At 34.4% G+C, this 72089-nt stretch overlaps 1 protein-coding gene across 1 annotated transcript; it reads right to left on the reverse strand.

The window, feature by feature from the left end:
- Positions 1-14724: 14724 nt before the first annotated feature.
- On the reverse strand, positions 14725-23511 carry LOC129233500 (fibroblast growth factor receptor-like). Its single transcript, XM_054867519.1, has 3 exons — positions 23415-23511; positions 19830-19935; positions 14725-14844 (listed from the first exon to the last, which is right to left on the reverse strand). The coding sequence occupies exons 1-3, from the start codon at positions 23444-23446 to the stop codon at positions 14725-14727; spliced, it is 258 nt and encodes an 85-aa protein (XP_054723494.1). The 5' UTR covers positions 23447-23511.
- Between the last annotated feature and the right edge of the window lie 48578 nt (positions 23512-72089).

The following is a 72089-nucleotide window of genomic DNA, read 5'->3' on the forward strand; positions in this document are numbered from 1 at the left end:
AAGGCAATCTTCGCCGGTTTCAGGAGATCTTTAAAGGGCAGCACTGCAAGTTCAGAGTCACCTAAAGTCATGACCCGATTAAGTTGTCAGAACCCGATTAAGGTATTAGGGGGGCCCTAGCCTATAAGCTTTTTCGCTGCCTCTGTGTAGTCAACCCTTACAGTTTTAGCCATTGGCGAAAACAGTTTTAGATTTGGTTAACAAAAATAGCTATTTGGAGGCCCATAAAAAGTGGGGGCCCTAGGCCACGGAGTTGACTTATTCAGCAAGCAGGTCCTGCCTACAGTGCGCAAGTTGAAGCTAGACTGCACCCTTTCTGCAGTGAAGTCATTGGCACCCAGCGCACCATTTAACAGACTAACAACTGCGAATTGGGGTACCTAATCATTGTGTGGATATCAACAGGGTTGCCAACTGTTCCACAAAAATAGTGAAACTCCGCAGCTCCGCAAAGAAGTTATTTTGCTCCGCATTTTCCAATCGGTCTTTATTCTAACCAGGCTTATCAAATACTTTAATAAAATTAAATTACTTATACTTTGCTAGTTTATTATAGCAGGCATGCAAATGTGGAAAATTAAAGATGCTTAAACTCAAAGCATGACATAATGTTTAATGCTGCTTTACTAATTTAGAAATAATTACTTTTATGCTAATGCTTAAAATACTCATCAAAGCTCAAAAAGTTGTTTAGATATGATATTTAATTTTTTATGTTGATTTTTATACAAAATACCGAGCTGCTCCGCAAAATTTCAAAATGCTCCTGAAAACCACCACAGATGCTCCTCAAAACGTTACTCCAACGTTGGCAACCTTCATCAATGATTACATCGATATCTTTTTGTGTACCAATGCCATCCTGCTTGTAGAAAATTTATCCGCCGGGTATCCGTTTTTGGTAATGGCCAAATTAATGGCAAAGGAGTCTGGCCAGAAGACTCTAGGCCTCTTTACCTCGGCTACAGTTGATGGTGAAGGAGGTGAAACCCTCCGATAGTTGTTACCCTCTTTGTAGATAGGGCGCCTTGCTGACCTTGTCCCTTGCTCTTCTGGAACTTGACAGCACATCTGATATTCCTACGTTGCCGGCTGGTCAGTTTCTTGGGGAGCCAGGTAACTCAAGACTCCACGGTTTATGCAGGAGGTTCCTGAAAAACAACTGTATTAGTTTCATCTACTGACCCCTCTTCAGGAGCAGAGACGGGTAGGGGTTACTTAGGGTTGGTAAACTCTCACTGCCTGGATTGACCCATTAGACAGGAAGAAGGCAACATACAACGTTGTGAGCCGGGCCACGAGGTGAATTGTTAGCGAGAACCTTTAACCTCGGTTGTCATATGGTCATGCCATATTCTCATCGGCACGGTTACCGCAACTTGGATTTGGATTGTCTCTCCTAATCAGTCGAGAGCCTTTCGGCCCCACTGACCAGCACCAGTTATGCCACGGAACTTTTGGTGCACTCTTTTCTCAGCTGGGCTTGCGTTTGGGACCGGCAATGGCAGATTGAACTAGGAAAAGGACAGATTCCCAAGCAGTACATATGCGGTCGAAGCTCGTTGTTCTACAATACGTTCAGAGCACACCATCCGGCGCAGCCAAAGTACGGTCTCTCAGAACGGTCTGAAACGCGTCTACATCGATCGACGTAATACAGCTCGTCGAAATCTGTTGTTGCACAACCTTTTTTGCACCACCTTTGAACGTAGAATACTACGTTATATTTAAGTGCTAGAAAGACGTTTCATTTTAGTATTTATAATACATACAATATACATAATTATTTCAAAATTTTTACTTTCGAAAACAATGTTTGAAACCAGTCGACCGGTTGGCGTAGTGGTAAGGCGTTGGCCTTCTGCACCGTGGTCCCGGGTTTTGATCCGAGGTAGCCAGTCCTTGGATTTTCAATATGCAGAAAATCGTCAGTGCCCATGTCGCATGATTATGCGACATGTAAAAGATCCCTTGGGTATTCGTTTTGCTTTGAATTCTGATAAAAAATTGTACCAATGCTAAAGATTGTTAATGCTAAATATGGCTTATGCTAAAGAATACTAATGATAAAGAATTTATCCACATTTCACAAATAATGCCAGAGAATAATTAAAAACATTAAAGCTAGTTTATTCATTGAGAGTATATAAAAGTACATTGCAAATGATCGTATAGTTTAAAATGTTAAAGATTAAGAAATGGCCATTTTGAAAATATAATATTAAAAGATAAACTGCTGATCAGCACATGTATGGTACACAAAAGTAAATCATTGTTTAAGACAATTACTATTCAAATAAACTCATATATTTTATAAAACGATGATCACGTGGACTCAAAAAATTACATATTACGATTTGTTGGTCAGTGAAATTGCAAAAAGTTGTAGAGTCAAAAAATTGGATTATACGACCTGTCCGATGTGATACGTGAAAATGATGGCATGTTTGCCATTTTTTTTAACACCAATTTGCACAAGTTCGGAGATGGCGAATGCACACGAAATATTATGGAAAAATCCGAAATCGCCCCGCACACGATTTCATTATATATAATTTAACCAGATGTCGTCATCTTCAAACTATTTAGACGGAATATTTCATCAGATTAAGTTGGATGGGGCTTGACGATCATCACACAAGCAAAAATCTGGTGTTCAAGAAGGCATCCGCATCAGCACAAATATCACCACACATCCAGCGAAACCCCCGAACACCAATAAGGTGACCGGGAGTCGCGACACGAACAACTTTTCTTCGAACTGCATTTTCATTCGATCAGATCCAAACTGCCGCCACATGGGAAAAAACAGCATGATGTGATTCAGTTAACTGCGTGGTTGCAGTTATTGACAGCGTGCAACCGTAGGAGCGAAAATGCAAGGCTTGTGACTGGAGGTGCGTTTCACATGGAGGTCGAAACGTGTTTGGAGGCAGGTGCGACAAACAGGGTTGTCACAAATTCCCTCTGCAAAATTAAATCCATAGTGCAAGTTCGCATCAAAGAGAGCCTAGATGCCTCCATCTGGTGGAAACTGGGCGTCAAATTTACCCGTGCCATTGACATCCGCGCCCTAATGGTTGGCACATGAAAGACTGGATGCCGTATTGGAGGAACGCACTAGATCTGCTAAAGGGTAAATAGTCTTACGCAGCCCCATTAGAAAGAAGATATTTGAAACCCTCCAAGTGGGCTTTCCTCACAAAAAATCAGTTTACGTCCGACTTTCGCACAGAGGTAGGGAAGTTTTCGCTCCCTGGGGGGGGGGGGCGGAACGAAGAGAAATTTCCCTTAAACAAAAATCCCGTTTAGGTTAGATCCAAATTTGGCAGTTCAAAACAGAACAGCAAGTCACTCAAGGCGGAGCATCGGACCACCAGGATTTCAGCCAACCAATTTACAGTGGAGTCGATGCAATTAATTCAAGATTTGGACCATAGCGCGAGAACATTGGGAAATTTATCTTTGCATTTTTCAGTAAAGGCAATGGGCCTCTGGAGATAGAGATTGTCTGACTGTCGTTACATAACAACCAGCCAGCAACTTTTGAACTAGACGCAAAAAATTGTCTTTACTCCGTCTTTGTAGTAGCATGTATTATTCTGCCCCCAAACGTGAGGCACAGCAAGATTTCGACTTTTTTCCTCTTGTGGCCGGAGAAAATCGATTGGAATCTTTTACAAGATTGTCCTCTTTTCGTGAGGACAACTGAAGGTCAGTATTTAATGTTTTTTTTTTTTTTTTTTTTGCTTTGTTTTTTAGAATAAATGTTTTTACGACGGCAAATGTTGCATATCAGACCCCTATAAAAGATGACAATAGAAGCTTTCATCTAGTTTAAAATCATGCTGATTTTTATTCAAAGTAACTAAATTAAAATAAACATATATCATCAATAAAACGGTTTTTTTTTATGACCATGTGACGATGGTCAAAAAAAAAACTTACCTCGGAACCATTCCGGTCATCTCTCAGTTGCAAAAATCACTGAAGAGAGGCGCACAAATTGAACAATACCGCTAACTATGGCGGCTTGGCCAGAGCGCAAATTTTAACTGGCTTGTAGCTTCTAAGATTATGAAAAAAAGGGAAAAAAAAAATTGAATTCTGAAATTTTTATTCAATTTGTGTTTTTTGCAATCATGAGTTTTGGCAGGACCCTACTCATTGGAGTTATTATTTCTAGAAACGGCTCCTGTCCCCTTCAAGCCTCCTGTGTAGGTTACGTGTGCATAGTTGTGTGTGTGTAGGCTAGGCTTGTGTGTGTGCATAGACCTGCGTGTATGCATTTAGGCATGAGTGTGTGTGTAAAGACGCACGAGCACGTGTGTGTGTAGGACCTGCACGCCAACAGATTCCGGGGGACAGTGGTCAGGATCAGAGGTCCCTGGTCCAAGCTGTAAAAGGAACCACAGCATCAAGGACAGTCAAATGAAAACAATTAGCAATCGTTATTGCTCAAAAAAAAAGCTCTTACGGGGTGGCGACAGATCAGGGAGATCAGGGAAAAGTCAGGGAACTTTATTGATCAGGGAATTTCGAAAAAATAATAAACATTCAGGGAAAATTGATCAAATGAAGAATTTTTTTTTTTTTTTTTTTGCTTTGCAAAATTAAATACCCTTTTTTCCCATGCATTTTCCGCCAAATATTTGTTTAAAAAAAATAAAATTAGTGAGGTGCGATTATACACTGACACATGTTTGTGCATTTTTTTTTCCTTAAGGTCAAAGTATTGAATCTTAAGTTATTAACCACAGGATGAGCTGCTGTGTCTGTAAAGTTGTTTATTTTACATAGTTTGCATTTTTCTGCCAGGCGTTCCATGCTACGAAAATAAACAACCCTACAGGTAAAGAGGAAACCGCCATTAAACACTTTGCTCCAATGCCTTTACTCATTGTCTTGAAGTAGCTAGCGTACTGTAATCACGATTTCAAGAAAAAATCTTTTATTTTAAAATTGATACTGCTAAGAGGTTAAAAGGTATTTTACTTAGCGTTTTCGATTTAATTACTAAAATTGAGTGTTAAATGAAAATCAACTTTGTTTTTGCCATCTTATTATTCGCTGTCGCTGTAGATTATATGAAGGGTTTTTTTTTTTACTTTAAAATTATTTTATTTTAAACAGGGTGGCGACAGATCAGGGAGATCAGGGAAAAGTCAGGGAACTTTATTAATCAGGGAAAAATCAGGGAATTTTGAAAAAATAACAAAAAATCAGGGAAAATTGATTTTATGAAGAAAAAAAATTTTTTTGCTTTACAAAATTAAGTACTCTAATTCTCTACGCGTTTTCCGCCAATTATCTGTTCAAAAAAAAAAAAAAAAAAAGTAAAATTAATGAGGTGCGATTATACACTGCCGCATATTTTTGTGTATCTTTTTTCCTCAACGTCAAAGTATTGAATCTTACTTATTCCCCACAGGATAAACTTCCTTAGATTGCTTCTGTGTTTGTTATGTTGTTTATTTTACCTAGTTTGAAATTGTCTTTTACGCTTTCAATGCTACGTAAAATAAACAACCATACAGGCAAAGAGGAAGCCTTCATTAATGCCTTAGCTCCATTGCCTTTATTCCGTTGTCTTGAAGTAATTAGCATACTGTAATCACAATTTCAAGAAGAAATCTTAGGTTTTTGAAATAATACTATAAAAGCTTAAAAGTTATTACTTCTTCGCGTTTTTAATTTAATTGCTAAAACTGAACTTTCAATAAAAAAAAAAACTTTGTTTTTTGCCGTTATACTATTTTTTGTCACCGCAGATTATAAAGATTTTCTTTTCTTCAGACGTAAGTGATTCTTTTATTTTATTTTCCAACTTGCATTCTTCTTTTATATATTTTGAAGTTAAGTAATTGCTTTTATATTTCTTTCATTTTTCTTGCATATCAAAGTTGTTTGTTACAAAAGCAATCTAAGATTTTTTTCCGTTACATACTGAAATCATTTGAAATAAAGTTAACTTGTGTACTTAAGTAAATATCTTTATTTTTTATTGTTAAAATGCTGTATTCATTCATTAAAATCTATGTTTTTGATTAGAGAAAAGCTCCCTGTGAATGAATGTCAAATGATTTCATCTTTTTTGCATAAATATGTCAATTAGTTACAGAGCCGTGTCCAAGGGGAGGGTTTTAGGGGTTAAACCCCTCCCGTTGAAAAAAAAATCAATGAATCATTAAACGAGTTTCCAAAACGTATTTTAAGTTTTAATTAATTTTAGAGTTAAACTCTGATACAGTATTCATCCTCTTTAATTCCTCTTTCCCCTCTTTCTTTTTCCCCAACTTTAACAATTAATATTTTCCTCAATTGTAGGATTCCCAAGCACCTTCGCATCTAAGTGCTTGAAAACATGGAATGGTTGGAGAGTCCGGGAATGCTGTAAGAATGCAGGGGAAAATTATTTAAAAGAATATTAGACAATGACGTAGTCCCCCCCCCCCCAAAAAAAATAACTTAAGGGGCAGGGAAAATGGTTACTTTGCTTACTGTTTTTTTATGGTACGCCTTTAGTGTTGGATGAGTTAGTCGTTTCACACAGTAGAAAAATGTTTCTTTGCGAAACAGCATTTTTTTAAAAAATAAAACTTCTATTTTCATTCAATTCCTGTTCAATGTTATTTGATGGAAAAACAAAAGGAAAAAAAGAAGGAAAATGAGGTGGCATAAAAGAAATATGTGTGCTTTTACAAAATGTTCAACTGTACAAATAAGATTTCATTAAAAAAAAAAAAAAAACGCAAAACGTATTAAAAAAAAAAGCTTAGTTATCGAACTAAAATGAACTATTTAATACGCGTAGTTAGTTTTCCTTTGACAACGTAAGTTACAAAGGGAAAAGGTTTCAACCCCTCCCTTTATGAAATCCTGGACACGGGCCTGATTAGTTATATAAGAATAACTACATTACTTCTATTCTTTCACTATTACTCAGGGTTGGCAAGTTTCTGCCGAGGTGGTTAAAACCACTGGTAGAAACCGGTTAAAACCGGCATGGCAAAAACCACTTTCTGCCACTTTGTGGCAGAAACTGGCAAAAACTCACAAAATGAAAAATTAATTCTTGATATACAACAGAAAATGTATGGAAAAAATAATTAATTGTTAAAAAAGTTAAACTTTCATCTATTGTATAAATGGTCCACCATGTAGCAACTGGGGTAGTGGTAAAATTTTGACTGGAAAAATAAGTTTTGAGAAATGGGGCCAGTTTGTTTTTCAAAGCTGTGACATTAGGTACAAAATCTAGGCAAGTAAAATTCTGGCACTTTCTTCTTCAAGCACATGACATGATAATTTCAATCACAAACAATTTAGAGGAAGCATATAAGTGAGCAAATTACAGTCAGTAATACCTGTTTAATTCTGTATGTCACTCCTATTTCCTAAGCACCCTTGTATGATTTTTTATCCTTTGTTAAATTAATACAAATACTACGAGCCACTGTAATTGGAAAATTCCCTTTCTGAACTAAATCAAGGGCACTACTAGCATGGGATTTTATTTTTTTAAATGATGAAATAATGTTTATTTTTTTAGTTTACTTAAACAAATATCATTTACTAATTATTTGAGTTATTAAAGACTTTTTTAAGTTTTTGCCAGTTTCTGCCGGTTTTTACCGGTTATAACCAGTTTCTGCCACTGTCACGGCAAAAACTAGTTTCTGCCGGCAGAAAGCCAACCCTGCTATTACTTCTTATTCTTGCAACAATTATTATACTGTTTGAAAATTTAGTTCAAAATAATTTCAATTACTTTTTAGTTCTATCATAAATACGCATATGTTTTTAAGAGTGATTTTAATGGTTTCTTAAAATTCTTATGCTAAGTGGTTTCTGGCAGTGAAGTTTTTTTTTTTTTAAATTTTCTACAGTCTTTCCATGTAGAAAAATTTAATATACTATTTTGTAGATTAAAAAAATGACCCCCAAAAAATGACTTTATATGTTTTTTTAACCATTTTATTAAAAAAGTAGCATCTTTTAAAAATATATCATTAGTTCAACAACTTTACACAACTTAAAACGTTTAAAATACTGCATTTTATACAAACATACAATGGATTTCAAGTAGAGCAAAGAACGAAAACCATTATCATTGGTAACGTAAATCAGGGAAATTTGGTGCACTTAATCAGGGAAATCAGGGAAAAGTCAGGGAACTTTTTTTCACAGTTCCTGTCGCCACCCTGTAAAACCAAGTTATATACTATGAAATTACGCTGCTTGAAAATTCATTTCAAAATTATTTCCAAATAAACATTTTTAGTTTTAACATGATTAGATATGTCTTTAAAAGTGGTTTAATTTCTTAGAATTCTTACGTTAACAGGTTACTGGAAGTAAAGTATTTGATTTAGATCTCCTACAATATTTCTCCGTAGATAATTTAATGTGCTTTTTTACTAAAAAAAAAGCTTATTTTCAATATATATTTTTTTAATTAACAGCTTAAAATGTTTTAAACGCTGCATTCTATTGAATATGCAATGGTTTTCAGGTAGGGTAAAGGAAGAAAATCATTATGCATGGTGACGTAAATCAGGGAAATTCAGTAAACTTAATCAGGGAAAAGTCAGGGAACTTTTTTTCGCCGTTCCTGTCGCCACCCTGTCAGGGTGGCGACAGATCAGGGAAATCAGGGAAAAGTCAGGGAACTTTATTGATCAGGGAAAAATCAGGGAAATGTCAGGGAATTTCGAAAAGATAATAAAAATTCAGGGAAAATTGATCAAATGAAGACAAAAAAAATTTTTTTTTTTGCTTTGCAAAATTAAATACCTTTATTTCCTATGCATTTTCCGCCAATTATTTGTTAAAAAAAAGTAAAATTATTGAGGTGCGATTATACATTGACACATGTTTGTGCATTTTTTCCCTTAAGGTCTAAGTATTGAATCTTAAGTTATTAACCACAGGATAAACTTCCTAAGCTTCTGTATCTGTAAAGTTGTTTATTTAATGTAGTTTGAATTTTTCTGCCAGGCGTTCCATGCTACGTAAAATAAACAACCCTAAAGGCAAAGAGGAAGCCGCCATTAAAGACTTCGCTCCATTGCCTTTACTCATTGTCTTGAAGTAGCTAGCGTACTGTAATCACAATTTTAAGAAAAAATCTTTTTTTTTTTTTATTGATACTGCTAAGAGCTTAAAATGTATTTTACTTGGCATTTTCGATTTAATTGATGAAATTGAATGTTAAATGAAAATAAACTTTGTTTTTTGCCATTTTATTATTTGCTGTCGCTTTAGACTATACAAAGGGGTTTTTTTTCAGACTTTAAAATTCTTTTATTTTAAAACCAAATTAATTATTGTTTTTTTTTTTACATTTCAATGTAGTTGGTTACAAAAGATTTTTTTTTTCGACTAATAATGAAATCATTTGAAATTGAGTTGTGTACATAAGTAAATATTTTTACTATTTTTTAATAGTTAAAATGCTGTATTCCTTCATTAAAACCTAAGTTCTTGATTAGAGAATAGCTCAGTATGACTGGTTGTTTAAAAAGGTTCCAATTTGTTTCACATAAATATGTTCATTATTTACGTAAGTAAAACTGCATTAGTTCTATACTTTCACAATTACTTGTTATTCTCGCAGCGACAATTATGCTGCTTGAAAATTCAGTTAAAAATTATATCCAAATAATTTTTTTTTAGTTTTATCATAATTAGATATGTCTTTAAGAGTGGTTTTAATAATTTCTTAGAATTCTTATGTTAACAGGTTACTGGAAGTAAAGAGTATTTGTTTTAGATTTCTTATAATATTTCTTCGTAGTACAATGTTTGCTAAAAAAAAGCTTTTTTTCAAAATATGTTTTTAATTCACAGCTTAAAACGTTTTAAACACTGCATTTTATTTAATATGCAATGGTTTTCAGGTAGGGTAAAGGAAGAAAACCATTATCCATGGGAACGTGTAAATCAGGGAAATTCAATGAACTTAATCAGGGAAAAGTCAGGGAACTTTTTTTCGTCGTTCCTGTCGCCACCCTGTAATTTTACTTTTTTTTTTTTGTGTGTGTGTTTTTAGTAAATATTAAAATGTCTATCAGGAAAGCAAAGATTATTTACTGTTTTATTTGACATGCATCTTGAATTTTATGCTACTACTAGTGGTACCCGCACGGCTTTGCCCGTAGTAGAAAATTAAAAGGTCTTTTGGTTCGCCTGTATATTTACAAAAAATGTATGATGAATATCTCGCCAATTGGCTTGCCCAAGTTACTGTTCCACGTCAGGATAACTTGCTAATTTACTCGTCCATCTTATGATAATTTTGCTCGAGGAAAATGTTCTTAAAACTGGAAGAGAAAAAGAACAAAATCGAATTTTCGAAAAATCGCTTTGAGGTGCACACTCTCATGCTACAAACTAACTGTGCCAAATTTCATGAAAATCGGCCAAACGTTCTATGCTCGTCACAGAGATCTAGACAGAGAGACTTTCAGCTTTATTAATAGTAAAGATAATTTAGAGAGCATGAAATTAGTCGTCAGTATTTATTGTTGTGCTTAACTTTTGCACTTAATTATTTTTTAGGTCTAAGTAATGAATGATTGTAATAAGACTTTATTTTTTTTTTTGCATTAAAAAAGTTAAAATCACCATGTTATTATTTCAGTTAAGAAAATCTTTAATTCCCCTTATTTTTATACTTCAAAATTAGCCAACCTACGTTTGTAGCAGAAATGATCCAAAAATGCAGCTGTTCCGTAGTGCTGCCATCTATGTTCTTAAAAAAGAGCTAGAGACACCCATTAAATACTTTTCCGTTCCAGGGTCGAAAACGGTTTCAGGAGCATTTTGAAGTTGCTGCCTACTTCTACACATTTGTTAAAGAATAAAAGCATATCAAGTTTTAAAAAAAATGTTGAAGTTTTTGACAGGAAATGAAAATTTAAAAGTAAAATATGAAGTTGGAAGGTCGCACCTCCCATAGAGGAGCCAAATTTGGTAGTGCTGCCATCTTCACTCTTGATATGGAACTAGAAAACGCTCCCTTAGTTTCTTCGGGGAGAAAACGCAAACTGAAAAAAAAAACTTTTTTAAACTGCTTTAATTTTCTGAAAAGCTGCGGTGAACACAATGAATGCTTCAGAGAAAAGAAGCATAGAAAATTAGAATATGAATTGAAATATACATACAGGGGGGCCTACCTAGTGGGGGGGAGAGGGATCATGGCGCAGACAGCGCCATTTTAATTTTTAGAGGAGGTGTGTTTTAAGGGGTATTTTTCTCGTGTGGGGGTTGTGGGTCTGCGCGATATTGGGGGGGGGGATGCGCCCTTGCCCTTTGAAAGGGGACACCCCTGATCAATAGAAACTTTTTAAGAAAACATGCCAGGATCGCACATTTTTAACGCCAAATTAATTATTTAAAATACAATAGAATATTTTTATGAGATGAGAATAAAAAAATAAAAAGGAATGTTTTACGGTACTAAAATATTTTGTGGAAAGTCTTAAAAAGTCAGATAAATGTTTTCGCAATGCCAAGTTAAATATTGAAAGCTGAATTAAAAAAAAAAAAAAAAATTCCAGAAGATATTTTTACTTTCAAATTGAAAATTCATCATTTTATTAAAGTTACGTTATTTAAAAAAAAAAAAAAGTTAACCGCTCGATGAACAGAAACTTCGTTCAATCGAATCTCGGTCAATCGAGGTTCTACTGAAAACTAGCATTTCTAGCGAAATAACTACGTTTAGATATGCTGTTTATCTATACTACTTTCAAACGAACTAGAAAATATAATTTTACAGCAATGTTTGGGTTCAATTAAAAAATCTTTTCTTTTTTTTTTTTTAATTTCTGAACTTGTCCTTTTTTATTACATGAGGAGGTCAGAAATTAATAAAGATACTGGCTTACTACCCGGCATTGCACGGTCTAATTCAAAAATAAAAGTTATGTCAAGTGACGCGTGTTCAACAATTAGGCTTGGAAAAAAAGAGTAAAATTTTGCGGCAGATTGCGGAAAAACCCCCAAAAAGGAAACATTTTAAATTCCCCGATTACAGGAAAAGCCTCAAAACAAAAACCAGAATTTTATTTATTCATATTTGAGGGAAAAAATGGCAACAGATCTTTCGCGTTTCAATTATTTCTTCACGCTACAAATTTCAATAAAAGCATTGTTACGGAAAGTCGAGATGAAGCACCGAATAATAATTTGAATGGAGGAAAGCCTTCGAAAAATAGGGATTTTATGTCGGAATCTAAGTGTCATAACTAATAGTTTTTAATGGATATCTCCGCTAATTATTATCGGAGGATTATGTGAAATAGCCAAACATAAAGACGGGAAAATGACGAATCCATCGATACCTGGTTCGATGGTCAGTTTACTGGCATTCGGGAGAAGTAACTCGGACATAAATACATACATAGATACATGCGTAAGTACATACATGTATACATACGTTTATTTTTTAATTATATAAGATGTGCAGTAGACTACGACTATCTACAAAGTAGGTCAGATGATTTCGCAGTGCGTTCTTTTCATTTGTAGAAGTTACCTGCTCTTTCTGTTACCGGAGATATTTTTGAAAAATATCTCCGAAATCTTCAAGTAAATTAAACACAAACTTCACATTTTTATGTCCGGGGAAAACTCGGAAACTACCGGACCAATTTCGTTAAAATCTTTCCAGTTTTTCTAAGTTTGTTGGGAAGGTTTATAGATTAGTTCGAAAAAAAATCGACAAATTAGTTTTTTATTCGAAATTAATTTTTTTGCCCAAAAATGGATCTCTTTACTCGAAATAATTAACGTATATCTCAATTTTAATTTCATTGGAAAGGGCCAAAGGACGCAAAAATACCATTTTAGAATATTTTAAACCAACTGTAAAACGGAAGATTAATCAAAGAGGGAAAAAAAAAAGCATCTTTCGAACTGCATTGTACAATCAATGGAGGTTTATTTATTATCAATATACTAAAAGACCATGTTTCTTTAAAACATATTTTTGAAGATTTGATAAGAAGTGCCAAAGTATTGATAATTTTTTCAAGCAAACAATTAGCAACATGAAGCATAATCCTATGATTAAATATTAAAAAAAAACATATTTAATGTTTTATACATATATTTGAAAGTGTTTTTTTGAGCAATCACGATTGCTAATTTTTTTTCATTTGACCGTCCTTGATGTTTGGTTCCTTTTTGAACCCCACCGTCCTCTGCAGGCGCGACTCCTCCCGGTAGCCGCTGCTCTGGTCGGTGGTGTCCATGTCCTACACACACGCACGCTCATACACACTCACACACACGCCAACGTACTTACACACAGGTCTACGCACACACACAAGCTTACACATACACAACTGTACACATGTAACCGCCCAAGAAGAGAGACAAGAGTCTTTTTTTAGAAGGGTAAGGTAGTAACTCGTGTCGCAACTCACGATTGCGAAAAACATAACTTGAATTAAAAATTTCAGAATTCAAATTAATTATAAAGTTAAGCAGGTTTTTTTTTTTTTAATTCTTTGACTACTTAAAGATGAAAATGTGAGAATGTTGAAATGATCGCTTGCGCCCTACAATTTCTTTTCAATTTCAACATTGCATTTCAAATCATTTCAATCTCAAGTCTCTATGACCTAAGAGATGAACCATGTTGGAGACTCAAGTCCAATTGTCCATACGTTATTTACCTACTGGTGTGTTAGTGGGTAAATAAATTTTCAGAAATTGTATAGAAAATATTAATCTTGATTGGTGTGAGTGGGATTCATCTGAAATGACAAAGAAAATCGATACCGTATTACCACGCATTATCCGGCATGCTGCGAAATTCGGGGGTCTTCAGATTTTCAATAACACTTGCCTGGTCCTTTCCGGCATGCCGGAAAAAGCGAGGTTAGAAAAATAAAATTAATACTATAAAAAATATATGTTCAGCTTAAAAATGAATATAACTTGTATACATATCTTACTATTTATTGGTATTAATAAACAGTTTACTTTTGAAAAAATATTTACTAACAATGTCATTTGTTATTTTAACAAGAAAAATAGTGTTTAATAACGAATAATTTTATAAAAATTAAATTAAAACTAAGTAAACAAACAGTTAAGCAGCATGTTACCACCCAGTGCTAAAAAAGCTACCATAGCTATTCAATAAATAAAAATTAAACTTACCTCTCTGAAAGGAACATAAAATAATTTATTAAAAATAATTATGAATAAATCGCAGTAACGATCATTGCTTCTGGATTGATTACTTTACTGGCATATAATTCATGTCATTAATAATGACCTGCCATAAATGACAAGCACATATATGAAACACACATTTTATTTATTTATTTTTTTGAAAGAAGGTTACTTTCGGGATTTATTTATTTATTTCTTTTCAGTGGCTTGCTTTCTGATTGGATCTGAATGGTGAAATTTACTCTTGTTTTGTTTCAAAATAAACCTCGAATGATCCGGCATGCCGGAAAATTCGAATTTTCCGGCACGCCGGTTAACTTCTCGCTTTTTTTTCCGCCATGCCGGAAAATGCAGGATAATACGGTATGTAGGTAAATCATGAAAAAATGTTGTGCTCCGCCAATGGCCTTCAGTTTAAGTAGGTTAAGTGTTCTTGATATTGCACGAATTGCTTCACCTCAGACACTAGTCTCTCCAAACCCTGTTTCGCCGTCTTCAACATCTGATTTCTCACTTTCTCCGAGATCCAGATCATCTATGTAATGTGTTCGTGTAATCTTCAACTGTTGAGCCAGCGATGCGAAGATAATCATTCTTCTTCTTCCTTTCATCATTCAAAGCTTGATATGCGTCATTCATCTCCTCATAAAACTGTAAAAAAAAATCATGAATAATAAACTCGCTCACTTAATATAAATGTCAATTCTTTTAATTAGGAGAGTTAATTAAACCAAGCTCCCCACTCTCGGTTTTTCAAATTTAATTCAGAGACTTCGTTAAGAGAGTTAACAAAACCAAGCTCCTCACTCTCGGTTTTTCAGATTTAATTAATAGAGTTCGTTAAGAGGGTTAATAAAACCAAGTTCCCCACTCTCGGTTTTGCAGATTTAATTAAGAGAGTTCGTTAAGAGAGTTAATAAAAACAAGTTCCCCACTCTCGATCTTGCAGATTTAATTAAGAGAGTTAGTTAAAACAGTTAATTAAACCAAGCTCCCCACTCTCGGTTTTTCATATTTAATTGAGAGAGTTAATAAAACCAAGCTCCCCACTCTAGGTCTTGCAGATTTAATTAAGAGAGTTAGTTAAGAGAGGTAATAAAACCAAGCTCCCCACGCTCGGTTTTTCAGATTTAATTAATAGAGTTCTTTTAAAACCAAGTTCCCTACTCTCGGTCTTGCAGATTTAATTAAGAGAGTTCGTTAAGAGAGTTAGTAAAACCAAGCCCCCCCACATTCGGTTTTTCAGATATGAAATCACAGATATTCATAATAAAATTTATCATGTACTTCTAATTACGTACACCCAAACCTGTTTTTGTGCGGTATATGAAAATTTAAATCAGATTGGACTTCATTGGCGATATTATTTATGAAACGAGTGCGAACGGATTTTCAAGAGTTTTGTTGGATTCAAGCAACCGTATACTTTCATAGGTACATGTAGAATGAAGTCTGACAAAAAAAAAAAAAAAAAAAAAGTATAAAATCATAATAGTGCTTGAAAGTTGCATTTTTACACATATAGCACCCTACAGGTAACGTACGTTTGTAGCGCAGCGTGCGTTTGTAGAGGGTAAATTCGTTCTGGTGCCCCCCTTCAAGAACTTTTAATTCTTAAGACTCACGTGGTTCCTACTCAATATTTACTATAGTTTTTGTAATCGTTACATGCATATGTAATTATGTAGTAGGGTGATTCAAAAAAAAAAAAAAAAATCGATTTCTTCATTTCGGAATCGCGTTACCTTTCAAAAGTTTTAGTTTTTATTGTCTCAATTGGGAAAAAATAATAAAAAAATTCTAAGTTGATATCTTCAGTTCGCTTATGAGGCTGAAAGTTTGAAAAAATATGCTAAAAACTGAATTTTTCAAAAAATAATAAAATCAGTTTTTTTATATTTTTATAAGGTAGCAGGCATAAATTGCCAGTACATACCGTAGTTTGAACCGAAAAAAGTATTTTATAGCTTTTACCATGGCCCCACTAAATACGCTTATGGGCCTTGACAATTTTTGAATTTTCTGTGTTAAACCGATGCAGCTCATGCATCCACCAATCTATGTCAACGTTTCAATGCAGCTCATGCATCCTCCTATCATGATCCATGTTTCAAAGTTTGTTTATATTTTTGATTAGACGTCGCCCATTTTGACCACAAGAAGCACCACTGGGTACCCCTGCATCTACCAATCAATGGCAAAGTAATGGTACAGGGGTGCCCTGTGGTGCCCTCTTTGTTGCCATGAGTTTCAGCGACTGCTACGGCCTATAAGAATTAAGTGGGGTCATGCTTTTACGTAAGATCTTTCGTTTGAGCATGCCCCTTAAATTGGGCTAAAATCTGCTCAATCTAAGGCGCGTATGCACGAACTAAAGATCTCATTTAAAAGCTATTAAATATTTTTTAGGTTCAAACTACAGGGCTGTACAGGGTGCTTCTGAATTCTTGGGCGAAACTTTAAGGGGTCATAAAGCATATGAGAACAAATGATACAATGTCAAGAGTAAGGGCCCAAACGTCTTCCGAAGGAGATAGGCACCATTAAAGTTTAAGGTCCAAAATTTCAAGTGATGATTAAAAAAAAAAAGAAAAAATTGGTCGATTCGTCTGCAGTTTTCGCTAAAATTACTCGTTTTTTCAGCATTTGCTTGAAAATAAATTTTAAAGATGTAGTTTAAAAAAGTGCCGATAGAGAGCGTTTTTAACTTTGGAGTAACAAACTATTTTTACCGCTATTTTTGAATCTCATTAAATGTTTTCTAACGCTTAGACTTAAACTTAAATTTTGAACTTAAAATCTGAATTGTTGGGAGTGATTAAGTAGCGAAAACTGAACTGTCTCCAAAGGTTGAAATACATACACTTTGTCAGACCAAAATGGTTTCATCAATGCTAATGTGTAGTGTGACGTCATGAATTTTACTCTAGCTTGATGGCAGGAAACACAAGCAGGAAGGAAGTGGTTTTTTGACGAAGCAATTTCAAAAATTCTATTCCGATTAAAGTTGGGCTTCTTTCTATACTTCAAACACGATTCGCTCCAATAATAGTCATTTAAATTGGCGAAGAAGTGACTGCACCGTTATTTGAACTGTGACACAAACCTTGAATACGAAAAGTAACCCATGATCAAGCCACGGAGTACAACCATGACAAAACAATGTTATTAGTCCTTTTAAAAGACGGTGACATAAGAGCAGCTTTTAACTGGAAAAAAAACCCTGAATGAGGTAAAGCTAAATTTTTTGACATTCCAGCGTGTAAATGTGAAGAATTTTCATTATGTAACTGTAAAAAATTCTGATTGTTCCCACCAAACTGAGTTAAACACTAATTTAACAAAACGCGAAAGTCTTTAAAACTAAACCTACGTTAGGTAGTTGTTTATAGTAAGCCCCGACTTTAAATGGGAGACCGTATGTACTGTCTAACCACGGATTGTATGGAAAGGCAAACATCCGGTTTACACGCGGAAATGGAAGCATCTATTAGTTTTCAGGGATGTCAGATTTTGCAGATGTATGCTAGCCTCTCAATTAAGCAGAGTCTCATTCAAATGAGCGGAATACGCGCATAAAATTTTTATTTTTCCCCTCATTCAGATGGAGTCGCCTTAACTGGATGTTTACCAATTCCATACAATCCGTTTTCAAATAGTAATTAGGTATTAAAATAATTCATCGTATAGTAATTAAAATCAGTGTTTATTTTATAATTGGGTATTTAGCTTGATTTTTGTACGGGAATTGTAAAATAAATTTGATTTATACGTTTGGGTATAGGAAATCGCATCTAAGAATGAAAAATAATGTTTTACCTTTTAGTACCTCTTCGTTTTTTGAAGTCGTTTTTTTATGTGATAAAAATTTATGGCATTTGTTGTTGTGGCAATTAAAATAGAGTTAATCTTTTTCTAATAAGCAGTTTTGATTTTTTTTTCTAATCCCTTTTTTTCTTTTCGCCCCTTTTCCCCATTTCTTTTCTTTTTCTTTTTTGGTAGGCGGAAGGTGCCCAGCGACATAACTAACAAGCCTTTGCTCTCTGCAGCCCTGGCAGTGGCTTCAATTGATGATCCGGTAATGAAAAGAAAACCATCGTTTCCAAAATTTTAAAAGTATTTTTTTCTTAAAGAGAATTTTCATAAAAACATAGGATCTGACCATTTTTTAAATAATTTGTTTCAGTGTAATATTAAAAAAGAAAACTTCAATCAGTGCACTTTCATTGCTTACGCCTCTGCCGATGACATCACAAATGATGAAATGCCATTCACAAAGCACAATATCTAATTTACATCTTTACTCACGCGTGCTGGCAACGATGGGGCTGATAACAAGCGTAGAGAGCAATATTTAATTCGCTTCTTGATTATTATAACGTGGAATCGCGGTAGAAGGATGCGCTAAAGATGACGAACCTTGTATAAAATGTTATCATTATTGGAAGTGCAGTTTGAGAAGATGTGGGACTTGTATTCCAAGCATGTACTGATTGACAGATGACGGGAAAAATGACAGCGACAGAAATCGCAAAAAAGGTGTTGTACAGAAACAAAAGGACATATAGCCTTCGTGAGGATTATTATTAGTGTTTGAAAAACAAAATCTTATATTGTTAATTACGGGCAGGGTAAACTGTTTAGTAATATTTGTAAAGTGCAGGAGAAAAAAGATTTACCGGTCTTTGCACAATTTCTTGCGCAGATGATATTTAAAACGAGCTGCGTCGCCCGACTTTGCACAGTCTACCTCGAAAATAAAAGTTGTCAAGTGACGCGTGTGCAACAATCAGGCTTGAAGAAAAAAAAATCACCTAAATTTTGTGGCAGATTGCGGAAAAATAACCAAAAAGGAAATATTTTAAATCCCTCGATGTCAGGAAAAGCCTCAAAACAAAAGCCAGAATTTTATTTATTCATATTTGTGAATAATAATTTTCTTCACGCTACAAATTTCAATAAAAACATTGTTACGGGAAGTTGTGATGAAGCAATGAATAATCATTTGAACGGAGAAAGCTTTCAAAAAATAGGGATTTTTATGTCGAAAACTAAGCATCAAAAGTAATATATATAGTTTTTAATGGATATCTCCGCTAATTATTATTGGAGTATTATGTTAAATGGCCAAACAAAATTACGAATCTTTCGATACCTGGTTCGATGGTTAGTTCATTGGCATTCGGGAGAAGTAACTCGGACATAGATACATACATACATAGGTGGAAAGGTGAACATCCGCTTCACAGGTGGAAACGGGGGGCCTCTATCAGTTTGCAAGGATGCAAGTTATTACACAAGCTTGCCAGCGTTCGCATAAGCTAAGTCACATTGAAACGAACGAAACACATGCATCTCATTTTCCCTTCCCCCTCCCCTCTATCAGATCGAGTGGTCTTTACTGGCGTGTTGACAATTCGATGGCAAACGTGGGCACAGATATGCACGTGCATTTATTATTTCTCTTGCTAGTGAGGATAATGAAATTATGTTGTTTAAGTTTGTTATTTCGTTTTCGTAAACAGAACATGGACCGATTTTATGTAACTTGATAACCTTACTATTTATTTATAAACTATTGTAACGTTGCCTTTTAAATGGTAATCCGCAATGAGAAAAGAAAAAAAAATATTTACCATTTTTACGTTTGCTTCTAATAAGCTTCCCATTTCTTCAGCAAGGAAATCAAAGTCAGGGCGCATATTTGGATCATCCGCCCAACAGTCTTTCATTAAGTAATATCTAGAAGTGGGAAAATATGACATTTGTCACTTTTAATGAAACAGCGAACATGAACACAATTTGCATTAAACAAATACTTGTCATTGAGCATGCGTAAAAAGTATATAATTTTAAAAAGAACTAAAAATTATTAAGTAAAAACGGTGTAAAAATCTCTTTAGGAAGATCTGAATGCGGCCAAAAGGAGAGGTGGGCTCATAAACCCCACTCTAAGTAGAAATAAAAAAATCAACCTTTTACGCAACACCGTATTTGAGTTAGATGAACTATATACAGGGTGATCTAAAAATGACTGATACTTTTGAAAAATCAATAAAAACTAAACGGGCAGCGATAGAAATACATCAGACTTCGATATATGGTCACCAGCATATAAGGTCACTTTTCTAAAGTCCCGGCTCGCTGAATAGGACTTCTGTGTTATGTATTATCGGATATATGGTCAGGTCATTATACATTTATCGCTTATAAGGTCACTTTTGTCTGACTTCTTTAAATGATTTCATTGCCTAATAGATTTACTTCCAAGAATTTTCCGCGATATACAATCCTTAAAAAGTGAAAAGTCATTTTTCCTATTAACGTAGTAAACTAACAGTAGAAAGTGAGTGTCACGACAGTGATACTAAACTATGAAGTAAGTAACGTGGGCACTCAGTATGTACATATCGCAATTTTTTACCAGTCATTAGAAGCCGAAGAAAATTTTCAGAAGATACTTAGAAATCATTGTGCTTAAACTAAAGAAAAAACGCGTCAATCCTGTATTAATGTAATTTTAAGGAAGGTAAGTTGCACATCAGTTCTTTGCTTGGGCATATTTGAATGCAGTTTTATTCTAAATGGAAGTTTTAAAAAGTATTTCAAAATTTCTTATTAATTCCAAAAAGTTCAATTGGTTCAAATCGATTCAACTATTATAATTTTATAACCTGATGTTTTTGGACGTTTTACATTTTGAAAAGAATTAATGTATACATCCTTGTAAATAGATCCTTATTTATCAATAAATATACATATGAATCGGTTATAAGGTCACCCCACTTATAAGGTCAGTTTTGTGAAGTCCCGTGGAGTGACTTCATATCGAGGTCCGACTATACCGTTTGTTGCCTTATGCTTAGAACAACAATAAATTTTCAGACAGACAAACTTTCAAAATGAGTTACAACGTTCCGCAACAGATGGTGCCGCAGGTATTTAAACAGGTATAAATGGTCTTTGTTTTCTTTCATACCTTTTAAAATATCTGCAGTGCCATCTGTTGAGGAACGTTACTTTTAAAAGTAGTTACAATGTCCTCAACAGATGACACTACAGGTATTTTAAAAGGTATAAAAGAAAATACAGACTGTAAGATTGCCAAAATGATCGGCATATTTAAAAAATCAGTGCCGCCCGTTTAGCTTTTATTGATTTTTCAAATATACCGATCATTTTGGCGATCTTACAGGCTATTTATACCTGTTAAAATACTTGCATCGCCATCTGTTGAGGAACGTTGTAACTAATTTTGGAAGTTTGTCTGAAAATTTACTGCTGTCCCAAGCATAATGCAACAAACGGTATTCAAGGGCGCCCATATGGGGGGGGGGACAAGGGGGTGCTCAAGCCCCCCCCTTGCGAGGAGAACTTCCTTGCTTTTATTGCTTTTTTCTTTGCAAAAATGTAAAAGAATTTCTTTTCTATGTATCAATGAATAAGTTATTAAAAATGTCAAGTTTTGATATCTCTAATCTGTACTGAAATCAGTTTCCATGAGGAAAATGTTCTGCTAAACCATTGGGAAAATTTCTGAGCGCCCCCCCCCCTAGAATTTTGTATATATGCGCACATGATTATTTCTATCGCTGCCCGTTTAGTTTACGTCGGTACGCACATACAGACGTCACGAGGAAACTCGTGATAAGAACTCGAGAACTAAATGTTTCGGATGTCCATATTTTCTTAAGTAGGGGAATGTGGGGCAAGTGAAATAGCGGAGCAAAGTGAAATGGTGAAATATTTACTCCCCTTTTAGCGCCACCTATCTAGCAATTTTTAACTATGTAGTAACTCATGTAGTTTATTCCAGTCAAGATAAAGTTACCTCTGAAAATCAAAGAATATGATAGCAATTTTCAAAGATGGATATTCATATCGTAATATCTTGCTGTAAGTCAAAAATTATTTTTGTTATTATTGAATGATAAAGTTCTTGTAATTAACATTCTAAGTATAAATTGAGACCTAATATTCGGTGCAGTAATTTAGTTAATATTAAGCTTATTTGAATTTTAAATACTGTATGATCAGAGAAGTACATGTGGAGCAAAGTGAAATAGTTAATTTCGTTTCATTATTCAACTGTTTATTAAATCCCTTACGTATTCTTTATTAATTACTTTATTAACACACTTTGACTCAGCAATTCAATTATATATTTATTTATTCATTCACTAGTTTTCTTATTCATTCACTCTTTCACTCACTCATTAACTTCTCCGCATACATTAATAAATTAATTTAATTATTCGTTTATTTTTTTTCCGTGTTTCATCATCGACGTTTTCGCGCCCGTCCCGAAAGTGTTTAAACCATTCAAAAGTTCTTGAGCGGAATAACGCTTAGTTGCCGTAAACTTGGTTTAACTTTTCGTGTGTTTCTGTAGCTGTCCTTCCCAATTTCAAACAAATGAAATTTTCAAAGAATTAATGTTAATTCTTTGCTCCATTTTCACTTCGACGACAGTAATTTGGGAGCTTCGTTTTAGTGCGCCTTCCCACGAGAACCACTCACTTTAGAATGGCGCCGATTGCATGTGCAAGAGAACGCTCTTCAATATGCAATAATCAGCGCCATCTTCCATCTTTTTGTTCTCCCACAGTTACGTCAGTCCTGGAAATTAAGAGCTGGACTTTTTAATAAAGTAGAACTATCAGGAATGGGCAGTGGCGCAGCGAGGGGTAAGGGTGTGGGGGGGGGGGGTTGAGGGTGAAAACACCCCCAGAAACATTGGTTTTAACATAAATGCTAATTCTAATGCAGTAGTTTAAGCATATGAAAGGGCTGGTTTGATCGAAAAATTCCTTACAGAACGTATTTTTGATCAAAAAATCTCCTTCAAAAGGCATTTTTGATCAAACAATCCTCTTGAGAAGGTATTTTTGATAAAAAAAAACCCCTCCCGAAGGTATTTTTGATTTAAAAAAACACCCTCTTGAAGGTATTTTTGATTTAAAAAAACACCTTCCAGAAGGTATTTCTGCTCAAAAAATCCCCTTCAGAAGGTACTTTTGATTTAAAAAAAAAAAAAAACCCTTGCGAAGGTATTTTTGACTAAAAAACACCCCCAGAAAGTATTTTTGATCAAAAAAACTTCCTACAGAACATTTTTTTGATGACCCCCCCCCCCCATCCGGAAGGTATTTCTGGTAGCGCTAGTGGGTATGCGGTACGCTCAACCAATATGAACTCAACTATTAAAACAGTAGACTTACATTATATCTGGAGCCAGTTCGGGCTTTTCCATCCTGTACCCTTTCTTAATCTTTTTGAAAAATTCTTCATTCACTTCCAGTCCTGGATATGGGTTGCCGCCCAGTGTAAACAGTTCCCAAAGAAATATTCCGAAGGACCACCTACACACAGATGAATGGATAAGTCAGTAATTATTTATAAACAGGCGTTCATGAAATTATCAATTGTGTCCATCACAAAACTTTTTTCTTTATCTTTCTTGTGATAACTTACGTGCAATCTCAACTACTGGTATTACGCGTCTTGTAAGGCAGGTAAAATTTCCGCTTGATTGATACAGGTAGTTATCAAAATATGGAAACACCTGTGAATAAAATTGATCTTTGAATGTGCTTCGTAAGTAATAAAGAATAAAAATAGATTTCTGTGCGTTTTTTTTATATATATAAATAGCAATGTACATATGCTGGTAGTATATCGTGACTTAATTGAAGTTCTGGAAGTTTTGGATTTTTTTCAATCGCGTGAAATGTCGGACATCTCAAATTTTAAAAGAGGCCAAATTGTTGGAACAGAAACATCTTAAATTTTTGGCCTTTCTAGAGATATTTAAAGTCATGACAGCATACACACAGCGCGGTAAGAAAACCTCGGCAAAGCAAAATAGTGGACGGAAAGAGAAGCTCAGAGAAAGAGACCGACTGGCATTGAAGCGGATTGTTATGTCTAAAGAGCGAGCACCAGCAGGCAGAAAAAGTGACCACAGAACTAAATCACCATCTGGATTCAACAGTGTGAGTCAGATTTCACCTTTATTAACAGAACATTTACGGCAGAGTAGCGATTCCCAACACACTCGTCACAGAGTGTTTCCATTATTTTGATAACTACCTGTATCAAGTTAGAGCGTTTTAATGGCTTGGCAGACTATGCAACTTAAGGGGGGAAACCATTTTAGACGGATCCAAAAATCCCTTTTATATATCATAAAATGTTAGTAGAACTATTCAAGAACATGTTGCCAAACTTTCAATTCAAATTTCCATTCAATTCCAATGGGTCTGATTATAGCACAGGCCAACTAGGCCTGGGCCTGGGGCCCCATCTTCCTAAGGGGCCTCAAATTTCCTAAAGAATTATGCATAATAATTAAAAATAATAATAATAACTTATTAATCGCGAAAACCTTCCTTGAAGGAGAATTTTTATTCATTCTGCTATTAGCGAATTTACCATGTCACAACTATGAGGGGCCCTGAAGGGATTCATAAATGCACATGGTTAATGATTTACGAAATTCTGGGATAGACAAAGAGGCCCCAAAAATGAATTCCGACGGGGGCCAAAACTGTAACCACCGTATCCCGTTATAGAGTCTTCAGGGGGCCTCCAAATTATTGTGGGCCTAGAGCCTCACTTTTAGTTAGTCGGGCCCTGCTTGGCAGAATTTGCAACTTAAGGGGGGAAACCATTTTAGACGGATTCAAAAATACATTTTTTATGTCATAAAATGTTAGTAGGACTACTCAAGAACATGTTGCCAAACTTTCAATTCAGAATTCCATTCAGTTCCAATGCTATGATCACTTAAAAAACTGAAGATTCGAAAATGTTCACAGCGGTTTTTTTCAATCGCGTTTTTCTCAAAACGACATTTTCCCAACTGGCGTGCATTCTTGCAAAAAACGTTATAGGCCAACTGTTCTGACATTTTGTGCGAATATTCTTTATTCAATGACACTCTATATGTACCGAATTCTGGGATGACATTATTGTTAAAAATATGTTTTTAATGCGAAAAAGCTGAACAAAATCGGTAGAAAAACGTGAATTTTTGGATCAAACACCTCAAAAGTATGAAATATTTCATTTTTTAAACCAGAATTAGGTTCATATTCTGAGTAAATATGTTGTTGACGATAAAAATAAATAAATAAATAAATAAATGTAATGATTAGAGTTAAAAATTGTGAATTCAGGAATGCGCACCAGCAACAAGTTCTGATGGCGACCATCCATGGACATCAGCTTAACTCCTCTATTTCTGGCAGAAATAATTTGAAAAAATTACAAAGTGTACTTCGAAATATGAATAAAACACCCTTCATGTTTGAACAAATTCTGATTATTCCTTCCTGTCATCTCTCTGTCATCTCTCTATTATTGAAAGAGAGAGAGAGAGAGAGAGAGAGAGAAAACCTCACACCGGAAGGAAGAATCAAAAGGAAACTTAAAAAAAAAAAAAAAACTATGATCGCGTCACTTCTATTGAGGCGCAAGAAAAAATGTGTTCCGCTCTTTTTAAAGAGCATCTAAACGGTTAAAAACTATTGGTAATTAGGGATAGCTAAGTAATCAACATTACATATTCGGGTATGTCTTTTTTTTTTTCTTTCTTTCTTTTTTTTTCTTAACTTTGACTTGTACATTTAAGACTCACAGCATTGTCTCCCAAGAAATTCATTTCTGTAATTAGTTTTGAAGGTTTAGCTACAGGGGAAACGTGTTTCAAGGTTTGAAAAACAGGCAAAGAATGGAAATTTGCAAAAAATTTTATGAAAACACAAATGTTTAAAATTTTTGTTCCAAAACCATTTAAATGCTTCTTTTTAACTGTCTCTTCACATATTCTTAAGACCAACTACATTCCTATACAGTTTTTATGCGCAAATAAACCGTACATTTTCGTGAAATTAACCAACAATCGATTTTTTACCATTTTTTGTAGGGTAGACCGACCAGTAAGTAAACACCACCCAGTGAATGAACAGCGCGTCATTAAAAAAAAAAAAAAAAAAAAAAAAAAATAAGCTTCCAATTTTTTTTTCTAAATAAATTCACTACAAAAGTGTTCTTTATTTATATCCTAAGCTATCTGACACCTGATTGGTTAAATTAGATAGGCATTTTTTTCCTGAAAAAATTGAAATTTTTACTGCCGTGAATCGTTCTTTTTCTCTTTCAAAATAATAAGGCTGGTTTTGTGCTATCAATTATTTTCATAAATATTATTTTTATTAATAAATTTTATTTTTCAGCTCTACGAAAGAAAAATTAAGTATACATATTAAGGCTATGGATTTAAATTGTTTCAGTCAATGCAGAATGCGTATATTTTCACGTAGAGGGGTGTCAGTCACTGGGTACGAAAAATTGCGAAAACCCAGTGAATGAACACTGGCAAAATTTCTTTTGATTTAAAAATAAATTTGAGGATTCTTTGAGATATTTTCATTTTTGTACTTTTTTGTAATGCAGATAGTTTTATGTGCTTATTTATTTATATATTTCATTATATATTTTATAATTTCTTTATTTTTGTCCTCGCAAACAATGCACTTTTTACTGAGTTTTATCTTTTATCTATCTATATCTCAATCTCTATTTCCCGACCTACCTACATATCTATCTATCTATCTAGCTACCTATATATCTATCTATCTGTTTGTCTCTGTCTGTCTGTCTAGATTTCTACCTATCTGCATGTACCTATCTACTTATCTATCAATCTAACTATATATCTACCTATCTACATCTATCTATATCTTTATCTTCCTTGATAGATAGGCAGGCAGATAGAGAGATAGAGATATAGAAAGAGAAAGAATAGATTGGTAGATATGTATGGTATGCTTGTATATAGATAGATAGATAAATAGATAGAGGAAGATATAGAGAGAGATATATTAAAAGTAAGAGGTAAATAGATATATATGTAGATAAATATAGAGATAGAATAGGTAGGTAGATAGATAGATCGATATATTTATTGATATATAAATAGATAGGTAGTGGTTAATAGATAGATAGGTATATAGAGAGACTGATATAGAGATAGATATAGATAGGTAGATAGACTGATAAAGAGATAGATAGATAGATAGGTAGACTGATAAAGAGATAGATAGATAGGTAGATAAATTGATAGATAGGTAGATATACAGATAGACAGTTAAATAGGTTGACAGGTAGATAAGCAGGTATGTAGATAGATAGATAGATATATTAGGACAATAGATTGGTAGATATTTCGATGTACAGATAAATAGTTAGATAGTTAGGTAGATTGACAGATAGATAAGTAGATAGATAGATATATAAGTAGATAAATGGATAGATAGATAAGTAGATAAGTATACAGGTAAGTAGTGAGATAGATAGATAGATAGATATATAGTGGCTCGATATAGATAAGTAGATAGAAAAATAGATAAGTGCATAGATAAATAGGTAAATAGACAAAGAGATAGATCGATAGATGTGTGGAAAGTAGTGTAGAAAAATATGTTTTTACATTAACTGATAGATATATAGATAGACAGATGGAGACATAGATATATATATCGAAAAATAGGTAAATAGATTAGTAGATAGAAAAACAGAAAGATCTATAGATAGATGGATAGAGATATAGAAAGATAGATATAGATAGATAAATAGTTATATAAATAGATAGATAAATAGATATAAATAGTTATATAGATAGATAGATCTCAAAGAAACTTAGTTTCTTTTTGAATCAAAATTTATCATGTTCATTCACTGGATCAATTTGTGTTTATTTACTGGTTGGAGGTGTTCATTCACTGGGTCATTGTGCCATTTTTTCCTTAAAAACCTAAAAAAGTCGGAAGCTGTACCATTTAGGTTCCCGGGATTTTTTTGAGATATTCACATAGATCAATTAAAATGTTTTAACTATCACGATCTGTATAGTATAGAATTTAAAATTACTAGGATTTTTTAAAAATGAAATTGTGCTTAACTGTTCATTCACTGGTCGGTCTACCCTACATTGCAATATTTTGCCTTTTACGTTTTTTTTTTTTTTTTTTTGTTAATATTACGAATATTTACGGTTTATTCGAGCAGTAAAACTGTAAAGAAATGCAGTTAATCATAAAGATATGTGAAAAGAGTGTTATAAAAAGAAGCATTTGAATAGTTTTAGAATAAGAATTTTCAACATTTGTATTTTCATAAACATTTCTGGAAATTGCCTTTTTTTCAAACCTTGAAACTCGTTTCCCGGGAGTTAAACCTTATATGTTTCAAAAATAATTGTAGGAATGAATTTCTTGAGTGCAAATACAGTGCATCCTAAAAGTCAAAGTTAAAAAAAAAAAAAAAAAAAAAGACATACCCTATTGCACATGTTTATTAGTTATTACTATTGGGATAGACCGATACATGCTAAGCAATAATGGATGAACTCATTCTTCAACAATAGGTAGTATTTTACTCTTTGCCCATTAAAACGCAAAATATTATTTCATCCCCCATTTAAACCACATCGTCACATAACGGGACACATTTCTAATATTCAGTCCTTTCCGACACACGATATTCGAAAACAGAGTGTAAACAGAAGAGAAAATGAATTTGAAAATGAATAGAAAAAAAAATCTTATCTCTTGACTAAGAAACTGTTGATCCGTTTTATAGCAGATGGTGTTTTTCCCGTCTGCAGTATAACTTCGATTTAACGATACACGATTTAACGATTTCCTCAATTTAAGGATACATTTCACTGGTCCAAATGTGACTGCATCGGATCTCCATGCTCCTCGATTTAACGATTTCCTTGATTTAGCGATAACTTTTTACTGTTCCTTGACAATTGTTAAATCCAGGTCATGCTGTACATATGATCATTGATTTAACGATATCCCTGATTTAACGATAACTTTTTCCAGTTCCTTGACAACCGTTAAATCGGGGTTATTACAGTATAGCTGCGATTTAACAATTTCTCCAATTTAATGATATATTTCACTGCTCTGGATTTAACAGCATTGAATATAAATGCTCCTCGATTTAACGATTTCCTTGATTTAACGATAACTTTTTACTGTTCCTTAACAATCGTTAAATCAAGGTCGTACTGTATATATGATCATCGATTTAACGATATCCCTGATTAAACGATAACTTTTTCCAGTCCCTTGACAATTGTTAGATCGGGGTTATTACAGTATAACTGCGATTAAACAATTTCTTCAATTTAATGATATATTTCACTGGTCTAGATTTAACGGCATTGAATATGTATGCTCCTCGATTCAACGACATCCCTGATGTAGCGGTAACTTTTTCCAGTCCCTTGACAATCGTTAAATCGGGGTTATACTGTATTTCACTTTTACTCCGATTCATCTTTACAATTATTCATTGAAATAACCATTTTGAAAATACTTATTTAAAAGTTAAAAACATACAGGACTTACACATCACTTTTGGTGGTATAAATGCTGTCTTCAATGGATTCGATCGCCATCCACTTTACTGGTAACAACCCCTGCGAAATGTGAAAAATAAAACAAACGGCCGACATCATTTTTCGTACTGAATTCAACATTGGACACTTTATAGGTTATTTCATTTGTTTAATAGATTTACTCACGCTTGTTTTCTTAACATATTTTGAATAATTGTAGCAATCCTTCGCCATTCCAAAGTCACAGATCTTGACCACATTGTCTTTGGCCAAAAGCACATTCCTTGCAGCAAGATCTCTATGGACAAGCTGAAATTAATATATTTGGATAGTAAGTGTTTCTAAACACATACTTCATTTTAAACATGCAATTACTTTTCATGTAATGTACTATACAGGGTGTTTCAGTTAAACGTTTTGGAACCTCTGAGAGGGGTAGGGGGCATCCTGACGACTAGAAATGATCTGGCAATGTGGAGTCGGAAATGCTTTTCGGAAGCGGTGATGAACACAGAAGCATCCTCATCTTATATAATTAAAAACTGAGCGTATGCGCCTATGTATGTAACTATGTATGCAACTATTTATGTATGTCCAAGTTACTTTTCCCGAACGCCAATGTACTGAACATCGAACCAGGTATCGATACATTTCTAATTTTCCCGTCTTTTTGTTTGGCTATTTAACATAATCCTCCGATAATAATTAGCGGAGATATCAATTAAAAACTATAAATATGACACTTAGATTTCGACATAAAATCCTTATTTTTTGAAGGCTTTCCTTCATTCAAATTATTATTCAGTGCTTCATCTCAACTTTCCGTAACAATGCTTTTATTGACATTTGCAGAGTGAAGAAAATCATTAAATAAAAGATCTGCTGCCATTTTTTCTCTCTAATATGAACAAATAAAATTCTCGGTTTTGTTTTGAGGTTTTTCCTGTAATCGAGAGATTTAAAATGTTTCCTTTTTGGTTATTTTTCCGGAATCTGCCGGAAAATGTTGCTGTTTCTTTTTTTTATTTTTTTGTTCACACTTGTCTGCTGAACACGCGTCACTTGACATAACTTTTATTTTCGAGGTGGAACGTGCGCAGCTAGTATATATATAATAGCCGATGATCAAGTAACAAGCGAGTTTCAAGAATGAAACTCCCGCCACGGTATGATCATTTGATAATATGTTTTGACATTGTTAGACGAGCAGGGAAAGGCTTTATTGTGACAAGGCTGAACTCGATCCGGTCACTTAACTGTTTTACTGGTAAGACTGCGTCATTTCAGGGGAATGAAGACACTAAAACAATCAATGCTATCTATTGGAGTTTAGGGTTCATCCACTGGAGTGAGGGTTACCATTTCAACTATCAACCTATCACCAAACAGGCAATGGCTTCGTTCAAATCTAGAAGAGTAGAAGCAATTTTCACCTGCCATACCTTGACGGGCGACTTTCTGGTTAATAATGAACATGCATTGATAGATTAGGTACTTTGGGTTGTAGGTTCCAAAAGTTCAGGGACTACATTCGCCAATGCATACCAAAACACGTAAGCTAACGAAATTTCTTTTGAGATGCATTCTATTATTTCTCCCGTAAATGGTTGAGCGCACCATTGAGAAAAGGGACAAGTGTACGTGATCAATAAGTAGTTAAAAGTGTCAGTAGATTTGCAATGATGTCAAATGACACGCATTGGTTTGACGGGACACTGGATACCTCTTAAGATTCTCCTCAAAATACAATGGCAGCTGGTATTCGTTGCCTCAGCAATGTTCTCAAGTGTTAGGCAACAGTATTTACTAAGATTGCAGCTTTAAAGACACCAACTTATCATTTTACTTCTTTGGTGATGGTGCAGGTTTGACAGAGCGCTTATGGTTTAGAGAAAGAGAAGGATTCTAGTCTGTCTTTGAAACACCAGTACCATTCGTAACCTTTAAATCGGGCCATCTTTGAAGCATGGCCCAGCATCTTTAAAGTCTCTAGAGCCGTTTTAACCACGTGCTGACACATTTTCACGCTACTGCGTTAGTCTTGAAAAGCTATATTTCTCACATCGCAGAAGATCTCTGGCAAGTTTACAACAAAAATTTCGCTATTCTATCACATAACATGGGTGAAATGGGTGAGCAACATTAAGGGGAATAAATATAGAGTGCATTTTAAATGACTTTACATTAACTTCATACTTCGGCTGTCATGTCTCTTACTGATACCTTTGGTCTAGACCTCTAGAGCAAGTCCAAGGGATCATATCACACTAAAAGATCAAAGATGACCCCGCCCTCATCCGGCAGCTGCCCTACAAAGGCACCGATACAGCAAATAATGTGAGAGGGATAGACAATAGCCGATGATGGGCAAGTAGAAAAAGTCTTGGTGGAATCGTCGAAGACCAGACGAGACTTGTGATATGGCCAGACCTTAGTCTGGCTAAGGCAGTTTGGGCAAGTCTTGAGCGGATCTTCTGCAAGGGATGATCCAGGATCCCTTGCAATGTACCAATCGTGTTCCGGTGGAACCCTAAAAGTTGATTTTATTCTGTCAACAAACATGGAATGAACCTCTGAGACTCTTTTAGTATTGATGATGGAAGAGCAGAAAGTCGGCTGTCATTGGTGACCGCAGTCTCCTAACTTTTGGAACCTACTACTCCCAACAACTGAGGAGTCATTTATCAAAGGGGAACATATCCACTTTTTAGAAAAATTCATTTTACGACATTTTCTAAATCTTTCAGGTGACCTTCATCAAATCACCTACTCTCAAGAAGTCCAAACGGGACAAATCCTATTTTATTCGAGGGTATAAAGTTTGACTTTTTGATCAAAAGGTAACAAATCCGTCCTCTGCACGTTTTATTTTAAACAAAAGGGGACAGACCCTGAAAGAATCCGTAGTACGAAGACTTTTAGATTCAAAAGAACGCATGTCCAAATTCCTCAAATTTCGATCCACTAGTTTTAGTTTCAAGTACACCGATAAGAGAATATAAGAAGGTGAAATATTAGGGTTTTGGCGAAATTGGAGTTCTCAACATTTAGGCTTTCGTTCAAAAGGGCACATATCCAAAATTAAGATGGCGATATCTCCTTGTTTTTTTTATACTAACATTTCTCGCTCTCTGCCATGATCTGTTGTGATTTTGCGCTCAATTCTGCACTTAGAAAAGATGATAAAACTATTAGGCTCTTAACCTAATTCGTTTTTTTCACCTCTTGAACATTTGTGGAAAAATGGATGTGTTCCCTTTTGATAAATTAGTCCTCAACTCTTACTTTTCTCGAAGCCAAATAGTCCATGCCTCTGGCACATTGGAAAGCGAAGCAGAGGAGATCGCACGTCGTTATGCGCTGGGTTTTCACCGATTCGTCGCTGCCACCCTCTGTGGGCGAGACGGAGGGATTCCTGGATGAACGTCCACTACTTGAAGGTCTGTCAAAGCCTCCTGATGCTCCTGTACCGAAATCACTTGCTACTTGTGGATTCACGTCTGCAGCAACATTGGCATAATGGTGAGATTGATCCCTGCAAAAAAGAAAAAAGAAAAAAACTTGTCTCTTACACCCTAAATTGGGGATGCATCGATTAATCGGCCATAATCGGCCACTTTGCATACATTTATTATCAGCCAAATTTTGCCGATTAATCGGCGGAAAAGAGATTTTTCAAAATAAATGTTTTTAAGCATATCTTTAACAAGTAACTATGATTAATACATTTATGAAGAACTAGCAAAAATACCCGGCGTTGCCTGGGTCAGTAATAATTATTAGAAAAAATCGTTACCTGCTTTTGTTTTCTGTTTTAAGTGAAAGAATTTAAAACACATCTTTTTGACGTGATTAAAAATCGAGTTTCTTCCTTACCCATAAAACTAAAATAGCAATAAGTATAAAGAACAAAGTAGTATTGATTTAGAAACGAAAGCACTATATTTAAGCATATACAAATTTAAAAAACATGAAATTAATCTTCTCATGTTTAAAAAGATTAATCTGTTGATACTTTTTTTTTAACATGGAGTCTAAAACTTTCTCTGAATGGCTAATGAAGTACGAAGTGATTAAAAAAAAAGTAGCTGCGCTCGTAATCCCCTTATACTTGCTTAAGTTATTTCGGGAAATTTCAATCATTGTGGCTCTTGGTGCGATTTTACCGAATTTGCGAAAGTCGTTTCGGGATACCTTCGATGATGGTCCCCCATTCTTTCCTTACTTTGTAAAACGATATGATATTAATTTTCGTTACAGAGATATCGTCGCCAGATGCTGAAATATTTTTGGTCACCATAAAATGGCGCTAAACTGTTTCATCCGAAATGTTACCAAAATAAGTAATAAAATTTGGTGATTGTTTGAAATTGTGCAAAAAGGAAAATTAATGGAAGTTTTTGTGCTGTTTATGGATTTGCCTAATTTAGTTGCTGGATTATTTAACACAGTAAAAAAAGTCTTTTGAAAATTCTTTGATTGGCGATATTTTGTTTACATGGTGAAAGCTGACAAACATTATGACGTAGTCTTCGGCTTCAAAAACAGCAACGTTGAAAAAACTGCCAATGCATCAGCTACGGAAATCTTTCTGCAAAAATTTTGGCGATCTGCTGGTTATTTGGATAATGAGTAAGTGTTCAATCAGCATAAATAATAATAAAAACCATTAATTACATTAAAGTTCCATTTAAATGGAAAATCATCAGCCAAATCATGTATTATTTGCCAATCTTGTGCAAAAATCTTACTTCAAGATTTGACTTGAGAAAAGCCTTGAACAATCACGAAAAGCAAAGAAAGTCAACAATACAACAATTGTCGCTATCGACAGGGAGTTGAGATGATACACTAAATACTGTACTGAGTTGAGGAAAGCCTTCGAACATGGATCTAAAAAGCTCATAACTTGTTTTTTATTCTACTTAGAAATTTCGAACAGGTGCCATCTTCAGCAGAAAAATCAGAGCTTTCGATGGACATATAATGTAAATATGTGCAAGTATTTTTTCATCCCAATATTAGAGAATTTATACAAAAATTGTGTTTTATTGCCCCCCTAAGGGGGTTTTGCCCCCATAACGGGACGAAAACTACCCTATGTGTTATTCTGATGCATAAGCTATATTATTGTAAATTTTCATCAAAATCCGTTCAGTAGTTTTTGCGTGAAAGAGTAACAAACATCCATACATCCATACAGACAAACTTTCACATATATAATATTAGTAAGATAAATAAATGTAATTTGCTGCAAACATTATTTTAGAACTGCAATATGAAAGTGTACAGAGTAAAAACATAAAATATAGAAACGTGTAAAACTGAATGAAATATTAAAGAATAATTCTCACAGTTGAAATTTAGATGACACTACAAAGGATGATTGAATTACAAGACATACAAATTGGAACGCAAAAATTATTTATCCTCCCACACTTTTCATACCACCAGCCTCACAACTACTTTTTTATTTTTACGTTATTAATGCTATTTCTACTTGTCTTTTGAAAGACAGAAATAAAAAAATGTGTATAATCCCCCTGGAATCTCCGCTTAATTCTCTCTCTCTCTCTTTAACTCTTTTGTTTTATTTCTTAAAGAAAAACAGGATTATTTTCTAAAGTTTACGATGATACCCTTACCCCAGGTTTTGCTGACACAACTTTGAGAAATTAACTCGGTGATGGTCAAAATGGATATATCAGGCGTCCGTATGTTCTTAGGCATAATATGCACGTGCGGTATAGGGTAAAAAAAAACTCAACATTCATTCGGAGATGAGTAAAATAGAAAATTAGGCCAAATTTGGGGGCACTTTTTTCTCTCAAATATTGTCGTTTTTCACGAGAAGGCACTTCGCCACGCCCCCTTGAACGCAGAGTTCCATTTTACGCGGGGGTGATCGGTAAGCAATCCTCGCGCTTCTAAATGAGACAACCAGACAGCCTTGACTTGGGCGTGCATTTTAGTGTGCAAAAATGTCTTAGTGTCCTTTACATTACTTGTCTGTTGTCGTTTTAGTTGCTCTTACATTTTAAAAACCACTGCTTTTACAGCAAAATGCTATGATCTGAATATACCTTCTGTCGAAAACAGCGAAATAGAATCACCGGATACCACGTGACGAGGGAGGAGTCAAGTGCCTTCTCGTGGAAAACGGACGATACAGTACTTCCTTTACTATGTAAAAGGAAGTAAAAACGATCCCATTGTTGTAATTTTAGTTTTAGAACATGGATTTTTACCTAAAGTCTGGATATTCCGATTCTAAATCTAAGATATTGGCGCAAGCAGTCATATTCTTTTCGATATCCATAAAACGGGAATCAGAGGGGGTCGGCATTTGGAGATCGAGCTGTCCGGAGTTAAAATCCACTTGATTGATGAACGTCTGCTGATGTTTCACCAAATAATCTCTCAGGCTTCCAAAGCAACAATATTCCATTATGACAAATAATTCACCTAAAACGGAAAAGAAAACTATTGTGATTTTTAAATGCGTATTCATTTTGCATAAATCTACAAACTAACTTTGTGCCAAATTTCATGAAAATCGGCCGAACGGTCTAGGCGCTATGCGCGTCACAGAGATCCTGACAGACAGAGATCCTGACAAACAGAGGGACTTTCAGCTTTATTATTAGTAAAGATGAAAATAACGAGAAATTAAGTAGAAGCTCATACTTAACAATTATGAAACTGATTACACAAAGAGGAACACATTAAAATAAAATGAGGGTTTGAGAGTGTATTAGTGTCTTAGTTTGAAACTTGAAATATTATGCGTGAATGATTAATGAAGAAAAGCCAAAACATTAAATATCGTCCCCTCCAGAGCAGCAGTTAAGATTTCTTGCCGTCGTTAACGGGATTAGATGTTTTACTGATGCTCTGAGGCGGCGATATCAACAATTCTGCATTTGATTTTTGCAAAACTTTCTGCAAGTAAATGAAAAAGTTCTGTTTTGATTGAATTTAAAAATTAAATGATCGTCTGTCAGAGAAATAAAATAATAGTTTAAAAAACTAAAAAAACACGCTTTTGTAGCAAAATGAACTAAAAAGTGAAAAATAATCTTCGGATGATAGTAGTTGACCAATCACTTAATTTTAATGTAATACAAATAAGCGTGGGGGACTTCTTATCAGTTGTCTTGAGTTTCTTCCATTTGTTGTCCATGTAAAAATGTAAATAGACAGCACCCCACGGTTTTTTGTATTACATTAAAATTAAGTGATTGGTCAACTACTATCATCCAAAGATTATTTTTCACTTTTTAGTTCATTTTGCTACGAAAGCGTGTTTTTTAAGTTTTTTAAACTGTTATTTTATTTTTCTGTTTTTTAGTCTTACGTTGCAGAATTATCAGGTGACGAAATTATTTATAAAACGAGTGCGAGGTAATACCTTAAAGTTAAGATAAGGGCAAACCGATGGGAAGCTACTGTGAGTCATCGATGTATGTTTGTGGAAATCATATTTATATTACTTTGAAAATTTGAGATGCATTTGAATAAAAGTTTTGTTCAACAATGGTCCGATCAGCAATGAATTTCCAATTGAAGGCTCACCTAAATTTCTGCATGAAATTAAGTAAAAACAATTCTATTTCATGTTCTAATTACCTTGGAATATTGGAACAAATTTTGAGTGATGCAGAAAAATTAAAGGTTTTGTAGATATTTTTAAATAATTTTTGCGAGCAGTTTTTAATGTATTTTTTAAAATTTTTTCTTTTTCACATTGTTGGATTTATGATAAAATAGTGATTAAAACTGGAGGAAACTAACAATTAAAAGAGTTCATTAATTAATTTGATTATAGAACATAGCATTGTCATCGGGTCTGAGGTCGCATGTCAAATTTCAAAAGAATCCGATCGCAGAAAGTGGGCGACATTTGAGCTGCAAGATTCTGTTACAAGATACATACATACATACAAGTGAAGCTAATAAAATATTGTTAAAAAGACATTTTTACTTAAAATTAATTTGCGAATTAGGTTTCAGAAAGTTTTAAATTTTCATCGGGAAAGAATGAGTAAAAAAGAAAAAAATAAAGGTAAAAGCGGTGCGGTGTGTGTTCATTGCGGTGGGTCATCGTCAGATATATAATAGCCAATGATCGAGTAACAAGCGTGTTTCAGCAATAAAACTCGCGCCATGGCATGATGATTCGATAATATGTTTTGGTAAAGTTTGACGTGCAGGGAAAGGCTTTATCGGGACAAGGCTGAACTCGATCCGGTCACTTCACTGTTTTAGTGGTGAGACTGTGTCATTTCGGGGGAGTAAAGAAACGAAAGAATGGTCAACAATGAAGAGTTGAGGGTTCATCCACTGGAGTTGGGTTACCATTTCAATGATCAAACTATCACCAAACAGGCAATGGCTTCGTTCAGATGCAGAAGCCATTTTCACCCGTCATACCTTGACGGGAGACTTTAGTTTTCAAATAACCAGCAGTTTCGGTGTCCAAAACATATCAAATAGGCTCTTATAAACTGCACTGGTAATCGAAAAAATCGCCATTTGCTTCACGAACAAATAAATGATGCATTAAATGCAATCTACTGTTTTATAATGATATTTTTGGGGTAAAATATCCAGTTTACAGCTAAAATTATTGTTTTAAGCGTTTAAACTCAAATAATCATGAATCCAGATTTTCAATTTCCGTCGAATATTTTATTTTTTTAACCGACTTCAAAAAGGAGGCGGTTACTTTTTTTTTGTCTACTTACAACGTCTCACCTAGTGAACCGATTTTGATGATTCTTTTTTTAATGGATAGGGAATGACTCAACTTAGGTCCCATCACTTTGTTTGACCATATTTGTTCTTTAGAAAAATAGTTATGGTCAAAAAACAGTAAATTTCATGCAATTTCCCTACTAAATGATTAAATATAAAACCCAGTGTCGCAAAAATTTGGTGCCTTACAACAGTAATATAGTAATTGTGGTGATAATTGTGAATGAAGGCTTCTCTGAAGCAAGCATCAAGTTTCTTCAGTGTCATTGCTCTATAGTGTGGGTAAACCTAACCTCGAAGCGAGGTGATACAGTGATCAGGATCTACTTAGCCTTCACAATGCTACCAGGTTAGGTTTGCCTCAACTATAGTAGTATTTTTATCGTTATTGTCTATGCCAATGGCAGATGATCTGCGCTAAGTAAGGAGATACAGGATTGCATCACAAGCAACTTGTATGCGTTAAAATGTAAATTAGTTAGGGAAAACTTAATATTTAAATGGTTATAATTAAATCAACGCACAAATGAATTCCAGAGAGGAACAAAGATAAATTTTAAGTGCTAATTCTCTTAAAGTTTAAGGCGTGTTTGTGGTTTTGTTTTGTAGTATTTAGCACTTTTGTAAAAAAAATAAGGTGAAGTTTCGTGATGGTAAATTCTTACTATTTCTGAAATACATTTACACTAAAAGGAATGAAATAAAAAAAATTAAAACAGACTTCAAAATTGCTCTAAAAAGTGAAAAATAGTTTTATTCTTCAAACACCATCGATAACACTTTTAAACAATTTTTGAAGTTGGCGCAAAAACGATAGATAACATCATTCACAGCCATAACTCAACTACAACTATAAATTTAAGCAGGCCTAGTTTCTTCGCTGCCACATAAATTATGCATTGATGACAGCATATTTGAGTACCGATATGAATGTTTCGTTCCTAACTTTGGATAATTTTCTGAAAAAAAAATGTGAACGAAGCATGGTTGCACTGGATTTTACTTCTCGCTTCTGCGCCAACTTTGAAAATTAAATTATGTTCAAAAGTATTATCGATGGATAATTTTTCACTTTTTAGAGCAATTTTGAAGTTGGTTCTATTTTTTTTTAAATTTTTTTACTAACCCCGACACACAAAGGAAGGGGGTTATAAGTTTGACGCATCTGTGTATCTGTCTGTGGCACGCTAGCGTCTAAACGGATGCACCGATTTTGAAAAAGAATATTTTGTTCGAAAGGAGTGTTAATCGAGAGTGTTCTTAGCTAGGCTGCGTCTTCGGATGACATTAACTAACGAAGATATTAATTAAAAACCTCTAAAAAGGTTTTAGCGATTTTTGCCGTGGAAACATCTTTGAAAATCTTAAAATGTAGTGTCAAAATAAAGGGTATTTTTTTTTTTTGCGTCTGATAGAATGTGTTTGGAACTTCCACGTTATATAGAATTCGAATTATAGCGCTTTTTTAAAGCAGAACTTAAATACGACTAAGCCTTTATTCACGCGATTGATAACCGAATTCATTGGCCGACAAGAAAATTAAAAGCAATGATTCAGTATTTTTATCTGTTGCCAGTTTCTATTTGTTCACAAATAAAATACTTTAAATTGATTTTTAATAGCAGAAGACTTTCAAAAGGATTTTCAATTTACCTTTTTTTTTAAATTTTTAATTTTAGTTATATCTTTACTATATTTTTATTACATGACAAAAACAAAACTTACCCCACATTCGGTGATTGTACTCTATTTCCGGTATTATATTGTTAATAGGTTGTCTAGTTTGTCAATTTAAATTGCAATGTGTTGAACTATTTAACTGTAAAAAATGTGCTACACTAATTCAAATGCCCGTAGCGATAAATATTATTTTCAGGTTTTTTTTTTTTACTTACCTTGCGGTATATATTTCGTCACTGCACCTAACAAGTTCACAATATTCAAATGTCGACCGATGTGGATCAATATTTTCAATTCAGCTGCGAGAGCTTTTTGTTGTTCACTGCTTGCGGCATCTAGTAAGAGAATAAGAGGAATAGCGTATCATAAGCATACGTTTCATTCGTGCTGTAAAATAAATACTAGCGTCATTGCCCGGCTTTGCCCGGTCTACTCGAAAATAAAAATTGCGTCAAGAGATGTATATTCAACAATCAGGCTTAAATAAATAAATAAATAAATAAAACATCATGCAAAGTTTTCCTTCCAAACAATGATGACAGAAAATAATTTTAAGAAATTAAGATGAGAAAGATTGATTTTAAAAGCATAACCATTTAAACACAAAATAAAATAAGTTTAAATTTAAGTGAGAAAGGTGGAAAGAGACAATGTATTCAAAAAGCGTAACTTTGGACACGCGAATATAAAATAGTTAACTACTTGAATGTAGATGAGATTTTTCGAATTTGGTTTAAAAAGGCTTTTAACTTTTTTCCTTTGGAGATAGAAGCTTAGTTTTTCGACCATAGGTCGAGATAGATCTGGAGTAAAAGATGTCACTTTTTCCAATGGTGAGTGGACTGAAGCGGCGGAAGAAAACTGTGGGACAATCCCTTCACTTTTTATTGATAGATTTGATAAAGAAAGTAGTGCTTAAATTTCAGCTAAGCCTAAACAAATTCGAGCTGAAAACGTAAACAACTCCCGACGTAATTAAGTTAGAACATTAAAACAAATGGCGCAGAACGTGGAAAATTATACGCTTTCTAACGATATACAATATTAATACGTGCAAGTAATTTTTCATTCCCATATTCTGAGATTTATGTGAAACTTGGGCCAAAATTGGAATAAAACGAGCTGATGTGTGCATCACATAACTTCCTTTTACTCCAATTTAATGTCATTTCCCCATTACTGGCAATTTTAATGTGATTCAATAGTTTACTCTCTAAATATCACCAACAGTGGCCAACAATTGAAATCATATTTTAAAAAAAAATCGCCAACTTTTTCGCCAGGTTGGCGACAAAACTTGGCAAAAAGAACACTGGCGATATACCGCCAAGTGTCTGGCAAATTATAACACCACTTGAGTTTTCATCGAAATTAACAATGATTTCCTCCCAAAAGGGGGCAAAAGACCCATTTAGAGACACCTGAATGCAACCAAAAAAAGGAGGTGCACAACTAGACCTCACTAAGAATCTACGTACCAAATTTCAACTTTCTAGGACATACCGTTCTTGAGTTATGCGAGATACATACACACATACGCACATACTTACGTACATACAAACGTCACGAGAAATCTCGTTGTCATTAACTCGGGAATCGTAAAAATGGATATTTCGCGTGTCTATACGTTCTTAGACCCTTATCCACGTGTGGTCGAGTTGGAAAAAAATACTCAACATTCATTCGGGGGTGAGTGAAATAGAAATTAAGGTTGATTTTTAAGTGAAATTTTTTTCGCGAATACAATACTTCCTTTTTTGTAAAAGGAAGTAAAAAGAACTCTTCGTCGATTTTTTTTTTCGAACAGGTCTGCAAACCTTTCCGGGGCTGAAAGTATAGCAAACTGTGAAAGTTTCAACTGTGAAAAAATCGGCCGGGTAGTTCTCGAGTTTTGCGAGTTCAAACAAATAGACGCTTTTTGGAGACTTCATTTTATACTATGAAGAGATTTTCGTCAATTGAGTCTCAGTATGATTGACATTTTCATATACCACACAAAAAAAGGTTGCACGAAAAAATATCGCACAAAAAAAGACACACGCACGCACAAAAACATGTTTGAGTGTATTGAAATAGGTACATATTAAAACAGGGCGAAGAAAAACATAAATACCAGAAACTACAGTTAATAATTTCCCTGAATGCTCATCTCAGTGTTTTTAAGTCATACTATGCAGAAAAAGCTGTTATTGGTTCAACTAAAATTAATTTTAGTGCTCTTACTGTTTATAAGTTCTACTACATAGAAGAAGCTGTAATTGGTTCAACTTAAACTAATTTTAGTGCTCTTACTGTTTATAAGTCCCACTACATAGAAGAAACTGTTATTGGTTCCACTTAAACTAATTTTAGTGTTCTTACTGTTTATAAGTCCCACTACATAGAAGATGCTGTTATTGGTTGAACTTCAACTAATTCATAAGCGTGTTCTGGTGCTCTATGGTTGTCTCTTTTTTGTAATATTTAAAAAAGGTTTCTGTGCCGTAGTAGGCATTATATCGTTCGTTAGCAACTTTGTTTGTTGCTGTTTTGGAATTTTTTCACACTTTCTTTGGATTTTTGTCCTAACTGTCACTTTTCAAGCAGTGCCAGATCATTGATTTTTCCGAAAAAATACAGCCCCACCCGTCTTCAAGTTTTTATGCCAAGTTAGAATTTAAAAATAACAATGGAAATAAGGGGGAATTTATAAAATTTAAGATAAGATTAATACCAAAAAATTCTTCATTTATAATTTATTGCTTTACAGAAATGGACATCAATTTTTAGTTACCTTTGGGGCATTTGTGGAGGAGCATGGGAATAAGGGGCACTCTTCCAGAAAAGTTTCAAAATTAAAGTCATAAAACACAAATTTAGGCTCTCTTTGATCTTGTAAACTATAGGTGTACTCAGAGGACAGCAGCATCCATAGATCGTCCTAGTGTCCTAAGATTGTCCATCGTTTACGTCAAGAAATGACGTATACGATGAAGCAAAATTTTAGAAATAAAATAGTTTTGTTTCAAGAAGAGGGATGTAAATTCTCTCACATTTAAAACTTAAAATTTCTATTAAAGTAACACTCATGTGTTATTTTTAAAATTTTCCTCATAATATTTTATTTCTTTTTTTTTTCTTTTAAAAAAAATTCCTAAATTCACAAGGTTTTGGGAGGGGCCATGGCCCCCATGGCCCCCCTCTAGATCCGCCCCTGAGGTCAATCCAGGATACTCTGCGGTGTACCAATCGTGTTCAGGTGGAATCCTCCAAGTTGGTTTCATTTTGTCAACAAACATGAAATACACCTCTGAAGCTCTTAAAATAAAATTGATTGTGGGAGAGTGGAAATCTTACTGCTTTCCACAGCGAGTCTGTCAGCGGCATCATTGTCATGGATACTAGCATGAGAGGGAATCCACTGTAAGTCTACCTCGGACAATGTAGCCAATTTGGATACAATATCTTGCCCCAGTTGATCAAAAAAATATGGCCAGTCTCTCTTTTCTCTCTAATAATATTATGAAATTTAAAACCGGCTTTAAGTTTCATGATGCTTTTCTAGTCTGACACATCCTAGAAGTTTTGGGGATTCCCCCCCCCCCGTTGTTTTTAACACCAGTAGAATCAATCCCTATAGTCAAGACCTTAACTGTCCAGCTTTCTTAAGTCAACATTCTATACTTGCGAAACTGTGTGTGTTTTCAAAAATATTTTAGATAAATGTAGAGCACTTTAAACTACAGTATTTCCTGTAAGTTTGTTATGAAATTTTATAGCTTTTGATCGAAAGCCGCTTAGGTAGTAAATTATACTTTAAATATATATTAGTGTTTTTTGCCAATCGTAAACACATTTTCAATATCCAGAACTGTTCTTTAGTCAGATAATAAAATAAAGAAACGATAGTAGTTGCTAAAAAAATAGCAGGCAAGTTAGAATGGACTGAAACAAGATTTAACTTCTCTAAATTTAAAAGTAAACCGTCAAATGATGGATATCAACCCCCCCCCCCCCCCCACCCAAGTCAAAAACCGTCAGTAAAGCTACTGCTTTTAGTTAATGTACTGGAAGTACCTAATACTTTTTTTATTTACCTGCAATTTAATATGAGACTGTTCATTACTATCAAACTAAAGTTAGCTAAGTTAAAAAAAAAAAAAAAAACATAAAAGCTCTAGATTAAAGAGCATACTTTTATGTGACATTCAAAAGAAGCCCTTTTTCTATAGTAAATAATAAGAAATAACTTTTACTTGGCATTGAAGCGAAGAAAGGTATTTATTTCTATCAGACGATGCTTAGTATTTCTATAGGAAAGGTTGGTTTGAGGAGTACCTATTTCAAATACGAATACAAATGTGACGACCAGCAGGGACTCTGGGTCCAGCTAGGCTGGTCCTAGTCAATTTATGAATCCCCAATGAAGATCAATGGCCCTCTTGCTCATTACCACCTCTTCCGGTAAGCTATTCAATCTGGAGCTTTTATGTATTTTAACTTAACTAAATTTAGTTTGATAATAACAAAGTGCCCACGACCCTTCCAAAGTAATAGTTTTGCCTAATTAGCAGGTTAGCCTGAGATTTGAACAGCTTAAAAAAATGATCCCTCGTCCTGCTTTCCGTGCAAAAATTTAATCCATTTACATCTTTCATTTTGATAAATTTAAACAACTGAATCATGTCCCCTCGGATCCTCCTTTGCTCCATTATGATACCAGGCTTAATAGGCTTTATATGTAAAGCCTATTAAGCCTGGTATCATAATCGAAATCTGAAAGTCCCCTTATTGGCTAGTTGCCCTTCTTTGAACCCTTTCCAATTCAGAAATATCTTTCCTCGGATAAGGCGACCAAAACTGAACAGCATACTCAAAATGAGGTCTTACTAAACTCCTATACAAAGGCAGAAGAGCCTTCTTCGATTTTTTTGAAATAGATCTATTGATAAACCCAAGCAATACAACTTTAAGGCTAAAACTGAACTGTGATCAATGTTTTTAACTGTCGTTATATCTACTCCGATTACTGATAAATATCCTTTCTAAAAATACAGGAATACTGAAATCGAATTCAAACCTTTGAGCATCTTAACTGCAACTGTAGTCAAGTCTTCTCCTTCCACAAGACCAACAGCTTCTGCTTCTACAACCCGACCAAACGCCCCGTGTCCGAGAGTTTCACCTGCACAAAAAAAAAAAAAAAAAATAATAAAGTAAAATAAAAAATAAAAAAAAATGAAATTAAAATACATGAAATTAAAATAAATAAATAAATAAAATAAAAATACTATTTAAGTTTTCTGCGCGAATGTCTAAAATCAACTTATCTTCAAATTCGCAAATCTTTTTGCCAGTAACTTGTTTTGTAATTATGAGAAATTTCAAGCGTTTACGAAAAAAAAAGATCTTACCTAATTTCAGTCTATCCCTAGGGAATTCCCAGTGATCTTCGTAAGGCAGTAGATCAATTTGTTCTTCCAGTGGTAAATCTGGATTATAAGTGCCAATGTCTCCCCGTTCGAATAAATCATGCAACACATTGGTGACAAAATTCAGCTCTTTCTTCTGTTTCTGAAAAAATATATATATTTTGTTTTTTAATAATTTTCATTATATTCAACAATAATTCAAGTATGAATCCCTTCACTAAACCTAAGATTATTGTTATCTAATGTTTAATTATGAATTTTAAAACTATTCCGTTTACGATGTCTCTCCGGCTATGACGACACCTTGTTGACAGTCCCAAAAGTGTCGGGATAACGAGATTCGACTGTAGATAATGATAAATGCACACACGAAGCAAAACACATTAAAAAATGTTTTAATGCTTCAAACTTAATGAAAATACTTACTTTTCTTTTAAGAATTCTTTGAACTGCGTAAAAAATCAGAACAACTCCTCCGACGGTAAGAACAACTATAGCAATGCTTTCACCAGTAAATCCTTTATCTGGAAAAAAATGTCTGAAATTTCTGAATCGTATATATTAGAGTCGCTATATAGACCGACGAATCAGCTTAAGTTTAGCCATTTTGGATCGTATTTTTCATTGTTTCATTATCACAGCAAAGTTTTGGATTTCGCCAAATTTGCTGAAAATAATATTTAACTTAACAAACAATTCACGTGTGTGCCGCTAATCATTGCTCACAGTGAACAATCACCAAACGGGATAACTCGCCAGAAAAGACAACCACTCAAACACGAGCTCCGATCCAAAATGGTTAATCTCAAGCTGATGTGTCGGCTCGTCGATACAGGGGCCTAAACAAAAGTAAGATATCAAATCTCAGAAATAACAGTAAGATATCCTACTGTTGCTTTGAGCAATGGGTTGTTTCCTTTGGTCAAAAGTACTACTTTTATGCACTAAAATTGATAGAATGAGCAAAAAAAAAACACATGGACCCTTTTATTTTCCCAACAGTTACTTTTTATGTATTTTTTTAAATGTCCTATTTTTCAAACAAGGCGTGACCTTCATGACATCACAAATGATGTACTTTGGCACTAATCCACTGGTGTGCTGATTTTAGGTTATGGTGACTCAGAACCGAATTAATATTGCACTCTACGCTTGCTACCAACCATATCGTTGCCACTACATATGAGTAAAGAAGTAAATCAAGTATTGCGCTCTGCGTTAATGACAACAGTGAATGGCAGTTCATTTGTAATGTCATGCGCAGAAGCGTAAAAAAAATTAAATTGAGTTGATAGCATTTACTAACTTGGAAATGAAACACTGAAGCATATTGGTCGCTATTGAAATTGAGCCAACGTACATAAACAAACTAATGTACGCACTAAAAATTGTACTTTGAATTCAAGAGGATAAAATATTTAAGCGAAGAGAAAATTTAAAAAATGCATTTCAAAAGTACAAAATACCACCAATTTAATTATATTACACCCTAATCTGTTTTTATGCGGTCTTTTTTAATGCGATTTTTTTTTTGCGATTTTTGAGCAATCACGATTGCTTATTGCTTTCATTTGACTGTTTTGATGTGCTATCATTTTATTTTCCCGCCAGCACCCTCTGCAGCATCATCGTCGACCGGCTCCTCACGATGCTGCTCCTAGAGCGAATACAATCTCCAGGTTGCATCCATATCCTACACACACGGGCATACATACACAACGACACACACACAAATACATACACCTACACATATACACAAACACATACACACACGCATACATACAGACACCTACACACAACTACCCACACACTCATCACACTCATGCTTGCACACAGATACAAACACATATGCCTACAGACACCATACACATCCCCCCCACACACAAACACTCATACACACGACTACCCACACACTCATACCTGCACACAGACACAAACACACATGCCTTGCCTACCCACACATACACATACCCCCAACACACACATAAACACACATGCCTACATACATACACACACTCGTGATTGCGAAACATAATTTAAATTCAAAGAGGTAAAAATTCAAATTTTTATTTATTTGTTTATTTATTTTTTGTGCGGTACATTAAAATTTCATTTCAATTAGATTGAGATTCAATTGGCGGAATTATTTTTAAAACGAGTGCGAGGTAGTATCTTCAACTGACGAAAAGGCACCCCGATGGGAAGTCACTGTGACCTCCCCGAAATGTTTTTCTTCGGGAAGTTTTTTCCGACTACTCGGCAAAAATTATCATCAAAAATTTCGTTTGAAGATTATTTTTGGGTTATTTTCTATGTGAGGCTTTTTTTTTATGCGGTTCCTATTCACCGCATTTTTTTTTTCTTGAGCAATCACGATTGCTAGTTGTTTTCATTTGACCGTCCTTGATGTTTGGTTCCATTTTCATCCCCCCCCCCGTCCTCTGCAGGCGCGATTAATCCCGGTAGCCGCTTCTCCTGGTCGGTGGCGTCCATGTCCTACACACACGCACGCTCATACACACTCACACACATCCACACACGCGCCTTTACACACATACACACACGTCAACGTACATACACACAGGTCTACGCACACACACAAGCATACACAACAATACATACGTAACCGCCGAAGAGGAGGGATAGGAGCCGTTTGTAGAAGCAATATCTTCAACGAGTAGGGTCCTGTCGCAACTCGTGAACGCGAAAAACATTAATTTGAATTCAAAACTTCAGAATTCAAATTAATTTTGAAAAATCGAAAGTTGGTGTTTTTTTTTTTTTTATTTATTTATGACTGTGTTGAGAAAACAACTTTTTCAAGCAACTCGTGAAGTTTCGAAAGATTTTTTTCGTGCGATTTTTTTAATGCGGTCCCTATCCACCGCATAAAAACAGGTTTGGGTGCATTACGCTAACTAGCATTTTACTTATACAATATGTACATCAAAGTGGCAGTCATTATCAATCGAAATCCAGTGTAATAGGATCCCGATTTAAGAAAGGTTACTGTATTGAATCGAAATTAAAATTAACAAGGTCAGTTCATGCGCATACGCAGAAAAAGTCTGTTAACCCAAGCCGCGTAGAGATACGTACTATACGCCATAGAAAAAGTCAAGTAGCTGCTCAAACTGAACGAATATTGGATAAGTAACTATTTTGATAACATTCACCACTACGAGTCGTGGATTATATAAATTCACCGGTAAATCTGATAAGTATTCTCAAGTCATGATAAATAAACTTATGTCAATAGCGAATCACTTATCGAGTAACGCTCCTGACGTCATCAACAATGAAACTCGCGCCACGGCCTGATCATTTGATAATATGTTTCGGTAGTGCTTGACATTCAGGGAAAGGCTTTATTGTGACAAGGCTGGACTCGTTCGGTCACTTGACTGTTTTGCTGGTAAGACTCGGGTTTTTTCAGGGGAATGAAGAAACGAAAGCAATGAACGCTACCTACTGGAGGTTAGGGTCCATCCACTGGACTTAGGGTTACAATTTCAACTATCAAAATATCACCAAACAGGCATTTCAATATTATTGTGCCTTTTTTATTATTGCAAAGACTAAAATAATTTGTTGAAATACTTACTGATTTTAGTATTTTCAATCTTGTCTGTACCTGGAAAAAATATATACATATGTTAAAATGAAAATTCAAGTATTGATTCTTTCTTAAAGTTTTGCATGAAATCAGATGAGGCACAAGAAAGTTCTACATCTTCAGGCAAAAATAATATATTACGTATAAAAATAATGCAATTTCCCGATTTTTTTATTATTTTTATATTTTTTTTACATTATTAAAATTTTTCAATAACTTATGAAAAGAAATAAGATCACAAGAAATGCAGTTTTTTTTTTTCCAACAATGTCTGTTTTGGAACTTGGCTTTTTCCGTTTCGAACCGCTTTTAATTGAACTTAATTTCCTCAAAAGCTTTATTTCAAATTTAAGATTCGCTTCTGGTGCTAATTAGGTGTTTCTTGCAATTTTTATCCGATGGGAGATCAAATGAAAAGGTACGAAACGACATAAAAATGAAACAGTTAAATATTTGCGTATTCCGCCATGGGAGAATGTAGCGGGACATCTCGGCAGGCCTGGATTCACGTACAAGCTAAGCAAGCTATGGCTTAGGGACCCTGCTTTGTTAGGGGCTCCCAACTCCGGAAAATTAGCAAATAGTATCAATCAAGTGCCCAGAAAGACTTGAAAAAATAATTTTTATTTTCTAGTGCGTGGAAACCTTGAAAACTTGTAAAAGTGTGGCTACAAACCACAAATGGGAGGGGGTAGGGAGAAGAAATGCCAATATACAGTCGGACCTCCATATATCGAAGTAGCAAATTGCCGGAAAAAAATTCGATATGTAGAATTTTCGATATATTGAAACGATTTTATTTTATCATAAAAATCTCCAAAAACATCAAAATTAAAGCTAATTCTCGTGCGTGAAACCCAATTTCTAATTTATACGAGCATCGGTTTAAATGAAAGTTAATAAACAAAGAAATTACATTTTTGTGCCTCCATACATCTTCATTCTTCGGCAGTTCAACTTGATTCGCAACATGAGGGGATTTTCGTTTTGACAATGTAATCGAGAGAAAAATAAAAAATCTACCTAATAAACTTGAATGATTTTTACTGCAGCTAAAAAGACTAGGAATGATAATCAACAGACAAAAAGGATAACTTGAAATTGATTTTACAGTGTTACTGGTTACAACTAAGATTTGAAATAAACTTGAGGCAATTTAAGAACTCCAGAACGGTACAACGACCTATCTACACACTCCTCAAACCCAGATTTCTCATGAGTTTCTTAGCAACCTTTAGAAAACATAATTTTCTCCCATAACCTTCATTTTTCATGAGACAAACGGTCTAAAGTGAAAAAAAAAAATCTACGAATGTCTCGAAAAAATTTTCGATATATAGAGATTTTTTCGATATATAGAAACAATTTTTCTATGTAATGAACATTGAAATTTGCTGGGATTTCGATACATAGAAAATTTCGATATGTGGAAGTTCGATATATGGAGGCTCGATTGTATGTCAAATTCAGCTCCTTGCTACATCCTGCAATAAAACTATTTTTTCGTGAATACTTCCTTCTCTTTAACACAGCTGAAGATTAAAGGAAACCAATTCTCATTTTCCGGAAAAAAAAAAAAAAAAACCGTTAAACGTAAAAGTTGATTAAATAGAAAGTTGATTAAACATATGTGCGCCATGCTTCATCTAAAGCTAGTATAAGTGGGAAGAAAAAGTTTCTCAAAATAAAAGAAAAGGCGAAGGTTCTCAATATGAGTGAATCACTAAATGTCATCTCACCGCTAACCAACTGCACCGCACCAATCATCATAACTTTGTTCAACTCTGTTAATACGAAATGTCAAAAATCCACGAAATCGTTCGTATTAGCCGTTATTCGCAACAACCGTGAATGAGTGATACTGTGAAAAAACGAAGAGATGCTTACTTATACTTACAAATATTACTGCTAATAAACACACTGTAATCTAAATATTAGAATATTCAGAAAAAAAAAGTTTATTTGAATTTTGACCTCTTGAATTCAAATTATGTTTTTCGCAATCACGAGTGTGTGTATGTAGGCATATGTGTTTATGTGTGTGTGGGGTATGTGTGTTTGTGTGTAGGGGTGTATGTGTATGTGTGTTTAGGCATGTGTGTTTGTGTCTGTGTGCAGGTATGAGTGTGTGGGTAGTTGTGTGTATGAGTGTTTGTGTGTGGTGGGGAATATATATGTGTGTGTAGACATGTGTGTTTGTGTCCTGTGTCCAGGCATGAGTGTGATGAGTGTGTGGGTACTTGTGTGTAGGCATGAGTGTACGGGTAGTTGTGTATAGGTGTGTGTATAGTTAGATGTGTGTGTATAGTTAGGTGTCTGTATGCAAGTGTAGGTGTCTGTATGCATGCGTGTGTTTATCTGTGTTTGTGTATGAGTGTGTATGGGTTTGTGTATGAGTGTGTATGTATTTGTGTATGTGTGTGTAGTTGTATATGTATGTGCGTGTGTGTAGCATATGGACGCAACCTAGAGACGGTTTTCACTATAGGAGCAGCATCGTGAGGAGCCGGTCGACGGTGATAATGCAGAGGGTGCTGGAGGGAAAATAAAATGATAGGACGCCAAAACAGTCAAATAAACGCAATAAGCAATCGTGATTGCTCAAAAAAATCATTTATTTCTCATTAAAGGAATGTTTTTGGAAACAGTTGGAAAGGGAAGGTGATAATCGACAATCGCGGAATTGGTTGTAATCCACAATGGAAGATGAACAGTTTTATCTCCGAGTAAAGTGAAATGTCCACATGTAAATAGATGAACGGGCTTTAATTTCTATGCAAAATATTTAATATCTTCTTCTCGATACACAATGGGACTTCTACTACCTAACTAAATGAGGAGTAATTTAGAAAACAGAAAAAGTTTTCAACCACGAACATTTTACGTAGAGAAGTCGGAAATTTTTGTTTGTCTTAGCAGAGGCTTTTAGTTTAATGTATTAGACGTGTAATTTTTAATGTAATTAGACAGCAAACCAAACTCAACGAACAAAATGTTTGTTTTAGCCGTGATTTCGTATTGAACGTGATCGTATTAAGAGAGTTCAACTGTAATTTCATCTTGATTAATCCTAATGATTCTGCATTTTCAGCTGGCATTTGACGCTAGTCTTCAAAAAGTAATATTTCTAATACTTTGTCTTCAAACTTTTTCGGTGCTCCAAAGTGTTTTTATCTTTAAGATCAAAATCATTATTTTAAAGTGTCTAAAACAATCCCTACGAGTTGCTTCAGACAGAGCATGTTCGCCGTAAGTCTCCACAAGAATTTTGTGAGCTTCAACTGCAGACTTTTTATTTTGAATGTTAACTTCCCCACAAATACTCGTTTCTTCTTCTTTTTTTTTATGAAAAAAAAAAAAAAAAAACTGGTATACACAAGCGATGAAAACTTATTCTAGCGGTGCTCCAAAGTGTTTTTATCTTCAAGATAAAAATCATTATTTTAAAGTGTCTAAAACAATCCCTACGAGTTGCTTCAGACAGAGCATGTTCGCCGTAAGTCTTCACAAGAATTTTGTGAACTTCAACTGCAAATTTTTTCTGAATGTTATCTCCCCGCAAATACTAGCTTTTTTATGGAAAAAAAACGAATCACACAAGCGATGAAAATTTATTCATCTACCCAATATGCAAAAGGAACTCTTTGAGCTAAATAGTAATAATAATATTATTAAGTTTGATAATAATATTAAGAAGAATGTATGATTCGTCTAAAAGCTTTTCAAATTCGAAAATGATACCATAAATACTTCAATATTATTTTGCTTTACCAAAGACAGTAAAATAATTCCCTCTTTGTTGAATATAAACACTTACCGATTGTACTGTTTCCAATTTCGTCTGTAACTGTAAGAAATAGAAATAAAAAAATCAAGTGTTTACTTTTTCTTTATAAATGTTTTACACTTTACAGGCAAAAAGCTTTAACGCTTAAAGTAAACATTTTCTGGAACGAAGAATCTACGTGCAAATAAAATTTTACAATTTCCTGAATTGTTTTATTTTCAAAAACTTATTTAAAAAATAAGACAATGAAGTAGGTAGGCTTTTTTTCTTCTTTTCTTATATGTAAGGTAAAACACAGGTTTTTTAATAAGAAACATATAATAAGAGCCTAACTGATTTTATAATCTTGCAATAAATTAATTTTCTTTAAACTTTTCTTCTACATCTCGCGACCCCCCTGGACGCATCCGGTGACCCCCCCCCCCCCCCGGTCGCGACCCACCGTTTGAGAACCCGTGATTTAAACTTTTCAGTCGGTATTGTCAAATACTTTACCAGCAATGTTTATATTTGGCACAGAATGTACTATGGTAAAGAGTATCTTATAAACAAAATTTCAAGTCTGTAGGTGAAAAATTAAAAGAGTTATGATACGTCCAATATTCCGGACTTATATTTTTGAAATTAATATTTCATATAGAAAAACGATGAAATGTCAAACAAACTTCATTGTGAAATGTTCTCCATACAAAGATAAAACATAAATTTAGCATTTAAAATGTTGAAAAAATAATTATATATATTTTTTAAAAATCGAAAAAAAAACAGCCTTTGCGACGAGAATCCATGGTCGGAAAAATGAGCCACTCTCTATCTACCAATCCCTACATGTTAGTTTGGTTAATTCAAAAACTAAAAATCTTTTCACAGATAATACTAAGCAGTCTCTTATGTACTGAGTAATACAGATAATACGAAGTAAAGAGTCAACTACAAAAAGAATCAAGTAATTTCATAGATTATTAAAGGAATAGCAGCGTCTTCCGACTTTGCACGGTCTGCCTCGAAAATAAAAGTTGAGTCAAGTGACGCGTGTTCAGCAATCAGGTTTGAACAAAAAAAAAAAAAAATCAGTAAAATTTTGCGGCAGATTGCGCAAAAATAATCAAAAAGTAAACATTTTAAATTCCCCGATTAGACTAGAAGCCTTTAAAACAAAACCCAGAATTTTATTTCTTCATATTCAAGAAAAAAAAATGGCAACAGATCTTTCTTCTCAATGATTTTCTTCACGCTACAAATTTTAATAAAAGCATTGGCTACGTCGCCCGGCTTTGCACGGTCCACCTCGAAAATAAAAGTTATGTCAAGTGACGCGTGTTCAACAATCAGGCTTGAACGTAAAAAAAAAAATAAATAAATAAAATAAAATAAAAAAAAAATCAGTAAAATTGTGCGGCTGATTTCGAAAAAATAAATAAAAAGTAAACATTTTAAATCCCCCGATCACAGGAGAAGCCTTTAAAACAAAACCCAGAATTTTATTTGCTCAGTATTAGAGACAAAAAATGGCAACAGATCTTTCGTCTCAATGATTTTCTTCACCGCTATACATTTTAATAAAAGCATTGTTGCGGAAAGTGGAGATGAAGCACTGAATAATCATTTGAATGGAGGAAAGCCTTCGAGAAAAATAGGGATTTCATGTCGAAATCTAAGTGTCATAATCACTATAGTTTTCAAATGATATCTCCGCTAACTATTATTGGAGGATTCTGTGAAACAGCCAAACATAAAGACGGGAAAATGACGAATCTATTGATACCTGGTTCGATGGTCAGTTCACTGGAGTTCGGGAGAAGTAACCTGGACATAGATACATATATAGGTACATACATAGATACATACGCTCAGTTTTGAATTGTATAAGGTTAGCAGCTGTTTAAAGTTCATGTTTGGTGACGCCAGGTCGGAAGGGGTTAAGTATATCGTCGAGCTCAGAAGAGTGGATAAATTACAGACACACGAGAAAACACGTAAATAATTACAGGCGGTCACTTACCTCTGCATAACCCATACTCTCCGTACCATTGATTCTCTTTGCATCTGAAGACTGGGAAATCGTCTTCTTCGCAGTGAAGAACAGCTGTGGAACGACTGTATTGAAAGTATCCGCTAGAAGCATTGTGATCAGGAACGTGTTGGCACCAGGAATCTAGAATAGAAATATATCTACCTCAATACCTTCGGTTGTTTTTGTTTCTTATTTAAAAAAAAAAAAACAGCTTCATCTTACTTTCTAATAACTGTTTAGAAGGTGCATACTTAAAAGTTGAGATAAAACAAACTTTTGTTACCTTTACCACTGCGGGAACACTTATTAATTTACTGTACTGGAAATACTCGCTGCTTTTCTAATCTTGTACGTCTTAAGACATCGCTCTCAGGGTAACTCCATTTTCTGAGCCTTTTAATCTATTTAGAATTTTGAAACTGTTTTTCTCTCTTGCAACGACATCTCATCTGATATTTGACTGCTCCTGGATCCTCTGAATGAGTTAATTCTATTTAAAATTGCTCAATTTCGAAAAAAGGTCCGACCCCCCAGTAACAGACACCGAAAAATCTGATGATACCCAGTAACAGATAGGACGAGGAAAGGATGAGTCATGGACAGAATTCCCCATTTCTCTTCAAAATGTGCAAAAGTTCTTTATTTCTAGACCTAAAACCTTATAAAATTCGAATGAGCATGAAACACTGGCTGACCACGTGGTGGCTGTTCGTAACCTTCCACCATTGCCTCGTAAATACCAACTGGCTCATGAAATTCACTCTGATAACACTAGCTGGTTGCACCGTATTCATGGACCACAGCAACATCCGTTTTACCAGCCTAAAATTCTTACTGCTTAAATCCAAACTTGTGATTGTCTGTTGCTGGTGCCGTTACCCTACTTTCGATTTTAAGTTTCACTAAAAAAAATGTATGTAAAACAATGCATCTGTTCTCGTAATTATTATCGAGCAACCTAATTTAATAAAGGCGTTTGCTAAACAATTAACTTTTTACATTTTTAAACACTTTTTTTTGTTTAAGCAGAAGTTTCATTTATTTATTTATTCTTTTTTTTTTTTGTGGAGGGCTGGGGTGGCATAATATTTCCCAATTCCCTGTCTATTTGGTTCAATAATGTCCAATTGAACATAGCTCAAAATATAACTTAAACCTATCAGGGACAGGACCATCCAACTCAATGTAAAACTTCATAAACCAGCCCGGTAACCTTGAGCTTGCCACCAGGAACATTAATATCCTACGAAGTTGAAAAACAAGCTTTATTGAATACCATATACAGTCGAGTCCCGACTTACGCGAAGGATGCGTTCCAAGACTCCTCGCGTAAGTCGAAATTTCGCATTGTGGAAAAATATATGTAAAACATTTTTTTTTAAGCATACCAAATTCTTTTAGACACTTATAAACACCCCTCAAACTGCTTAAAAAAAATTCCTTAACCATACACTGCAGTTTCTTAAATAAAGAACTGAACTTTTAACGTATTTAAAAAATGTAAAAAACTTTTATTCAACATGAAATATTTTAAATGTACAAAATGAATGGGAGGAATAGACATAAAATAAAACGGCACGGTATGCAAAGTATGTACAGTCATAGAAAAAAAAAACGAAACACTCGATCGTATTCAAAGACTATTGATACTAGAGACACGTGTAAGGTGTCATTGTTTCAGGAATAAAAAGTTCTACATAATTATGGTAAAAAATTGTTGTTAAGGGGTCGTCTTCATATTAAAACAAGCATCAACTTCAAATTTTTTAATGAGAACCCCCTTTTTTTATCACATATTTGTAATCAGCATCTTTTTTTAACTTTGTATACAAAGTTTTGTTTAATTCGATCCAGCCGTTACTTCAGAATCGAGTTTTAAAAAATTCCTCTCGTAATGTTAAAACGTATTTTGATATTTTTACTCATAACACAAAAACTAGATTAGGCACGGCAAAGATTGTTTTTTTGTATCAAAATATGAATCGACCCAATAATAAAAACATCATTTATAACGCCCAAAATGTAATTTTAGTTTTTTTATGAATTATTTTAATATTTTTTGAAAAAAATATGATCTGAAACCATATTAAATTTTAACAGAAAAACAATCTACAAGAGCTTTTATGAGGGAATCCAAAATTTGAGCTCAAAATATTCAGTAGTTTTTGCGCTATGCTTAAAAATTCCTTTTTTCCTACTTTAGGGGACCGTATACTTTTTTAAAACAGAAATTATGAAAGTTGGTTTCTTCGTAAAAAAAGAAAAAAAATATTCAACAAACTAAGCAAACCAATTATAACGTGGTTTTTCTACATTAGAGTTACGCCTATGAATTTTTTAAATGCATAAATTTATTCGCTGTCTCTGCAGAAGAACAACACAATATTGCAACCGTCAGTTTTTTGTAGATATCGTTCAGACGTCAATGTGTAAATAATGCGAAACACTACTTCATTGTCTAATAAAAGAATATTTTATAGAACTTTTTAAATCAAAAGCTATACTTTAAATACTTCTGTTTTTTTTTAATTTTTTTTTTATTTTTATTTTTTATTTTTTCTGGATTTAGCCATTGCCTTTTGTAAAACAATAACTCAAATAATATACACACACACACACACACACACACATATATATATATATATATATATATATATATATATATATATATATATATATATATATATATATATATATATATATATATATATATTAATTTGAATTTTTGGCATCTTGAATTCAAATAATGTTTTTCGCAATCACGAGCCGTGTATGTGTATGTATGCATGTGCGTGCGTGTAGGCGTTCGTGTGTGTGTGTATGTAGGCATGAGTGTTTGTGTCTGTGCAGGCATGAGTGCGTGTATGTGTGTGTAGGAGCGCGTGTATGTGTGTGTAGGAGTGCGTGTATGTGTGTGTGTAGGAGTGCGTGTATGTGTGTGTGTAGGAGTGCGTGTATGTGTGTGTGTAGGAGCGCGTGTATGTGTGTGTAGGATATTGACGCGACCTGGAGACGGTTTTCGCCAGAGGAGCAGCATCGTGAGGCGGCCGGCCGACGATGGTGCTGCGGAGGGTGCTGGTGGGAAAATAAAATGATATCACATTAAGAAGTCAAATGAAAGCAATAAGCAATCGTGATTGCTCAAAAAAATTAACATGCACAACTTTTTCACAGAAACATACAACAAAACCCCATTGTCTTGCCAGTCATGTTGCAATAGAGTGTAGAATTAGTGGATCTTCCCGGTGATAATTTGCTAAAAGGAAAAATTATTGCCTTGTCTAATTCGGGAAAAAGTACTCGAAAAATAGCCGACAGTTTGAAGTTTCTCCTTTAACAGTATCCAAATGGGTCAAAAAGTAATAATTGCTCTTAGATAAGTTTACTGGTTTTTAGGAATTAATTTTTTTTTGTATAGAGTTTGAATAATTTTCAATGTGTTAGGATCTAGGAGAGGAAATCTCAATCGCATTAGTGGGCCGCGTGCTTTGAGCTGTATTCAGCACAAAAGTAGTAGTTGTGGCTAATTGTGAACTTTTTTTTTTTTTTTGACTTCGTCAAAGATTTAATAAAACATTAATTTGCGTGTTAGATTAAGTTGAGTTTTTGTCTATTCTTAATTATAATTTAAATACTATTTTTCTATTTACTTTCTCGGTCATTGGCGTGCATTTCACATTAAAATAATTCTCTCAAGACAATGATAAAATTTCAAAATATTTTCTTCTCTTTTGAACAACATGGAAAAATATCGTCAAAGAAAGAAAGTGAAAAAAAATATTGTTATCAACTAATGGGTGCCTATTTTATTAAATGTATCTTTTTCAGAATCTAATATCTGGATATTCGGCTCCAACTTTGTGACACTGGAACTAACTCTACTTCCTGTTCTTATTCTTTGAACACACAACGGGCCACATGGACCAACGTCGCGGGCTGAATGCAGCCCGCGTCTTCACTGCGAATTGGTTTTCCCATTCCATGGTTGCTGTGAGTCCTAATATTGAACACAACAGCCCTGAACTAGATTTAACCGAACAATGTAGCAGGTGTCATGTCATTGAAGCCGAGAGTGCCTAAAAACTGGTGGATGAAGAAAATTTATCTCACCAGTGAGATGCCGTAAACATACAGCAGATAAATTTCCTTTGCCTACCAGTTTATTCGCACTCTCAGCTTCAATAAGATGACTTCCGCATCCCACACGCTTAGTTTCGATTCCAATCTGCGAAATATGCAGCGAGGACGAAATCGTAGCTTCTGTGTAGGTCAACCCGTCTGTTGGGTATGCTGCCTATGGTATTGCTATAGGTGCACTAGTCTGATGCTGTAGACAATGCTAGTGTGAAAGTATATAGTGCGCGAAACAATATCAAATAAAGCTAAGTTTTGTTTGTAATGTTACAAAATCGGAGAAATGACAAGAAGTCAGATTTCCGTTTACCTTGGTTAAAATTAAAATGACTTTTTTTTTTTTTTAATTACGGGTTGAACCATCTCGAATCTCGTTGCTAGAAACAGCATTGGGAAATTACTTTCCTAAATTGGTTTTAAGAGATGTTACATGTTTAACTAAAACCGCCGATTGTGTTATGTCTTTTTAATAGTACCACGCATTATGATCTTTCGCATAAATTAGGACTTGAAACAAATTCTCTTTTTTTGATTACAAAAAAGCCTCTAGAACAATTACTGTGTTTGTCCACTGGGTTAATTCAAATAACCAAATTTTTCCCAAATAAAGTTCGAGTATAAAGGGTTTGCTCATTAACGGGTATTTATATTCTCCTGTTTCTGCTTTATTTTTTAGATTGATACTTTGTTCATTTTATGTATTTAGAGCAAGTTTTCACGGAATAAATGGACCTTGCTTCGCTCGAGTCTCCAATCTATTTAATGCTGCGTCTTCCCACGTTGTGCTGTATATTTTTTATATTTTTGTGTGCGATGGCTCAAACTTCTGCCGATGTTCTGCGAAATTAAAAACGCGCAATTCCATTTTACAATCAAAGACTTTTTATTCATTCCAAAATAAACCTGTAACATAGGTGCAACATTTATCAAGCATATTCACATCATGTTTCTAGGTATAAGGTTGAACATTTACATTTCTATGAGGCTTGAATGATTATATGAGCAATCCAATAGGTTTATATTAGGAAAAGTCAAAAAGTTCCATTACTTTTAATTTGTCATTATTCGGTTTACTAAAGAACGATCCATACGATGGACCAGCCAAACCTCATCCGTCTTTCTTAGGTTAATGCAGATAGACAAAAATCAGTAAATGTATTTACTTTTTTCTTTCAAAAAAAAAAAAAAAAAAAAAAAAAAACGACCGTAAATCGCTTTTTGCCGCAACATAATCGGCTAAAAAGTATCGGATTACGGAAGAAAAGAGAACTTCAAAAAAGCATGAGTTGAGCTGGATAATCTCGATCTTTTCATTGTTCACCTTCCGTTACTTGATAAACCGTGACCTTGAAAGAAGCGTTTTCAATGTGGTGATGGTCCCTAAAACGTTTTTCGTTAATAACTCCTGTTCTACTGCACGGAATGCAGTGAAATTTCGTATCCTGGCTGTATTTTGCGGTCTAAACATAAATATGTAGCAAAAATTATGGGTTCCCATTTGAAAATCAAGAGTTGGTGCTCATTTTGCTTTGTATATGGTCCCTTATCAAAATTTTACCTACGTAGTTTTAAAGAAGACTTTAAACTAAGTCGAATGACATCTTTCTTTCCTTTCTAGCATGAAAAATGGCCGAATAATTAAAAGTGTTTCGTTTTTTTTTTCTATGACTGTACCAAATAATAAAAATGCTGAACTATAATTGTACTATTCAGTAGATACAGTAATAATATTCATGAGTTGAAAAATGAAGATAATGATGATTAATGCTGCATGATCAGATCGTTATTCTCATCCAATGCATTTTTAAATACGGATGCTTCGCCTTTTCTTTTATAACGTTTCAATTTGGGGCAACAGCCCCACTTTTTTATCTCTTTAATCCACAATACAAGAGCAACTTCTATTTTAATAATATTTAAATTGATGGACTGCTCTGCAAACTTCGATGTTGAAACTAAGTTCTGAACTTTTACGGATATCTTTTTGTTTTTACTTTTAATTGTACGTATGGAAGATTCACTCATATTAATGTCGTGCTACCGTCGACGATTTGTAGTTGTTAAAGCATATGGAGAATCTTAAGCTTTTTTTTAATCAGAAACTTTCCAGAAATTTCATACACTTTAATATTTAGAATGAAAAAAATGAATAAATGAAAGATGCTGTGTGGTTTTTTGATGCACTAACAGCGCGATGCGTAGATTAGTTTGATGTGAAAACTTTCGCTGTCAGTGATGCCTAAAGGGATATAATAACATTTACGAAATAAATATTTTGTAGCCAATAACGAAATAACGAAGCAGATACTTCCTTCCAAAAAAATCGTGTTGTGGACGAAAATTTCGCGTTATCTCTAAAATTCGTTACCCGGGAAAAAAATCGCGTTGTAGCCATTTCGCGAAAGTCGAATCGCGTTGTAGCGGGAGTCGACTGTATGCGCCACAGTCATTTATTTATTTTTTTCTTCTGAAAATATCAAACACTGCTTTTTATGACCTTGAAATAGTTCTGCTGCATAACCTTGCGAAGTCACATACCATTTTAAATTATATTCCAACAGCTTTAAAAAAAAAAAAAAAAAAAAAAAAAAAAAACTGTCGAAAACTCTTGCCCTCATAGGAGCTGAAAAAAGATAATTTTTTAAACTACAGAAATTTTACCTTTTACCATTCTTAAAGCTTTTTTGAGGGCGCTCACACAAAACCTAATGGTCGAAATATCTAAAACTGTTTTTTATCAGTGCGTCTCAAAAATGAAACAAACGTTTTTTATTTCATCAAAGTGTGCTTTTTTAATGATATGAAGAAAAACCAAATTAAAGAAGACCCTTTTGAGAAATTGCTCTTTGAAACTGTGACAAAATTGACGACAAAGATTGTTGGCTCGATTTTAAGCTTGGGTAATTCAGCAATTATTTGAGCCATCAAGATGCCACTTGAATATCTTTTGGACATAACAACAGGCTACAAACGAAGAAAAATTAGATTCAGAAAACCATTCTCTCAGCAGATACAAAACGCTGATGTATGGTTGGAATTTGTAAAAATGCGATTTTATGTCTACTTTGGCAGCAAATCGTGAAAAAGTTACCATGCATAGAGTTTCTGCTATGCAACTAGGTTCTTCCAGTGGCGTAGCCATGGGGGGGAGGATAGGGGGGTTAGAACCCCTCCATGAGCCCCCAAAACATTATATATATATATATATATATATATATATATATATATATATATATATATATATATACATACATATATGTATATATACATACATTTTTATATATATATATATATATATATATATATATATATATATATATATATATATATATATATATACATACATATATGTATATATACATACATTTTATATATATATATACACACAGTATAAGTGTATAAACTTGAGGGCATGGCTTTACTTTAAACTTCAGAGAAAATTAACCCCCTCCAAGCCCCTTTTTTCTCGATACGCCACTGGGTTCTTCTACCCCAAAAGTTGACCAGGATCACCAAATATCAGTATGGTAATCATCACAAGTGCGTTGCCCGGCTTTTCCCGGTCAACCTTGAAAATAAAAATGGTGTCAAGTGAAGAAGGGGGGGGGGGGGTATATCCAACAGCCAGGCTTAAATAAAAGAAAGAAAAAAAAAACACCATGCAAAGTTTCCCCTATTCAAACAATGATGACAGAAAATAAGTTTAAGAAATCAAAATGAGGTATATCCAACAGCCAGGCTTAAATAAAAGAAAGAAAAAAAAAAACACCATGCAAAGTTTCCCCTATTCAAACAATGATGACACAAAATAAGTTTAAGAAATCAAAATGAGAAAGACGGAAAGAAACAATAGATTCAAAAAGCGTAATCGTGGAATCACGAAAATAAAATGGTTAACAACTTGAATGTAGATGAGATTTTTTGAACTTGATTTAGAAAGGCTTGTAACTTTATTTCCTTTGGAGATAGAAGCTTAGTTTTTCCACCATAGGTTGAGTAAGATCTGGAGTAAAGAAAGCCGCTCTTACCAGTGGTATCAAAAACAAAACTGTGGGACAATTCCTTCACTTTTTACTGAGAGGTTTAATGGAGAAAGTAGTCCCTAAATTTCAGCTAAGCCTAAAAAAAAAATCAAGCTAAAAATGCAAATTACTCCCTTTGCAATTAAGTTAGAGCATTGAAACAAATTGCGTAGAACGCGGAAAATTCTATTATTTCCAACGATATATAATATTAATGTATGCATGTAATTTTTCACCCCCATATTCGAGAATTTATGTGAAAATTGGACCTAAATTGAAGTAAAAAATGAACTATTTATCGGATTTTTTTCTTCGAACCGGCCCACAGGCGAAAACGCCAACTGGCGCTTATAAATGTTTTTTCCACTATATTCAACCAATTGAGGATTAATAAATGTGCACAAGCCTACCTCTCAGGCAAGCAAAACTGGAGTTTTAGAGTCCTTCCTCCACTACAAAGCTGAAGGGAGCCTTTAGAAAGTTTTAAAGAACCAATAGTGCGGGAATTAAAAAAAATTATTTTAAGCAATCGATACGTTTTTTTTCCTATTAAAAGCGAGTATATTTAATTTTCCAACGATAGTAATAGGGCGAAAAAAATCAATAATCTAATACTCAAACCTAAAATCGGTTTTGATAAGCACCGAAAACTAGGAAATCCAAGGTTTTTTTTTTTTTTTTTCCAAAACCTTCTACAAAAATAAAGTCCTCTGAAAATTAATATTAATGAGTCATAAATGGTCTGTAGAAAGACCCTGAAAAGGAATTAGCTGCGTAAGCCAGGGAACTTTAGACCCTGAGGCCAAAAAAATCGAAAAAAACTCCCTAATAACATGCCTGTGTAAATAAACAAGCGAGAGAGGTGTAAAAACATTTTGAAGCTCTTTTTGGCGTTTTCGCCCCACTGTGCGGCCTGCAAACCTTTCCCGGACTTGAAATAAACTGAAAATTTCAGCGAAATTGACCGGGAAGTTCTCGAGCTTTAGCGCGCTCAAACACACAGACGCTTTTTGGAGACTTCGTTTCATACTATGTAGATATAAGTCGCTAGCAATGAACGCACAAACTTGGTGATTTTGTCATTTCAGTTGCGACGTGAAAAAAGAGGGCTTGACAAAACTTTGGATATTGGCAGAACCATTCGAAATACGGAGCTGTAATTTGGCATAGCTTCATACAAGTCCCATGCGTACATCCAATAAAAATTTCATGAAAATTGGATAGGGTCGAATGAGGACCTTGTCTGAAACAAAAACACTTGATAGTCGGGGGCTACGGGGAAAGAAACTGCAAATTGTGATAAAATTATGTAACTCGGCATGTAGACATTGTATAAACAAAAATTTTAGGAAGGGGAGGCATTCCAGATCCCCGCCCCCCCCCCCCCCCAAAAAACCCTGGCAGCCGTTTTTTGGTCCAAAACCAAAAACGGCGATTCTTTTTAAATTTTCGTTATTATAACTTTTTAAATCATTGGTTGTGTCATTCCATGGATGTTTATTATATTTTTTATTATTTAAAACTCCAAAAAATGTCTAATTTCAGAAATAACTTCACAAAAAGTGATTTTTTAAAACAAAAATCGATATTTTTAAATTGTGAGTTCTCTGAAGTGAATTTTTCCCCCTCCATAACAGAATTACAGGCTTCTGAATTTAAAGATACATTACATCAGTGTTATATCAAAGTAGGGTTCCAGTTATCCGAACTCTAATTGCCCGAACTGTCCAATTGCCCGAACTGTCCAATTATCCGGTCATGATACCCTTCGTTTTAAATGACTGAGCACGCATAATTGAAACTATTTGCGAAGGGTATAATACAATAAGTACTTAACTTAATTCTAATAGAAAGAAATTTAAAGTTGAATTTTAAATTTCTGTTCATTTTTATTATAACTATTGTTGCTGTTGTTAATTCTCAGTCACCCAATTGATCATCAGTAAACTTTTTCTCATTTTATAAAAAAAAAACCATATATATAAACAAATTCAAGTTTTAGAGCACCGTATTAAAGCTGATGCAAGTTATTTAGTGCTTATTAAGGTGGACATCAATGGGGCAGTATGTCCAAAAATTTAGCCTTAACTTCAATTTATGATTGGGATTTTACAGTAACTGATGAAAAGCACGTTCTTATTTGTTTGAGTTTGCCCGAAGTTTCAAGTTCTTGCTGAAAGCGAATTTACGTTATACAAGGCAAGTGTTAAAAAAAACTGCTCTCAAATAACTTCTGGGTGCTACAAAAATGGACTTATCTAAACACCTATGTGTAAATACTGCAATGGAAAATGTTATGTATTTGTGTAAATTACTTCTAAATTCAAACGTTTTAAATTGCCTTCTATACAATCGTTGTATGCATCATTTAAGCAGATTTGTATTGCAATTTAGTTGTAGTTTTTGTAACAGTGAATTATATTTCAATAAATAACAATTTTATTAATAGTAAAAACATTGCTAGCTTTATTAACATAGCACTAAACTTCTTATTGTAGTAATTAAATATTTCTTCCTCTTACATCGTTTAAAACATAGAACAAACGCCTCAAATCGTCTAATGAGAAAAATCTTGAAATTTGTTTTAAAGCGTTTAGTAATAATAAAGATTGGAGTTCTGTAAAAACAACGTCCGTGCCCCCTCCCCCTTATTTCAAGTGCACATATGACTGATAAAACTGCAGAATGTGAGTGAAACTTCCAAAAAATTGCGTACTTCATTTCCAAGTGTTAGAAGTTTTTTTTCACCGATAATGAAAATTGATTTCGTTTTAACTAATCAAAGTGCTGTATTTATTCTTAAACAACAATTCAAACGTTTGTTTCAAGTTTTGAAAAATTACTAGCTTTGTTTATGGTTTTTAATTTCTAGTTTTATTCTTAGTTTTGTAATCAATTTTTAATAGTAAACTTTAAAACACAGGTTCGGATTTTCTGATGTTTCGGATTTCTGGGGTTCGGATTACTGGGTCTACTGTAAATGAATTGATTTTCCTTAACACAGTGCTTTAAAATGCATAAAAAAAAAACATTTCTCAAACGATTCCTCAAGAAATGTTCAAGACTTTGATTAGTTAAAGTTTTGTTTAAAAAAGCAAGTTTTTAAAATTAATTTTAAAATTAGGAGGTTTAGAGATATTTTGATGACTTTTTACACTTTAGTAAGCATAATAGAACTCCCAAAAGCAGATACAGTGGGCATTTTTCAAAAAATAAAAAAAGAGAAGTAGTTTTGGATTTTTGACCAAAACTGGCTGCCAGGGGGGTTTTGGGGGGATTTTGAATTGCCTCCCCTTCCAAAAATGTTTGTTAGTACATTGTTTATTATGGATGCCAAGTTTCATGATTTTATCACAAAATGCAGTTTCCGGCTATATTTTTTACCATAGTCCCTATACAATGACCCAATATGATGAAATTTTCTAGCAAAATGAAGATGTTGTTCTATATGTGGTTCGTATAGTGTCATTGGAAAAACAATTTCAGCCAATGCACTTACAGGCGTAACAATCTAACTTACCTTGTTTTTCAAATAGCTGTATCTCGCAAATACCAGACAAGCTCCTCACTATGATAGCTGCCCCATCTGCCACATCCTCCAAATCGGTTCCGCACTCCACCGTCACCCATTGGTCGGTTTCTAACAGGTACAGAACAGTTCGTTAGAAAAAGGCACAATGAAAAAATTTTTTTTTTCAAAACTAAAAAGTCGCCCGTCAAGGTATGGCGGATAAAAATTGCTTCTACATTTTAGCGAAGCCATTGCCTGTTTGGTGATAGACGATTATATATATGACGATGAGTTCTTTTCCAAAATGTCAAAAAAGAGTTCCGGTTGATATCTGGTCACAGGACAACACAGTTACTAAAAACCGAGCCACAATCACACGTTCAAAACAAAAAAGGAGAGCAGGCTAATACTGAATGCCATTGACTCGGGCAGTGTAACAGATTTGTGAAAAACGCAAGGAAAGCATACCGTGGATTTCTCAGTTTTCATTCTTTACACCGCAAAAGAGTTGAGGCTATTTATTACAGTTGGGGCAAACCTAACCTCGCAGAGAGTAGCCTGAAGGCCTAGTCACAGCAGATTAGGTTAGCCCAAAAACTGTAAGAAATAATGAAATGGGTACAATTTGCTTACCATGCACGTTTGAATCTTCGCATATATAATAGCGAATGATCGAGTCATCATCAGTGAACCACGCACCACGGCACGATCACTTGATAATATTTTTTGGTAATATTTGACTTGCAGGGAAATGCTTTATTTTGAAAGGGCGGAACTGGATCCGACTGCGTAACTGTTTTACTGGTAAAACAGTTATTTTAGGAGAACGAAAAAATGGTCAAGAATGAACGCTATCTCCTGGATTTTAGGGTTCAGCCATTGGAGTTATGGTTAAAATTTAAACTGTCAGAATAGCCCCAAACAGGCAATGGCTTCGTTAAAATGTAGAAGCAGTCTTCACCCGTCACACCTCGACGTGCGATTTTCTAGTTAATGAATGATATTGTTGTAATTGCAGTTTAATAAATAGAAACTACGGATGTTTTTCACGAACGAACGGTCCTTAAAATGAACTTCATATACAAAGAATGTTTCACTTAGACCACCTCGCAGATGAGCGGTCGACAAAGTGCCAGGTTTCGAAGTTGTAATTATGACAACAGCAGAAAACTTCTTTACCTGCTATAAATCCTTCCGCAATATACTCAAAGCTAAGATCATGCCTACGTGAAAACTGCAAGTACTATACGAAGCTATTTCCTGGTTATCAACTATTCTTCGCATTACTTAATTTAAATCCAAATTAGTTACAGAAACAACTGCACAATACATCTTTACCCTAATAAACGCTTTGTAGACGTTTCTACCACGTTTAAGGTCTTTATAAGTTTGGTATACTTACCTAAACTCGTGTTAACATAACAAACTGCCCTATTCACGCTGCCAACGTGCGTTGTCAATAAAACCCACATGTCTACAGTGCCTGAAAATAGAAAGTCATATTTGTTAATTATCAAAAACTATGACGTAAAATGCAGCTAAAACAGCAGCATATCTTATATCGGACAGTCCCGCGACTGCCATTAAAAAAAAAATCATTGCAGCGAAAATAACAACACTTTTATCCGTTTGAGAGGAAATCAACCCGAACATAGTTCAAAAACCAAACCTTTAAGCAGGAACAACCGCAGCGAGGCAATCTGAACTTCCCCATCCAGAGAAAAGTACAAGAACTTGGTCTCTTCTGCAATAGGATGGCACGTTTCAGGTTTACCATCAGTCAAGTGAAATTTCTGAGACGAGGTTCTCCACACATCTTCCTTCATACCGTATGAAGGGACTCCTGAAACGCAATTAGTTATTGTCAAGTTCCGATTTACAGGGTTGCCACAGAAGTTCAAAAATGAAATTCCCTGACATTTCCAGGTTTTCCAGCTGCTTTTAGAAAAAAATCCAGGTTAATGAATGCCGACTTGCGTTATTAAATATCAATACAACATATTTTTAATGTAAGTAAATCTACTTTATGAATCAAATGCTAAAAAAAATATCAATAATTGTAATCTATATTTGGGTTAAGTTAAGACAAACTAAAAATTTAATTATTGATTACAAAAGGACTGAAATCACAAACACACTAAGAAATTTTCGGCAAAGCCACAGGTTCAATGTTGACATGTTTCCAAAAAAATTTTTTACCTATAAAAGCAAAAATTTTGAGACTTTAAATTTTTGTGAACATTATTCATTTTATGAAAAAAAAAGCAGAATGAAAGCCTTTAAAATACAAATAAGACTACAGATGCGTTGCGGAAAACACTAGTAATTTCTAGCTAAGCACATGGCTTGGATTTTATTGTTATTTTTTTCAAAAGAAGCAAGATAAAATGAAGTGATATAAATCGGAACTTTATGATTTTTGTATGGATATTTCTTTTCTTTATTTTTCTTTTGTAACCTTATTAAATTCAGTCTTCAAAAATGAGCTTGAATTTTCTTTCTCTCGCCTATCAGGAAAATTCGCATACCTGGAACGCGACATTTACCGTACTACAGCGTTTTTAACAAACCGCAAAGCAGTTTTACCTATCAAATTGAAAAAAAAAAAAAACGGGAAAGATTCCCTGACATTTCCAGAAATTTCAATAATTTGTGATTTTCCCTGACATTTCCCTGACCATTTAGGTGATTTTCATTTTCCCTGACAATTCCAGGTTTTCCATATTTTCCAGGTGCGTGGCAACCCTGGATTTCGAAATTGAGGGATTGTAAGCCCTACTCATCAGGAAAACCCGTTGAATGGGGTGAAAGTTTTTTCTCGCTCCTTTTTGTTTCTTTTTTTATGCGTATTCAACAAATTTCACTGACTAAAAGTAGTACTTTTGACTAAAGGAAACAACCCCATTACGTAAATATTTGGAAATTTTTAACCTGCTGCAAATTTTTCTGTCGTATCACTAAACGACACCGACCACACTGCAATCAGAAATCACGACGATGACAGTCTACAGTGGGCCAAGGTTTTCTGGAAACCAGTCTCCTTAATCCGCTCTAACTGGACTTCAAAATGGTTGTCCTTATACTTGGCGTCAGCGAAATATTTCTTGCACTTTGGATCGTTTTCCGAAATCATAATTCCACTACTTTTGTTTAAGAAATCACGTGTGCAAAATAAAACTGCTTGCTTACCATCTTTTGTGAAAACTCTTATCTCGCAGATGGACAAATCGGAAGGCGTCGGTGATGTATTCACGATATCTAACATGCCAATCATTCTAATGTCCCATGCGCACTGCATCTCCACCCATTCATCAGTTTCTGAAAAACAACGAAATGCAATTAGAATTTAAAAAAGAAAGGTTTTTTTTTTTAAACACAAGAAACATTTTTCCGAAATGTTTCAGAAACATTTTTTTACATTATCTGAGACTTGTTCCCCTTTTCAATTCTTGCATATTGAACTTGCCTATTGCACTTATTTGAATTCATCAATCACCGTCAGAAGTTTCCCGACTTGCTCAAGCGATACATTCCTTTTGCTATTTCATAGAAATCGAGGAAAAAAATATATATTGTAATTTTTACATGAAAGTGATTACTTAGAAAATGTTAGGGAATAAAACTGTTTGCTGACAGTTGCTATCAGTTGAAAAAGTTAAAAATGAAGCAAACTAGGGGACTGCGGCGTAGGTAGCTGTTACAAAAAGTGCGATAAACAATCAAGCCAGCTGGTTGCCAAAATAAGTTATTTTCTTATTGGTAGGCCTTTATACATGTAATTAAATTAATTGGACGTCAGTTTTTTAAAAATTGCAAGTACAGTCAGTGAAAGTTAAAGAAAAATAAGAAACCCTGAGTCGGAGTCAGCCTGTTTTCGAACAACTTCCACTCCTACTCCTTTACCCCAAAATCAGTTCGACTTAGACTACAACTCCACAGCCCTGATTATATCACGTATTTTTTATGTATTAATCATTTTAAGAGTTCGCTAAAAGTCTAATTTATTATTTTAAACGTTTTCAACGCCGAGCAGTTTTTATTAACCTGCTCCGTCCTAATATTATTGCGGGTAATATTGATGACATTTTAAATGAAAATGAATGGAATAAATGACGAATTTGGCAATACCTTTAAAATAATATTCATTTTCAAAACTAGTATCTAAACGCATAAAAATGAAATTAATCAGATAAAACACAAAACGGTTATTAATGATGAATCACTTGAAAGTTTTCTTACCTACAAAAGTGCTCAATTTCCCACATGTCTCTCCGCCTCCCGGATCTCTCACTGTAATATTTATATGGCCTGAAAAAAAGTGGTTCATTATAAGTAATACAATGAGGGTCAGTCAATAAATAACGAAACAGACGCTATAAAACAGATATCATTCGACTTTCTTCAAATATTTTGAACAAAATTGTTTAAACACACATACCACTGTGAAATGAGTCGCATAATTCCGTGCTAATAAAAGTCTTTCGCTGCTACTGGCATCAGTTACGCACGCACCCCTTTACTTCGTCGTCCGAATGAAATCGTTGTCCCCGAAGTGACTTCTTGGGTTCCCCCAAAGATGGGGAATCACATGGGGATAGATCTCCCCTTCCATTATTTGTAAATATACAGGAGAACAAAATGACGTTTCAATTTTCTACTAAGTGCAAAGCCGTGCGAGTGCCACTAGTGTTAAATATTTGTTCGTTATTTACGTTGTTTTTTTCAATTGATTCATAGTTTCATAAAATTATTGGTAGGCAAGAAGCATTATTTGCGATCAATCCAGAAATAATTGTCATCTGAAGTTCAACAGCAGATGTAACGAAGAGTTGTCTGAAAAGCAATTGCTTTGTCCTGTGTTGGAATGTCCACAACCGCAGTGTTATTTGGATGCCTCAGTTGCCAAATCGATTAACTCCACTTTTTAGAAAAACCCTCATGTCTGCTTGAATAGTGCTTAATCAAAGCCTAGCATGTGAATTTATGTTAAAGTTTTGGTTCGTTACATTTCTGATCGTGCGATGGCAGAAAATGTAACACAAGGGCCCATTCACTCCTATGGATAACACTATCTTCTTCACTTTTCTAGACTTTTTGCTTTTATGGAGTCAATCGATTTGGCAAATGAGGCATCCATTTGTCGCAGTCAGCTGAAGCTCCAACGGAAAATAAGCAAACAACTAACCGCATCGATCCCAGGTTCTCAGTGACAACCTCACAGAGTTGTCACTGAGAAACACTTTAAGCTTTTATTGAGCAATCACGATTGCTTATTGCTTTCATTTGACAGTTTTTTTTTTTGGCGTGCTATCATTTTATTTTCCCACCGCCACCCTCGGCAGCATCGCAGTCGATTGGATCCTCACGATGCTGCACCTCTAGCGAAAGCCGTCTCCAGGTTGCGTCCATGTCCTACACACACGCGCACACATACACGCACACAAACACATACACAAACACACACGCATACATACAGACACCTACACATACACACAACTACCCAGACATTTATGCCTGCACACAAATACTAACACACATGCCTGCAC

This window comes from Uloborus diversus, unplaced genomic scaffold (assembly GCF_026930045.1).
Source record: "Uloborus diversus isolate 005 unplaced genomic scaffold, Udiv.v.3.1 scaffold_471, whole genome shotgun sequence".
NCBI classification, from domain to species: Eukaryota; Metazoa; Arthropoda; class Arachnida; order Araneae; family Uloboridae; genus Uloborus; species Uloborus diversus.

Coding starts and splice junctions, on each gene's coding strand:
- LOC129233500 (XM_054867519.1), bottom strand. CDS start 23,446: ATGGAAAAGCCCGAACTGGCTCCAGATATAAT. Junction 19,936..23,414: donor GAACTGGCTCCAGATATAAT/GTAAGTCTACTG, acceptor TCCCACTTCTAG/ATATTACTTAATGAAAGACT. Junction 14,845..19,829: donor TAGAAGCAAACGTAAAAATG/GTAAATATTTTT, acceptor TTTTTTTTACAG/TTTTATGAGGAGATGAATGA.